This window comes from Oryctolagus cuniculus, chromosome 13, assembly GCF_051225735.1.
Source record: "Oryctolagus cuniculus isolate XC-2025 breed Fujian yellow rabbit chromosome 13, ASM5122573v1, whole genome shotgun sequence".
Lineage (NCBI taxonomy): Eukaryota > Metazoa > Chordata > Mammalia > Lagomorpha > Leporidae > Oryctolagus > Oryctolagus cuniculus.
In genome coordinates, this window is record NC_142879.1 from 17,414,231 (window position 1) to 17,482,632 (window position 68,402).

Here is a 68,402-nt window from a genome sequence, read left to right on the forward strand (position 1 = left end):
CTGAACCACGCTCCCTCGGCCCTGGAGCATAACATATCAGACCTTGCTACAAGTGCAACATAAGTCTGACATCATTTTGCAACTTTGCCATGCGCCTTGCACAATCTCAATGAACTCAGCTATTATCTCTCCAAGTCGAGAATTTCACCTTGAGAATCCCAGATCCGCCTGGAAGCCTCGAAGTCAGAAGACTCAGTTTAAAACGTGAAAGAACCGTCAGCGGTCTAAACCATTTGGTCAAAATAGAAGCCATAACCCATTTAAGCTGAACATTTTAACCAAAGCTGTGGGCCAGATCTAAGCAGGGTGAAAGTGATCACTCAAACATTAAAAACAGGCAGATAACGTTATCTCCTTTAGAACTCGGTCCTCGCCAGCAATCGATACTCACTAACAGAAAACATGAGGGACTTCCCCCAGACCCACGAGGCCTCCTTGCTGAGATCAGTTCAGAAAACACAGAGAAGCCTTGACTTAAAAGGGATAGCACGAGACATCAGCATCTGAACCCACTACGAGGAGGTAGGGAATTAGGATGTCTGGTTATCTGGACTTCTAAGATATGAGCTCACTTTAAAATAATCTAATCTCACCCATCCTTATCGTGCGTGTTCGACTTCCACAAACCTTTTACAAAATACTTAGTTCTTCAGTTCCTCTTTCTATCCAAAAATTCTTTCTTCACCTTCATCACCAAGAATGCCTTGCCCTGCTTCTAACTTCCTCCACACCTTCTTTCCTGCCTACTGGGTCCCTCCGTCCACATCCTAAATAGTCCTCTACTGCCTCTATGTTAAAAGAAAAACGTCTTTTAAAAGAACACACAGGACTGGTGTGGCAGTGTTGAGAGACCAGCTTTCCACGGGTGTCATGGTGTAGTGGGTTAAGCCACTGCCTACAATGCCAGCATCCCATATGGGCTCGGGTTCGAGTCCCAGCTCCCTGCGAATGTGCCTGGGAAAGCAGCAGAAGATAGCCCAAGTGCTTGGGCCGCTTACCCATGTGAGAGATCCGGAAGAAGCTCTTGGCTCTGGCTTCAGTGTGGCCCAGCCCTAACCATTGTGGCCATCGGGGGAGTGAACCAGGGATGGAAGATCTCTTTCTCTCTCTGTAACTCTGCCTTTCAAATAAATACATTTTAAAAAAATATTCTGTGTGTTCTTTTTTCAAAGAAAAAAAAAGTATTTATTTCACTCGCTGGTTCACTTCTCAAGCCAGGAACCTGGGACTCCATCTGAGTCTCCCACATGGGTTCCGGGGGCCCATGTACCAGGCCATCTTCCTCTGCCTTAACAGGCACATGAACAGGGCGCTGGGTGACCACATGCGATGGGCCTTGCAGGTGGTGGCTTAACCTGCTGCACCACAATGCCAGACCCCCAGGCCGTTTCAGACTGGAGTCTTTACTGGGGCCCTCTCTTTCTCCTCCCCTTCCCCTTCCTGGGGTATCACTGGGTGGAGGGCTTCCCACACATGGAATCTGGGAAATTTCTGCAGAATGGACCCTTGGTGCCTGGTGGGAAAGGGTCCCTAAGCTGCCCCCGGGGGAGGAGCTTGAGATCTAACACAACAAGGTTATTGGACAACGAGGAAGGTTTAATATGCAAATGCAGGCCTGCTTCCGAGGCTTGCTTCCACATTTCCTCCCTCAATCAACCACAGCAAAATTTCCCGAACCCCCAACACTACAGGCTAACGTTGGCCTCAGAAGACGGAGATTGGATAACAGGTGGCAAAGCACAGTCAGAGAGAAGGAGGGAGTGCTGGTGTTGGTGCACAGCTCACAGGAACCCCTGCACATTCTAGAAACAAAGAGAAGCCCCCAGACATACAGACAAGCAGAGGAGCTGTTGGTCACCCCGCACGATCAGCACATGCTGAACACATTTCTTTTCATTTTTTAAGCTTTATTAATTTATTTTGAAAGTCAGAGTTACAGAAAGAGAGGGAGAGACAGAGACAGAGAAATCTTCCTCTACTGGTTCACTCCCCAGATGGCCTCAACAGCCCGGACCAGGCCAGGCCAAAGCCAGGAGCCAGGAGCTTCTTCCTTCCCACGCTGGTGGCAGGGGCCCAAGCACTTGGGCCATCTTCCAGGGCTTCCAGGGAGCTGGGTCAGAAGTGGAACAGCTGGGACATGGATGAGGACCCGGATGGGGACCCAGTATCACAGCTGCTACAGCCTAATGCCGGCCCCTGAACACATTTCTTGAGCTATCACACTGTGCCCCATAACTATGTATCATGATTAAGTGTGAATCAAAACCTTGCAGACTCGGGCTCTGATCCCAGCTCTCACACCGTACAGTCACTGTGCAATTCTGGGTAAGTCACTACACTTCTCTGGATTCTATGGGTTTTTTAATCCACAAAGCGGGATGGGACCGGCCTCATCTGTGCCCCAGGCAGCGGGGAAGCCGAAGTGAGAGCAAGACACAGGAAGGTCAGGGTCACGAGCATGCTGAAGACTGAGGCACGCACCCTGCACGCCACCAGGACCTCCCCCAATGGAGCTGCTGGGGAGGAGGTTGGACAACAGCCTGTGTGTGCGAGAGGGCTCTACGGGAAACAAAGCACCCGCAGAAGCCTGGAAGCACACCAAGGGACCAGGAGTTTATACCGCAAAGTCCTGCCCATACCTGGATATGTTTACAGGTGGTCCCAGCCTCTCCCTGCCCTAGGGGAAGCCCCTCTGCCCTGCACCAGGTGGGCTCCCCAGTCTGATGGCACTGAGCAGTGAGACCTGGGGAGGAATCTTACCTATTTCACACCCAGCAAACCCTTGTCCAGGGGAAGGAGAAACAGCGGGAAGAACCGGATCCCATTCCCTGTAAGCCCGAGTCTCAACACAGCTGCGTGCTCAGCTCCCAGCTCCTCCCTGAGCCCCCGCCTGGCCTGCCAGGTGTGTTCTCTCCATGAAACCTCGCAACCTTGCCTTCCCCAGTCTGGGCGGGTGGGCTCTCTCTCTCTCTCTCTCTCTCTCTGTCACTGTCAGGTTCCGTCTGCAGAGGTGCCTGTCTGTTCTGATGGATGCCCTGCCTGGTTAAGCCTTGCCCCCTTGCCGACCACTCCTCTCTGTCTCACATCTGAATTCTTTCTTGCGGGAAGCCCAGAGCCTCCCCCACCCCCCCATCTCCGCTGACAGAGCCCCGGCAGAAGAAGGAGGAGGGAAAGTCACCATGGAGGGCTGGAAACTTCCAGCATCCCTCAGATCACTTCCAGGCAACCTATTGTTATCTGCCAAACGTGGCTGAAGTCCTTGCTCCCCTAGGCCAGCCAGGAGAGAGCGGAAGAGAGCAGTAACTGCAGCAGCCTGCTTTGGGGCCCGGGTACTGCTTCCAGCTGGCCCAGGATTCATCCGGAGCCAGAATTGTCTGGCTCTGAACAAAGGCCTTTTGGATGCTGGTGATGACCCAAGAGGAGGCTCCCCGCCCCAGGCACCTCCCTTCCTGCCCTGGTCCTGGGCCAGCTGTGTCAGGGGGTTAACCCACCCCGCCCTTCCTGGCCGCTGCGAGGATGGGTATCTTCCAGCCCTGAATCCACAAGATGATGGCCCCTGACCACCGGCATGGGCCTGGCCCCAGCTGTCTCCCGTGGGCGGAGGAGGACTGAGGCTGTCTCACTGTGGGGAAAGTCGCCTCTCGGGGAGTAAAAAGGCCCTAACTCTGCAGCCAGGCTCCCGGGGCCTCCCACACAGGTGCCAGGAGGAGGCGGCCTGGGCTCTGGGTAGGAGATGGGCGAAGGCCGAGCTGGCCCTGGTGGCTGGGACCTCCCTCACTGGGAGATGCTGATGAGTGACAGGGAAGTTGCTCTGTGAGTTCAGACTCCAGGTTTCCACTTCTAGGAGAAAACAGGACATAGAGCTGTGCCTCAGTTTCTCCCCTCCTAGCTGTACCCTTTGGGGGTAGCTTACTACTCGAGCAGGCTCTGTTCCCTGGAGGCTTCTGTGTCAAGGCTGAGCGTGTGAAGTCAGCGAGGTTGGTCTGGACGGTGCAGGGGCTGCAGGCGGTCTCACACACCTATGGGTGACATGGAGGCACCTGCGGGTTATAGATGGAAGAGGCGGCAGTGATGAGAAGTGCGTCTCACAGCCAAGGAGCCCCTGGACGCAGCAGAGGCTGGAGGAGGCAAAGGCCTCTGCCAACGCTGGGGCTTCGGCCCAGAGACACGGATCCCAGCCTTGGGCCTCCAGCGCTGGGCGAGAATGAGCCTCCGCTGATTGAAGCCACCACGCCTGTGGTCCTCACGTCCAGCAGCCACAGGAACCAGTCCCCCCTCCCTGCCCGTGGGTGTGGAAGAGAGCGAGGCCAGCCCTGGGCCGACCTCGGGACGCTCTCTGTGTTGTATAAAAAGGAGAAGCTCCTTTTCAACGAGTCCGTCTTGCCTGCCACAGGTTAGCGCCTCTGAGTGGCCGAGGACACAGGTCCAGCACTCCCTGCAGCAGGAGGGGAAGGTTCCCGAGCTGAGCAGGCTGGCGAGGAGAGGTGCGCTGCCCACGGGGGAGGGAGTGGAGCCCAGCTCTTCCTCCTCCCAGCCCTCAGCTCTCTGTGACTCACCGGGCCTCCGAGATCACTGGACTCAGCCCCGAGCTTGCTCTGCGTGCTGGCCTGGCTCCTCCCACACCCCAGTAGTCAGCGATCTCAGGACAAACCTCCAAGCCTGGGGCAGGGTGAGGAGGCAACAAGGCGCAGATTCTAGAATCTCAACCACTGGGCACTGGCTGAACTCAGTGCGTACTAGGCACAGGGCCTGGGGCTTGAGACAGATAGCAAAGAGTGCATGGTCCCCACCTAGAGAGGGAGATGGACAAGTGAGTCAGGGTCATGCCAAAAGAGCGTGTGGCTGGCTACGAGGAAGGGCCCTTGGCTCTGCGGGGAAGAGAGAAATCCTGGGAAGGCTTCCTGGAGAAGGTGTCTGCTTTAGCCACGCATTGCAGTGTTATGAACTGTCCTGGAGTTAGGAGCCTACAACAACACAGCATGGTCTGGCAGTTGCAAAGCTGTGGCCTGCCTATCAGCCAGGAGTGGGTTCTCACCCGAAGGCTCGGCTGAGGAAGGACCTATTTCCAAACTCACATGGCTGTTGGTAGGATCTGGCTTGTCCTGAGCTGCTGGCCCCAGGTCACTCAGTTCCTGGCCAAGGGGACAGCTCCAATGTGGCAGCTTGCTTCACAGAAGTGAGCGAGGGAGAGCATGGGACTGAGAAGCTGAACTCACAGGGAGACAGCCCATGCCGCTCCGTGGCCAGAAGCAGGTCACCAAGCCAGCCCCTCTCCAGGGAGGGCACGAGATGGGCGGGAATGCACGGCAGGGCAGGGGCTGCATGTCCCCGCGACTCCAGAACTGAACCCCAAAGGGGCAGCCGGGGACTCGCAGGTAAAGCAGGGACAGACTCCAGGCGAGCATGGAGTCCCCTGGGAAAGACAGGAGCAGCAAGGGCTGCTCAGAGAGCAGACAGAGGAGGTCGCGGTGCCCACCCTGTGTTTGTGTACATGTGTGTGTGCGTGTGTATGCATGTGTGTGTGTGCGTGTGCATGCATGTGTGTGAGTGTGTGTATGTGTGTGCGCATGTGTGTGTGCACGTATGTATGCGTGTGCATGTGTGCACACATGTGTGCGTGTGTGTGCATGCATGTGTGAGTGTGCATGTATGTGTGTGCGTGTGTGTATGTGTGTGAGTGTGTGTATGAGTGTGCATGCATGTGTGTGCGTGTATGTGTATGAGTGTGTGTGCATGTGTGTGCGCGTGTGTATGTGTGTGTATGTCTGCGCGTGTGTACTTGTCTCTAAGTGTGCGCTTGGGCTGTATTCTTGACCTTGTTTGTTTACATTGCATTCCCGGAGAGAGGGAGGATTCTAGCTCCTGTTTTACACTTATCTAAGAGAACAGGCTCAGACAGCAACAGTGCAGCCAGAAGCCAAGTACCCTATGGCAGCTCCGCCTCCAGGGGTGTTTTGATACAGGTGGGATCTGCCAAGAGGGAGGGAAGTGGGGAGGCTGTGCTTAAGTGTCTGCCTGGGATGCGTGCATCCCACATCCCAGGGCCTGGTCCAAGTCCTGGCCACTCCGCTTCTGAGCCAGCTTCCTGGGAGGCAGCAGATGACAGCTCAAGTACTTTGGCCCCTGCCACCCATGTGGGAGACCTGGAAGGGTTTGTGGCTCCTGGTTTCAGCCTGGCCCAGCCCCAGCTATTAGAGGCAGAGAGAGATCTTCTAGTCTCTCGTTCACTTCCCCAAATGCCTGCAAAAGCTAGGGGTGGGCGAGTCCAAAGCCAGGAGCCCAGAAATCAATTCAGGTGGTAGGCATCCAACTACTCAACCATCACCTGTTGCCTCCTAGAGTGTGCATTAGCAGGAAGCTGGACTAGGAAGTGGATCCGGGACTCGAACCAGGCAGTCCAACATGGGACACGGGCATCCCAGGTGGCATCTTAGCTGCTGTGTCAAACGCCTTCCCCTGGATTCTGTGCTCTGAACAAGCGCCCAGGAGACTCTGGCCACCCGCTGGGTCTGGCACCTACAGACATACTTCAAGGCCTTTGGTTTACAAGTGAGGCCCCACCTGCAGGGACTTGCCCAAGGTCACAGAGCCAGGAATGGCCCAGCCTGAATGAGGACCCACAAGTGCTGCCTCCTGGGCCCAGGCCGGCAGCACCCTCGTGGGGTGTCCCCCAGTCCACACACCCGCCTGATTTCCTCCAAGTCCTACTTACCTCAAGGGTGCCAGGAGCCCCCACAAGCCCACCCGAGACACTCGGCCTGGACATAGTACACACACCACTCAAGGCACAACCTCACACTCACTCTTGCACCCACCCGCTCTGGGCCAGCCGTGGGCACAGTCAGGGAGAGCAGGGCCCCGCCCCCCGCATCTTCCAGGCCAGAGCAGTGAATCAGGAGCTGATCAACCTCTGCCCAGCCCCAGGGGCAGCTGAGCGAAGGCACGGGTGCCCGGCAGCTGGACCAGAGCGGCCCTTTCCCCACACTGCTGGCAGGGAGCCCCCAGCTGGAACTGGGGACTCAGTAGGCACCGGGCAAAACAAGGCAGACCCCGGTCCTCTGGCGTCTCCCTGGCACCCCTGGATCCCCGCCCCCACTGGCCCTTGTCTCAAAACCGTCTCAGCCCAGCAGTGGGCAGCGACAGTGGATGTCGCCAGCAAGCGGGACTTACGGATCAGCTGACAGGAGCCCGCAGCCACCCCCAGAGGCCAGGGAGGAAGCACAGGGAGACTTTCCCCTTCTTAAGCTCCAAAGTGGCCCAGAAGTGTGCATGCCGCAGCCCACAGCAGAGGGCCAACTGGGGAACAGTTGTTTTCCTAGCTCCAGACTGGATCAGGGAGCCAGCTCAGCCGTGGGGAGGACGCTTCACGTCCCAGAGCCTTGGGTTTACCATCTGCAACCATCAGGACACTGTCCCAGCTCCGCTCCCACAAAACGACAAAACGAGGAGCGCGGGCGGGGTGTGCAGCCTAGCAGCCACGGTGCCAGTGAAGACGCCACGCCCCTCGCCGGGAGCACCTGGGTTCCATACCTGGCCCCAGCTCCCGACTCCAGCTTCCTGCTAGTGCAGACCCTGGGAAGCAACTGTGATGGCCCAAGTCAATTGGGTTGCTGCCACCTGCCTGGGAGACTGGGCTTGAGCTGCAGCTCCAGGCTCTGGTCCCCCCACCCCCAGCATTGGTGGGCAATTAGGGAGTAAACGAGTAGATGGGCGCTCTCTCTGTGTCTGTCTCTCCCTCTCTGTCTCTCCGCTTCTCAACTTTTAAATGGAAAAAAATCATTTTTTAAAAAAAAGAAAAAACAATACAAGGTGATCACACCCACAGGTTTTGAGTCATCCTGGGGAGAAGCGCAGGATTGAAAGTCGAGGCGGGGGCGGGGTGTCCTCCAGAGACCCGCAGAGAGGGCCTGAGTGTGGTGGGCGCGGCCCCGGAGTGGGGGCAGGGACCACCCAGACTGTGAGAATGGCCGTTGTATGTTCCCAAGTGGGGAGCAGCTATGCTCCCTCTCTGTGTCAGCAGCTGAACCCTGCACCGCGCAGACCCGACCACCACAGTCAAGTGCAATGCACAGCTGCGGGCTATATGGAAGCCCACACCCCCAACCCCCACGCAGAGAGGAAGCTGCCCAGGGCTCCCTAAGGCCGAACTCACACCCCCTCCTGGCCTGGAGGGCGGCAGGTGAACTCAGACAAGTTAGGCACCTTGCTCTCTACTCCCTGGCCAGAGGCAGGGGCCTTGGCGTGCGTGTGCGTGTGTGACAGCCCTGGGTCATTATAGTGAGTCCCTCAGGGGGCCAGTCACAGTGCCCGGGACAGCAGGTGGCACGATCTGGTGACAAAGGGATCTCAGTGGCGCCTGCCAGCTCCTTCACGTCTCCCAGGAGGCTCCGAGGCCAGGGAGCCAGTGAAGTAGAGAGGGCGTGGCTCTGAGCCGGGTGGGCCCCAGGACCCCAGAGGTGGCAGTGGCTTTGACTGCCCTGTGTGTCTGCTTCCGGCTGTCTCTGCTATTCGGGCTCCAAGTCTCAGTGCTCGCTTGCACCCCTGAAGGCGGGGGTTGGCGTAAGCACTGGGTAAGTGCTACTAATTTAAGTCGTTAATTACGTGCAGTTTTCTAAATGGGGGTCAGGGCGCGCTGGGTGGCTGGGAGGATTCTTGCACAACTATAACAACAAACATTTATTGTGCACTATCTGTGTGCTTTATCTGCTTTACAGCATTCTCAAGTAATTCTCACCGGGATCCTAGAAAGTCGGATCATCCCCATTTCACTGGGTGCCAAATAATGCGCCCAAGCCTGAGGGACGGCAGGAGACAGGACAGGGAGCCCCGCGGTCTGTCAGACAGCTGGCGCTGTTAGCCTGCTTCCGCCTGGCTGCCCCAGGTCCCCATGCACCTGCCCCGTGGGAGGAGCCTGCTGCCAGTCCCTCTCTCCTCCCTGCCTCCCTCCGCCTCCCCCTGCCCCAGCCTTGTCCTGGGCCACTACCACTTGGATGCCCTGGCCCCTGGGCCTCTCTTCTCCATCAAAAGGGAGACACGGGCCCCACCTCCCTCCTAGGGCACGTGCCCACCTTACCCCACCCCCACCCCATCTTCCAGTGGGGACCCAGCCATTCCACCTTTTTTTTTTTTTTTTTTTTTTATTTATTTTTTTTTTGACAGGCAGAGTGGACAGTGAGAGAGAGAGACAGAGAGAAAGGTCTTCCTTTGCCGTTGGTTCACCCTCCAATGGCCGCCGCGGCCGGCGCGCTGCGGCCGGCGCACCGCGCTGATCCGATGGCAGGAGCCAGGAGCCAGGTGCTTTTCCTGGTCTCCCATGGGGTGCAGGGCCCAAGCACCTGGGCCATCCTCCACTGCACTCCCTGGCCACAGCAGAGGGCTGGCCTGGAAGAGGGGCAACCGGGACAGAATCCGGCGCCCCGACCGGGACTAGAACCCGGTGTGCCGGCGCCGCAAGGCGGAGGATTAGCCTAGTGAGCCGCGGCGCCGGCCCCTTTTTTTTTTTTAAGATTTATTTTATTTATTTGAAAGGTAGACTTACAGAGAGAGAGAGGGAGAGACAGAGAGAGAGAGCTTCTATTCACTGGTTCACTCCCCAGACGGCGGCAACAGCCAGGGCTAGGCTGATCTGAAGCCAGGAGCCAGGAGCTTCCTCCAGGTATTCCACGTGGGCTGCCCTCTGCTGCTTTCCCAGGCCATAGCAGAGAGCTGGATTGGAAAAAGAGCAGCTAGGACTCGAACCAGTGCCCACATGGGATGCTGGCGCTGCAGGGAGTGGTTTAACCTAGTACACCATAACCCTGGCCCCTCCATTCCACCTTTCTATTACTCCAAAGAAATACCCAGTACACATACCAGAGAGAACACAAAAAGCAACATGAAGGCCAGCGCTGTGGCTCACTAGGCTAATCCTCCGCCTGCGGCACCGGCACCCCGGGTTCTAGTCCCAGTCGGGGTGCTGGATTCTGTCCTGGTTGCTCCTCTTCCAATCCAGCACTCTGCTGTGGCCCAGGAGGGCAGTGGAGGATGGCCCAAGTGCTTGGGCCCTGCACCAGCTTGGGAGACCAGGAGGAAGCACCTGGCTCCTGGCTTCGGACCAGCGCAGCGTGCCGGCCGTAGCAGCCATTTGGGGGGAGTGAACCAACGGAAGGAAGACCTTTCTCTCTGTCTATCTCTCACTGTCTAACTCTGCCTGTCAAAAAAAAAAAAAAAAAAAAAAAAAAAAAAAAAAAAAGCAACGTGAGGACGAGAAGGGACAGCTTTGTCAAATCAGTGGTATTAGCCGGCGCCGTGCCTCAATAGGCTAATCCTCCACCTTGCGGCGCCGGCACACCGGGTTCTAGTCCCGGTCGGGGCGCCGGATTCTGTCCCGGTTGCCCCTCTTCCAGGCCAGCTCTCTGCTGTGGCCAGGGAGTGCAGTGGAGGATGGCCCAGGTGCTTGGGCCCTGCACCCCATGGGAGACCAGGAAAAGCACCTGGATCCTGGCTCCTGCCATCGGATCAGCGCGGTGCGCCGGCTGCAGCGGCGGCCATTGGAGGGTGAACCAACGGCAAAGGAAGACCTTTCTCTCTCTGTCTCTCTCTCTCACTGTCCACTCTGCCTGTCAAAAAAAAAAAAAAAAAAAAAAAAACAAATCAGTGGTACTAAACAGAACAAATACAGGCCCGGAAAGGCCTGCTGTGTCGAGAACCAAGATACACTACACTGCACCCAGTAGAATCCCCATGTACAAAAACGATCACACATCAGACAAGGGGTCTGACAAAAGGTATCAGGAACTGTGTGTTATGAAAAAACTTGGGGTGGATTTCAAGATATTTCTGCACCAAAATAAACACGCTTTAGTTCTACTTTTCCATGAAGTTTCTAAAGTGCCTTCATCTATACTCATCAGTTCAACCCGGAAGAAAATCACACACAGCGACCCATTTGCTTGATCATCTGCTCTTTCACATTTTTCTCCCATGGATACGTTTGTGGCTTAATTTTTAAGTATCTGAAAGGAAGAGAGAGACAGAGAAACACAGACAGACAGAGGCATCGCCTCTCGGCCTTTTGGCTAAGATCAAGTTAGAGATAGACAGAGACAGATTTTTCCATCTGCTGGTTTCCCCCCCCAAATGTCCTCCACGGCTGGGGCTGAAGGCCCAGGCCACAGCCAGGAGCCTAGCGCTGCTTCCCGGTGTGTGTTCACAGGAAGCTGGAGTCACAGGGGATCTGGGACTCACCCCAGGGGCTCTGCTGTGGGATGTGCACTTCCCGGGCAGTGGCCTAACCACTGTACCACACGCCTACCCTGCACCTGTTTTTATAAAAGAATAAGGATAGGTATGTGCGTGTGCGCACGTGTGTGTGTGCGTGGGGGGAGCAGGGCTTCATCACGGCCCCCACTGCCCAGAGAAACCCCTCTGAGCCACAGCCCGCGTCTGCTGTATCCCAGCGCCATGTCCTCCGTGCTCAGCTCCAGCATCTGTGCAAACCTGTTGGTCCCATCTCTCTTCTGGTCCTAGCCCCTTTGCACTGGCACCTTCGTCCACCCCATGCTCCCCCACCCCATCCTGACGGTCAGAATCCTAGCCTCGATGCAAAAGACCACCTGGCCTCTGCCTGCAGATCCCTGCACCCCACTGCCTCTCCCAACTGTGCAGTCCCCTCTGTGCCCTGCCCTGCCCTGTCTGTCTCAACTACCCTGGGAGACCAGAGCCTGGGTGGGATGGCCTGCTGCACCTGTACAGCAAATACTAACAAAGCAATGAAGTTGAGTGGACAGAACGGAATTGGAGCTGCCCAGAGCAGACTGGGGAGACACGGAACCCATTTCCTCCCTGCTCCCTGCTCTGAGAAGCCAGGAGTCCCTGCCAGTGTGTGAGGCAAGCCCTGGCCTGCAGCACAGGTGCCCACAGGCCTGGACGCTGCCGTGGGCCCTGCAGGCGGAACTGAATGTGGCATCAGGCGGGTGGGAGACACACACTGGAGAATCCCCTGCAAACCTGGAGCACCCTGGGCACCAAGCAGGACAGGTGCTGCTTCCAGGCATCAGCGATCAGGGCTGTGCCCACACAGAGCCCTTACCCCTTGGGGCACCCCTGAGCTCAGGCCAGAGACAAATGGCCTCTCAGACCAGGAGAGCTGTGACCCTTGGGCACAACCCCGGCCCCCAGAGCTCCCAGGTCCCCTGACCAGCCCTGGCTGCCTCTGCTCCTCCAGGCTAGTCCCGGAGGCCTGGCTCCCCCAAGGTGTGGCTGCATCACCCAGCCCCTGGGACACCTGCCTGGGTCCTTCCCTGTAATTAGACTCCAGTCACCTCCTCCTTGAAGCCTCACGCTGACCCTGCTCTCACACTTAACCCTTGCTGTCTCGCCTCTGGTGTCCTTTCTCCCAGCAAAACCAGGCTCATGCACTCATTCCTGCCCGCAGAACGAATCTGCCTGGTGCTGGGTGGAGAGCACCTGCCCATAGCCAGGCTGAATCCCGGCTCCACCGCTTCCTAGCTGCTGTGTGGCTCTGGACAGGCCTCTTACCCTCTCTGGGCCTCGATTTCTTAATGTAAAACACAGGAGTCATAAAAATAACAATACCTTCCTTACGGCATTGTTGGAGCTCTTGACCCTCTGCCATTACCACGATAAAGAACCTCCTGTGTGCCAGATACTCCGAGGCACCAGGAATATACAAATGACAGCCCAGGAACTGACCTGTCTAGTGGGACAGCAGATGTGTGAGCCCGCGATGGCAACTCAGTGTGACTCACAAGGAGGCACGGCCACACACAGTGCAGAGGGTGGTTACTCAGCCTGGCCAGTCAGGAGAGGCTTCTCGGAGGTGGTGACATGAGCACTGAGCCAATGATTCATTAATACATAGGATGAGTAGAGGTGACAGCCCTGGCAGTGTGAGCAGCCGGGCTAGTTCTGGGATGAGGACTTGCAATCAAGAGTCCAGCATGGAGACCCATCGTATTGGGTTACACTCCGGACAGCAGCCTGGGGTGGACCACAGTGGGCAGCTGAGAGCAGGAGATGAGAGAGGGCCAAGCCCACATTCTGTGCAGCCTGGGGGCAGCTGGCACCTGGCCAGGCAGTCTTGCCAGGGTCCTTAGGACCCGCCACTAGTGGGTCTCTGTCCGCACCAGACTCCCAGGCGACTCCACCACCACGCTGCAGACACAGCCTCACGTCTGCTCGCAGGCTGCCCTGCTGGCTCCTCACACCGGCTGCATTCTCGTCCTTCAACGGGCTCATTCCTGCCACAGCCGCGACTCGCTCCGGCCGGAACAAGCCCAGCCCTTCTCCCCTTGGCCTCCCCGCCCCACCTCATGGGACTCCTCGCGGCTGGGCTGAGACCTGCCCCGTCTCATTTTCCCATTGGTGACTCATTCATCGGGCAGGGTGAGGCCAGGGCTGCCAGGGCAGGAGGGGAGTTGGCAGCTACAGCCCCTCCCTGGCCTCACACCATCCAAGGCCCCATGAGCAAAGTGCTTCCGCTCGTGCATGCCTGTTGGCACTGCCAGGGCCTGAGTGTGCCCCCCAAGGACACCTTGGTTGTCCTCCGTGGGCCAACCAAGCATTGCTAGGTAAGGGCTTTGGCTCCTTCTTCATGGAATTGGAGCAGTGAGGACACCCCCCAAACCCTCCCCAGGGCAGACACCCCAAAGAAGTCACAAGTCCCTTTTTAAAAACCTGGTCCATGGGTCCGGCACTGTGGTGTAGTGGGAAAGCTGCCGCCTACAGTGCCGGCATCCCATATGGGCGCCTGTTCAAGTCCCAGCTGCTCCACTTCCAATCCAGCTCTCTGCTATGGCCTGGGAAAGCAGTGGAGGACGGCCCAAGTGCTTGGACCCCTGCACCCATGTGTGAGACCTGGAGGAAGCTCCTGGCTTTGGATTGGCGCAGCTCAGCCATTGTAGCCATCTGCGGAGTGAATCAGTGGATAGAAGACCTCTCTCTCTCTCTCTCTTTCCCTCTCCCTCTCCCTCTCCCTCTCTCCAACTCTGCCTCTCTCTAACTCTGCCTTTCAAATAAATCAATAAAACAAAAAATATGGTCTGTGAGCCGCAGACCTGAGCTGTGAGGGCCCCTGGACATGGTGGTCACTGAAGGTCCACTCAATCATGGGGGGCCCGCCCCCTTCCGGGGCTGTGCTGGGGGTCTCACAGCCGCAAACCCATCGCAAGGGCTGGGCCTCTTCCTGCAAGGGCAGAAACTGCAGCTGCATTTGGGCAAAAACCAAGGCATAATTGGAACCGACAGGGCTGAGTGTTCCAGAAAAGCAGGGAGTGCCAGAAACCACAGCCCGTCTCCCCTCCGCCCTCCAAAGCCCGTCTCCCCTCCGCCCTCCACCTGCTCTGCCCTTGACTCTGCCCACCGGCGGGGCCCTGGCTGCCCTCACTGAAGGCTCTGATGTGGCCTCGCTATACCAGACAGAGGAAGTACTGCCCGGCTCTCCCCTGGCCCCCAAGGCCAGCCCCATGGGCACCAGCTGGCATTAATTTATCTCCCCCTCCTGATTCCCGGCTCCTCCAGGCAGGAATCGGATCACGCCTTCCCTACACGTGGCCAGTGCCACACACAGGGCTGAGTGGCCATGTCTCACGCCGCCCCACCCCCACAGCTCTCGAACAGCCCCATTTCTGAGCCCCTATGCCTCTGTACGTCTGACGTCTGACTTCCAACAGTCAGTTGCTCCTGGGTTTGGTTAGAGGAGCAGGTTGTATTTTAGGGGCAGCTGTTTTCATAGGAGGGTGGAGAACTCTTCCCTGTGAAACATAGCTGGCTTTGGGGCTGGCAATCACCTCTGCTCCACCCCCTCACCTCCCTTCCAAGTGCTGTCTTCCTTCCCAAAGCCCACGGCAGACATCACCAATGGATCACAGCACTCTGGCTGGGTCCCGATCTTTCTCAGCACCCATCATGGCTGACACTGAAGACGAGGCCTATTTGCCATGGTGGGAATTGAGCTAGCAGCGACCTAACAAGATATTAAAGAAAAGATTCCTAAGTGTTCCTTTGTTCAGTTGTGAAACGCAGTTAGTTGCCCAAGATGTTCCTGAGGGGTAGGTGTTTGGTATAGTGGCTAAGACACCATTTAGGGGCCCATGTCCAAACTGGGGTGCTAGGTTCAAGTTTCAGTTCCACACTTAAAAAAAATTATTTTATTAATTTGAAAGACAGTTACAGAGAGAGAGGTCTTCCATCTGCTGGCTAACTCCCCAGATGGCTACAACAGCTGGAGCTGGGCTGATCCGAAGCTAGGAGCCAGGAGCTTCTTCTGGGTCTCCCATGTGGGTGCAGGGACTTGGGCCATCCTCTGCTGCTTTCTCAGGTGGGTGAGGAGGGAGCCGAATCAGAAGTGGAGCAGCCGGGTCTCAAACCAGCACCGGTATGGGATGCAGACGCCGCAGGCCAGGGCTTTAACCTGCTGTACCACAGTGCGGGGCAGGGGGCAGCTCCACTTCTGACTCCAGACTCTCGCTAATGTTCACTGTGGGAAGCAGCAGTGGTGATTCAAGTCCTTGGACCCCTAACGCCCAGGCAGACATTTGGAGAGCAAACCAACAGATGGGATATCTCTGTCTCTCTGCCTTTCAAATTAATTAATTAAAAAACATTTTTGTACAAAGATGTTCTCAAGGACTGGGGGACTGGGACATGGGACAGGGAGGTTTCCCTGGGAGGCAGGAGACATCTGAATTCAAAAAAAAGCTGAACTCACAAGGGTAAGGAAGAGACTTCCAGCTGTTGAAGGGCATGGGTGTTGGGGCACAGCAGGCTAGGCACACCTGGGATACCCGCATCCCATATCGGAGCGCCTCGTTCAAGTCCCAGCTCCTCTGCTTCTGATCCGGCTCTGTGCTAACGCGCCTGGGAGGCAACAGATGACAGCCCCAGTGCTTGGGTTCCTGCTGCCCACTGAGCAGATCTGGGTGGGGCCCCTGGCATCATTCTAGTCCAGCCCCAGCTGTTGCCGGCATTTGGGGAGTGGACCAGTGGTGAAAGATCTCTGTCTCTCTTTCTCTCACTCTGCCTTTCAAATAAGTAAACAAATCTTTCTTAGAAAATTACTGGAGGGGGAGACTCAGCCTCCTTACTCCGTCCAGAGAGCTCTGCGGTCACCCACAGCTTCGAAACCTTCCCTCCGGGTGGACGAGGGTGCGGCGTGGAGGGCCTGGAGGGCCGTTTCCCTGTAGCTCAGAGCAGTTACTTCTCTGGACCCTGGCTTCCCCCACGGTGAAATCCTTCTTTGCGCCTCCTCACGTGGGAAGACCAGGTATGGAAACACATAAAGCCCCCCAGTGTGTAAATGACAGGGTGAGAGGCTGGGCCCAGAAATCCCAGCCACAACCCAGGCGGGCAGGGCAGGGCAACCCATAAGGAAGTGTCCCTGGGGACCGAGTTGGCCAGGGTGACACCCCCAGTCCTAGAGCTATACCTACTGTGGCTATAGCATCTCTCTCCAGCTACACTGGGTGCTTCAGAGCCGGCTGGGGATCAGGTAGCTGGGGCGGAGGGAGGGATGCTCCAAGCCTTGCGTTTGTGGGCAAAGAACTTCACTCAACAACAGCGTGGTTACCGCCCTTTGCCGGGCATCTTCATTCTGACATAGGCGTGAAATGGTAATGGCCGAACCCCCACCCCGCTCCCGCCACCTCCAGGCCCAGCACCGCAGTGGGGAGAAGATGGGTAGAGGTGGGGGCAGAATTGTGCAAAGAGAGGGCCCAAATGGGTGGGGGGTCCCAAAGGACCTAAGCAGCAGAAGACCCCCAGGGGTGGGCCCCAGGTCCAGCAGCTCCGCCCATCCTCAAGCTGAGTCCAGAGGCTGGCCTGGGGCGGTTCCTCCTCTGGTACCAAGCTGGCTCCACAGTCCGGTGGCTTTGGCTTCGCACTCCACGGGGGACTGCCCTCTTCCCGGCACAGCACAAAGCAGACCAGGCGGCAGGAGTGCAGCGCGGAGGGGGGCCTGAGGTTGGCTCTCCAGCATGGTGTGTGAGGCTGGCCTGCGGCGAGAAGACCCCCGCCCTGGGTGTGTCCTCCGAGTGTCCAGGGGCTGAATCTTCATCCTCAGCCCCGCGGGGCCTGCTGCTCTCCCCCCTGGGCCCCCACCGCTCCTTCAGCTCCAACGCCTGCTCCACCTGTCCATGGCTTCTGCACACCCCCACGAGCCAAAGGGGGCAGGAAAGCTGGCAAGAAAAAACAAAAACAAAAACAAAAACAAAGAGCAGTTAAGGCAGGGCACACCTTCCCAGCAAATCCCACATCAGGACAAACAGCAAATGACCCCTCAGGAGGTCGGGTCAAGGGCTCCCCTCATCCCAAGAAAGAGGCCAAAATCCTGAGGTGCCCCAGTGTCTTAATGCTGTCTAATTTGCGCATATCCTACACACATCCTCCCATTAGTCATCGCTAGACTGGACATGACTTAACACAATGGAAAGAGTTGCTATACCCTACTGCTTAGGGAATAATGACAAGAAAGCGTCTATATTTGCACACTGGATCTTTTTCTGAATATTTCCAATCCCAGCTTGGTTGAACTCACAGATACGGAGCCCTCCGGCCCTGTCTGCCCAACCCACTGCAGGGAGCCCACCAGCCCTGTCTGCCCAACCCACTGCAGGGAGCCCACCAGCCCTGTCTGCCCAACCCACTGCAGGGAGCCCACCAGCCCTGTCTGCCCAACCCACTGCAGGGAGCCCACCGGCCCTGCCTGCCCAACCCACCGCAGGCCGTGGGATCTGCTTGCTGTTGCTGTTGGCTGCTCAGACCTGATGGATCCACCATGCACTCCCTTCCCAGCACAGCAGGTCTCCGGCCTCAGGCTAAGCCTGGCTTCAGCAGTGGGCGGGAGCTGGGGGAGGATCAAAGGGGCCTGGTGCTGGCTGGGCCCCTGCTCCCTGGGACTCTTCCCGGGGTGAGGCAGTGCGGGAGGGACGGAGGTTTCCACCGGAGAAATGAGGACGAGAGTGGTGTAACTCCTTCCTGAAGCTGGCTCCCAGTTCCCACGGGGAGGGAGTGGTGTCAGGGGAAGAGGGCACAGGGCTCAGAGCCAGGCTTGTAGGTTCTATGGCTTGTAGGTTCCCTCCCCTGGGCCTTCCTGACCACAAATCCGCCCCCAGCCCCTGCCCTACTGGAAGCAGGATTAAGACATCATGAATAATAACTCATGACCCCTCCCGCACCCACCCACCCACCTGCCCCACGGCCCCATCCTCTCCTCTGGTTCCTCCTCCTCCTGCGGCCCAGCAGGGCCTTGGCTGGCTCTCACAGACAGGCTGAGGACAGGCCCACCCCCTTGGCATCAGTGGACTGGCCTGCGGCCTGGCTCGCCCTTCCCCCAACTCCCAGTTCTCCCAACAGCTCAGCCGCACGGCCCAAAACCCAGTCAAGAATGGGCAGCTGGAGCCTATCCGTCCAGTGTCAGCGAGACCTTCCTCTGAGGCCCGGCCCTGGTTCTGCTCCCAGCACCCCCAACCTTCGGGGGCTGGCTGAGGGGTCCTGGCTCTCTGCCTAGTCAGAGCTCAGCCTTGTGGCAGGGTCTCGTCTCCACCACTCGCCCCATCCTGCTCCCCCAGCTCCCTGCAAGCCGCAGTCCGGGAGCCTTGCACCTGAGTCAGGGACCAATCACCCTCTCAGGGCGCCCACCTCCCTCAGACCCCCGAGTCACAGTCAGGACCCTCCAGCCCGAGCCCCCAAGGGGAGAGTCCAGCTCTGCGACGCTGGCTGCCCGCCCAGGCCCTCCGAGCTTGTTGGCACCGCGAGCCTTCCTCGGGGCGTGGGCTTTGAAGTGGACCGCTGGTCCCCGGTTCTCTCTGCAGGGCAGAGAGGGGAGGTGGGGGAGGAAGCTTACCTGGCATGCCCCGGGGAAGGGCGGAGGTGGGGTGCAGGAAGGTGAGAGCGTCGGCCCGGAGCTTCAGGACACCAGCGTCCCGGTCCCGAGGCTCTGCCGGGCGCGCACAGTCTGGATGGCCTGCTGGTTCTTGAACTTGACCAGGCCCAGAGTGATCTGGGCGTTCCAGCCGGGATCTTCGAGGGGGCAGCGGAAGTCAATCTCGCCGCCGCCCTCGGTCACCAGCGTGAAGTAGATGTGGCGCCCGGTGCTCTCCACGCACTCCACCGCCTTGATGCGCGCGAAGCTGAGCTCCTTGGGCCGGCCGCCCGTGCCCTTGGCCTCGAAGAGCTGCAGCCCGCGCTCGGTGAGCACGCAGCGCTTGCGTTTCCACAGCTGCAGCAGCCCGCCGCTGCGCTTCTCCAGCACGCCCTCCTTGAGCACGGTGGCCGCCGCCGTCATGGGCGCCCGAGGTCCCCGCAACGCGGGAGGCTGCGGCGCGCGCTGCGCCCTCGGCGGCTCTGCGGCGCGGGACTCCGGGGGCCTGCCCACCTGCGCCCCCGCACCGCGCTCTTCCGCCCCGCTGCGGCCGGCTGTTGCTTCTCCGCCCGGCTGGAGCCGCCTCGCTGCGGCTCTGCCCGGTGTCCGCGCGCCTCCTGGTCCGCTCGCCCCGCTGCCCAGCCGGCCGCCCGCTGGTCCGCTCGCCTGCGCTCCGTCTGCGCGCTGGGCGGCAGCTCGCGGGATGTGCCCTTACTTGTTCCGCCGCCGGCCTCCTGCGCCGCACATTCCTGCCCCGCCGGCCCGGGGGCGGAGCCGAAGCCGGGGCGCGGGCGGGGAGGGCGGGGACGCAGGCCGCGTGTCGCCCGCAGCCGGGCCTCCCTCCCGCGGCCGCCACTTCTGGGAAGCACAGTCCCCACACCCCCTACCCCACCAGCCCCCAGCCTGGCCTCGGACAGAGCGCGAGAGAGCGTCTCGTAGATGAAGGAGGTCACGGCTTGCCAGGGGGCCGCGCCGTGGCAGTGCGCGCACAGCCAGCGTCAGACAGCTGCGGGCGGCGGCCCCCCAGCCTCTGGTTCCCGCAGATTTCGCCGTGCGGGCCCCAAAGGGGCTTCCCGCAGCTGGCTGAGCTTGGAGGCCCACCCCCTCCTGCTCCTGCCCCACCTGCTGCGGGAGACGCGCGCGGAGTTAGCCAGTTGCCAACTGGGGAGAGACCCCCTTTGAGGTCTGGTAGCCTAACCGCGGTGGGGGTCAGAAAGGAAGGGTCCTCCCCATGGCACACACTTGGAGCCGCCCGCTGGGCCAGAGCTTGGCTGGAGGGGCACTCGAACCCCAGCCCGTCCCCCTTGACTGCCATGCCCTGCGCACCCGGGGCAACCTCATCAGTTATCCGATTCCAGGCTCCTGGGCTGCCGCGGTGTGTCACCTAGAGCCGCGTCGCTGCAACGTCAGGCCTTGGGTCTGCGTCGGGTTATTCCTCCCCTCGCTCACTTCTGTCTCCTTTAGGAAAGGCTGAGTCCCTGTGGCCGGGCCAGGCAGGCCCACGTGCTGCGGCGCCGGTCAGCCCCTCCAGACCCCCGTTCTCAGGGTCCATTCATCCCGCGTGTTAATAATAGATTGTGACAGGAACAGCGACAGGCAGTGATGACAGTAATAAGACCTCTTTGTGCCTGCATCCTGTGTTTGCATCCTCAATGAGCAGACACCAGCAGGCACAGGGAAGAGCCATTGCTTGGGGGGGGGGGGGTCTCCCAAGGTGCCCAAGTGACAGGGTGGGGGAAGGGAGCTGCCAGGTTGGCCTCCTTGTGCCCTGCCTTAGGGACCCTCAGGGTCTCAGCCTTTCACCCCCTGGCCCTTCCCCTTCAGCCCCTAACCTCTCGGGAGCAGCCCACCTGCCAACCCTGAGACCAGGACTCTAGACCACGGAGCTTCTGCTCTTCTCACAGCCCTGGGGCACATTCCTGCTCAGTCTTGCTCAGTCCTCAAGTGTGTGGACTTTCAGAGGGTACACAGCCCTCTCGGGTGTTTCAGATTCTCATGACAGGTATGGATTATTACTGTGCCCTTTTATGGATGAGAAAAATGAGGCTCAGAGAGGCCAAGCAACCTCCGGAGGCTACACAGCTCTGTGGACGGCAAAGCTTGGGGGTGGGGAGTGGAGGCCCCCAGGACCCAAGTTCTTTTGATGCCTCTGAGTGCACGTATTGCCTTTAGCCCTGACCTGGCCCCTACACTGCGCTCTGCAGCTGCCGGTGGGGGCTGCCACAGGACAAACAAGGTTAAAGAGGGGCTGCAGGAGGAGACCCCGCAGGCGCTCGATACCCCTGGGAGGGCCTCCCTGACTGAGCACCCCGCCCCTAACGCCGGCCCTGCAATACCATGAGCCCATGGGGCCAGGGGCCGTGACCCACTCTAACTCTTTCCCCAGAATTGGCATTTTCCCAACCCCACCTGGGAGAGCTCAGACCCAGCTTAGTCATCAGAATAAATGAGAAGCACTGAGGGCAGAGGAGGAGGGGGTGCCCCTGCTGGGTCCCCTCCCTCCTGGGTACCCCTGTTCCTTCCCAGGGGAGAGGAGCTCTAACAGCCTTCCCGGGGCAGGGCTGGAACCAATTCTTAAGAATTTCTTGGGGCCGGCGTTGTGGCGTAGCAGGTAAAGCTTCTGTCTGTGATGTCAGCACCCTGTATGGGTGCCAGTTCAAGTCCCAGCTGCTCCACTTCTGATCCAGCTCCCTGGTAATGCACCTGGGAAAGCAGCAGAAGATGGCCCAAGTCCTTGGGCCCTGCACCTACATGGGAGACCCCCAAGAAGCTCCTGGCTTTGGCCCAGCCCAGCCCCAGCCATTGTGGCCATCTGGGGAGTGAACCAGCGAATGGAAGATCTTTCTCTTGTCTGTAACTCTGATTTTCAAATGAATAAATGAATCTTTAAAAAAAAAAAAGGAAATTTCTGCATTTTTTTTAACTTTACTTATCTGAGAGGCAGACACTGCCAAAGATCTTCCATCCGTTGGCTCACTCCCCAAACGCCTGCAACAGCCAGGACTGGGCCAGACTGAAATCAGAGCCTAGAATTCAGCCTGGGTCTCCTGTGTGCATGGCAGGGACTGGAGGATTTGGGCCCGCACCTGCTGCCCCCCAGGGTGTGCATTTGCTGGAACCTAAAGTTGAAAGCGGAGCTGGGGCTCGAACCAGGCACTCAGATATGGGATTTAGGCTTCCCCAGTGATGTCTTAGCCTCTCTGCACTTGAATAAATTACTGTCTAAGGTCTTCTGGTTTAGTAACTCAAAATGGACTGAGACACCAGGAGCTCTTGTAAATGCAGATTCGGATTCAGTCGGTCTGGCATGAGACCCGAGACTGAATTTCCAGAAGATTCCATTTAGCACCGATACCACAAGTCCTCGGAACATACTTCAGATAGCAAGGCTCTGTGTTTTTCAAAGTCCTGGTCATCTGTCCATGAGGGCAGAGCGGGACCAGCAGCAGCAACAGCACCGGAGAGCTTGTTAAGGCTGCACATTCCAGGCTCCACCCTAGACACTGGCTGTGGGGCCCCCAGCGCGCTGTGTTCCACAAGCCTCCAGGCGCTCACAGTGCACACGCACGTGTGAGGACCACTGATGTGGGGAAGGGGGCACTCGGCCAGGACACGGGGCCCCCGTGCTGCAGCCCGAGCCCCGTGGCACCGTGGGCAGTCGCTTCTCCTCTCCTCTCTGATCTCGGTTGCCTATCTGGAAAGCAAAGGCTATGCAGCTGTAGCTTGCGATTTCAGTACTGATTTGCAAGGAAGCCTGGCTAGTTTATGGCCACTACTCCCTCTCTCACCCGTTCCAGGCCAGGTAGCTCCTCATCACTGGATGGGGCAGGAAAATGGGTCTGTGCACAGCCTGGCCCCTTGCCCCCTCCTCTTCCCTGCTCTGGGGTCCCCAGGTGCCTTGGGAGCCTGGGGCAGGAGACCCACCCCCAGTTGCCCTCTCTCTGCCTTCTCCCGACCCGCTCGCTCCCCTTTGATGTACTGCCCTTTGTTCCAGGGCTCTGAGCTTTTCCTTGGAGCTCTGCTTTTCCAAAGGGAAACAGAAGCGAAAACTGGCCAGAGCTGCAAGTCTCTAATGACTGGGGTTTTACGGGCACCATTGCGACAGACCTCAAGTGGGCAGCAGCCCCGCCGCCGCCCGCCCAGGCTTGCTCCTGGGCCTGGCTCTCCCGGTGGAAATCCCCTCCCACGCGCAGCCCTTTAATCGCCTTCTGGCCCCATAACTTTCCTGATTCACCCGGGATCCCTTTCGTCTGGAGAGCGCCCACTGCCCCTCTGATGGGGCTCAGTCGGGACTTGAAGGAATTTGATCCCAGCTTGGGGCTGACGGAGGCCGAACTCATGGGCTCAGGCTTCAGGTTGGGGCCTGCAGAATTTTCCCTTTTCCCAGGCCCTGCTGGAATACAGGTGCCCACGTTGTGGGCACAGAGGGGCTGCCCTGAGATGACCCCCTTCAGGGACACTGACCAAGGAGACTGGCTGGTGCCCCGGGAACTCAGGGCCCTAACCACCTGCTGGTAGCAACTGGGCAGGACCCCAACCTGTCACTTGCCCGCTGTTCCAGAGCGTTCTCTTCTCTCTCCCTGCTAGTGGTTTAAATGCAAGTAGGATAGACAGGTGTCACTCAATGACGGGGAGCCATTCGGAGAAGGGCAGAGCTGGGTGATTTCGTCATTGTGCAAATACAATCTTCTGTCCTCACACAAACCTAGCTGGAATAGAGCAGTAGAGAGATGGACGTGGCCTCTTGGTGCTAATCGAGAGACACGGTCAAAACCAGACTCGCGAAGCTGCCGCCAGCGTAACGTGGCACGCTGCTTTCTAGCTGTTCTATGTGTACACTCCAGAGGATGATGCAGAGTATAGTACTGTACGGCAAGTACAGGGAACAGCAGCCTTGTGTGCTGCCAGCGTCATCCAGCATTGTGTGCTGCATGCAATTTTAGCTTCTATCCTTCCTCTTCTAAAAGGTTAATTTTGTGTATTTGAAAGGCAGAGTGACAGAGAGAGGGAGAGACAGAGAGATCTTCCATCCACTGGTTCACTCCCCCAATGGTCACTGCAGCCAGGGCTAGGCCAGGCCAAAACCGGGAGCCAGGAGCTCCATCTGGGTCTACGTGGGTGGCAGGGGCCCAAGCACTCGGGCCGTCCTCCACTGCTTTCCCAGGCACCTTAGGAAAGAGCTGGATCAGAAGTATTGCAGCTGGGATGGACTCGAAGGGACACTCTGAATGGGATGTCAGCGTCACAGGCAGCAGCTTCATCTACAGCTCCACAGAGCCAACCCCTATATGTGCCATCTTTTCTATAACTGGCAGCAAGAAAGCTTTTCTTGTCTTTTTTTTAAAGATTTAATTATTTATTTGAAAGGCAGAGAGAGAGAGAGAGAGAGAGAGAGAGGTTGATTGATCTTTTATCTGCTGGTTCATTCTCTAAATGGCTGCGATGGTCAGGGCTGGGCCAGATGGAACCCAGCAGACAGGAACCTCCTCCAGGACTCCCACGTGGGTACAGGGGCCTGAGGATGTGGGCCATCCTCTGCTGCTTTCCCAGACACATTAGCAGGGCACTGGATTGGAAGTGGAGCAGCCAGGACTCGAACCGGTGTTCATCTGGGATCTTGGTGCTGCAGATGGCACCCTAACGTCTATGCCATGGCACCAGCCCCAAGAAAGTTTTTTTTTACACCAGTGTCACCACAAAGACTCAAATAATGCCTTGCGCTATGATGCTGTGACAGCTCCATTGTCACCGGGAGACAGGAATTGTCCTGCTGTGTTATAACCTCAGGGAGGCACTGCCTGATACCCGGTCTGTCCTCCACACGAGCTGTTCATGATGGTCCCTGAAGGCATTTCTGATGCAGAAGACTCACAACGCCGCAGTGTATCCCCCCCCACACACACACTCCTCTAGTGCCCCGCGGACGATGGCTGCTTGGCGTGCTGTGAGTCTTGCCGGCGTCTGCGCTGTTCACACATCAGCGCCCAGAGGCGTGCACAGCAGCACTGGCTGGGAACGTGAGGCTCGGGTGGAGGAGTCGTAGGCCCCTGCCAGCTCTGATATTTGCTACATTTGTGGATGTCTCATCTCACCTCCTAAAAAGCAGAAAGTTCTAGGATCTCCCTAAAATTCCAGGGGGAAGAGGGAAAGCTCGGAGGACAAGAACAGAACGGCAGGACTTTAAAAGGGGGAGGGGGGCAGCGCTGTGCTGCCGCCTGCAGTGCTGGCATTCCATATGGATGCCGGTTCAAGGCCCGGCTGCTCCACTTCCTATCCAGCTCCCTGCTGATGTCCTGGGAAAGCAGCAGAAGATGGCCCAAGTGTTTGGGCCCCTGCACCCACGTGGGAGACCCGGAAGAAGCTCCTGGCTTCAGATTGGCCCAACTAGGAAAGTCTCTCTCTGTCTGTAACTCTGCTTCTCAAATAAATAAATAAATCTTAAAAAAAAAAAAAAGTGACGGGAGGAAAGGTGATGGCGTCCACACGAGGGCCTTGTAGGGGAGAGGGTGGCCGGTGATCTTTTCCTGGTGCGTGAGACTTGCTTTGTGGTGAGGGTTACATACTGTCATGAGTATTTCTTTTATCCCAGGGGAATTCATTGTCACGATCAGACAGAGAAGGAGCCATGACCTCTCCAGCCTGGGACTGGGCTCAAGGAGAAATGAACAGGTGGCTCCTGGCTACGGGCCATGGGAAGGGACTGAGGGGTGGACATGGGCTCAGGTCACGTCCTGGGCAAGAACTACAGAGACTCCTGGAGAAGGGCTTCCGAGTGAGTCCTGCCATCAGTGCTGTGTGAGCCAGACTCGGGGCGGGGCTCTGGGTGAGCAGGTGAGAGCTGCCTGTTGTCCGAGCGGGGACGGGAGCCATAGCCCCCCTCCCTCAGCAAAGAGATGCTGCCTCCAACTGAAGCGGCCCTGCAGTCCCGACTTGGCTTCCCTGTTCCGGGCACGTCACCCTGACACTGGGACTCTCACCAGTCAGGATGGGCACACACTGCCCAGCCACCAGCTCAGCCCGGCACAGGCTATCTCCCACCCACACACCATGCAGCCAACAAAGGTGCCAGGGGTCTGCTCACTGCTGTCCCCACGCTGACCCCCACTTCTACCCTCTCAGGCAGGGAAAGAGACAAGAGGACGGTGACTTAAAGAGTCCCGTCCACAGGAGTGGCTTCTGATGGCAAAGTGGACGCCAGAGCAAGCCACGGGACCACGTGGAACCTGCAGTGAGGAGGACACACCTAAGCTGGTCCCCACCCGGAGGATGGGACTCTGAGCAGTCCCACAGGCCTGGACAGCGGGGCTGCCGTGGACAGGCGGGTATCCCAGGGGCCACAGGGGCTCCTCCGCACTCCTCTAGCAGGGAGTAACAAGGCCCTGGGCCCAGGACCAAGCCCTTGAACCCTCGTGGAGAAGAGGGCTGAAGTCAACAGAATGGAAGCATACCAGGCGCAGGGGCAGGTACTACAGAAAGGCGCCAAGGGCTTGTCCAGGCACGGGAAACGTCCACTCAGGGCTTCGTTCCCGATAATCTGCTTCCTGAATTTTCATGGCCTTTGGGGCGAGTCTTCCTAGGCCCATAAAACCCAAGACATCAGAGTTGGGCGGCTCCCCCGGGCCTGCAGCGTGGTCGCTGGGTCGGGTCGGCAGGCAGCCCGAGTGCCACCTCGCCCTGGGAGCTTGGGAGACGAGATGACTCTCAGGCCCCACCCAACACTACTGAACTCGAATCTGCATGTTAACAAGATCCCCAGGAGGTTCGTCTGCACATTAAGGCCCTCCCCCAGAACTAATTTAGGCCAACATCTTCATTTCATTTCAGAGGAGAGGAGGCCGGCCCACAGTCACACAGTGACACACAGCTGGTTCCAACCCTGGATGCGCCACTTGCCAGTGACTTGGAGGAAGTCGCTCAAAAATTCACCAAACTGGGGTGAGCACAGCAGTTAAGTTGCCACTGCGTCCCTCAGGGGAGTCCCTGGTTCAAGTCCAGCTACGCCCACTTCTTTTTTTTTTTTAAGATTTATTTATTTATTTGAAAGGAAGAGTTGCAGATAGGCAGAAGCAGAGAGAGAGAGAGAGAGAGAGAGAGAGAGAGGTCTTCCACCCGCCAGTTCACTCTCCAGTTGGCTGCAACAGCCAGAGCTGCGTCGATCTGAAGCCAGGAGCCAGAAGCTTCTTGGGGGTCTCCCTTGTAGGTGAAGGGCCCAAGGACTTGGGCCATCTTCCACTGCTTTCCCAGGACACAACAGAGAGCTGGAGCAGAAGTGAAGCAGCTGGGACTCAAACCAGCGCCCATATGGGATGCCGGCTCTGCAGGCGGCGACTTCACCCGCTACACCACAGTGCCAGCCCCTATTCCCTCTTCTGATCCAGCCTCCTGTTAATGCGCACCCTGGGAGGCTGCAGAGGATGGTTTAAGTACTTGGGTCTCTGCCACCCACATGAGAGATCTGGATGGAGTTCTGGGCTCCTGACTTCGGACTGGCCCAGTGCCCACTGTTGAGGGCATTTGGGGCGTGACCCAGCGGGTGGACGATCTGCCTGTTACATATATGTGTTCAACAAGTGTCGGCTATTGCTGTGGTCCTAGCACCACTGTGCACAGCCTCCGGCACTGGGCAGTTTGTTCTAGAGTGTCAGGTACAGCAGGGCAGGGATGGGACCTGGCCCCAGCTGCCTGTGTGCAGAGCCAGCTGTGCCATTGACCTTGAGTCAGTTCCTGGGCTGTTCTTTTGTTCTTGGCTTCAGTCTGATCATCTGTAAATCTGTATAATGATAGGGTATTGTGAGGATTAAATGAGTTAATACATCTAAGGTCTTTGACAGGCCTATGGCACATAGTAACCACACAGGATGGATGGAGGAAGGTTCTAGAATGTTCAAAAGAACTAGGATGGAGGAAGCATACCCTAGGCTGAGGCAGGGTCTTTCCTGGAGGGAGCTGCTCTGCTCTGCCCAGAGAATCCATTGCAAGTCCCCCACTGCCTCCTTCTCTTCCTCCATTGATGAATTGGTCTCCTTGGGCTCCCAGTGAGCGGGGGCCACTGGGAGGCCAGGGATGCCTGTGCCCTAGCGGCAGGCTCAGGCAGGCCGGGCAGCTGTCCTTACGTCTCTGCAGCCTGTCACGCACAAGGGGATTAGACCTGGTCGATGACTCCAGGGGACAGAAATAGGAGGCTCCAGGAAGTCCTCTCTTGTCCTCGGCGCTCAGAAGCGGCCCCAGCTGCCGTGGGTCTGGCGGGGGCAGGGCGGGGGGCTGCAGGGTGGAGGTCAGCCCAGGCAGGGGAGGCTGGGCTGGTCCTCTGAGTCCCAAACCTGCGGCTGTGTGTGAGCTTGTCAAATGCAGATTCTCAGGCCTCACCCCGGCCAAGCCAAAAGGTTACCCCAGTGATTCCACAGCGGGGATGGGGGAGGGGCAGAGCTGGGGGAGGGGGCAGAGCTGGGGGAAAGGGCTGGACTTGCCCAGTAGTCGTCCTTGAGGGCTCCTGCCCCAGCTGCTCTCACCGCCACCCACTTCAATTTCAGCCCCCTCTCAAAGGATGTCTGCGTCCTTGATTGGCAGCAGCTCTGCCCTCTCCCCCCATCCCTGCCCTTACCCCTCCACTGCAGTCCCTCCCCAGCCCTCGGGGACCCAACAGTTTGCCACGGTCTTGGAGGAGGGAAGCTCAAGGGGGCAGGAGCTGCTTCCCACCGGGAGGGGCCGCTCTTCCCTGATGTACCCCGAAACCCCAGGGCACTGCAGCAATTGTGCACGGCGCCCCACACACCTTGTCCACTCACCCTCTTCCTTCCAGCATTTCCACGGTTTCGAATTGCACAGAGCCCTACAGCGCAAAGCCTCTCAAGGGCATCAGCTTGGAGCAGTGACCACAGCCGTGGGGCTGGGGACAGGGAGCGCCTGCTTTTTGCCCTGACCGCCAGCGCCCCCTGGCGTCCCCCGGCAGAGCGCAAGCACACCGCCCGCAGATGCCTGGCGCTCTCTCGGCTCCAGCCCCTCCTTCCCTAGCTAACCCCGCCCTCTAAGTTCGGTCCTCCCTCTTGGCACTGCCCTGTGGGGAGGGTGGGTCCGGGCCTGGCAGCCTCTAGCTTACAGCGCCCTCTGCCTTACCCCGGATCCACTCCCAGGGAGTGCGCCCGAGCCCTTGCCTTCCGTGGGGCTGGCCCGGAGCAAGACGTAGCGCGGGCAGGAGGCGGGCCTTGAGCTGGGTACCCGCGGCCGCCTAGCTCCAACCCCGCTTCCCAGGGAGGTCGGAGAGTCCCCCCACTGTGGGCTTGTGGCACCACCGGCACTCCCCTTCCTCCAGCACCTCCTGTGGGCTATGTCCTGGGCTAGCGCTGCAGGGGTCCCCAAGGCTTTAGCGAGGTGGACCTCAAGGCCGGTGCCCGCCCCCGCACGGCGCTTCCTGTGGCCCTGCTCTCAGCTGCCACCTCGCGCTGTGGGCTGGCATCACACATGCACATAAGGGCACCACAGAAAGTCTGTGGGGAAATGGAATTATCAGGTCAGCGCCTCCTGGGGCATTGAACTTCGAAATCCATGCGTAGCTTTTTCATGCACTTTCCGAAGACACACACACACACACACACACACCCCGCCCAGAGCTCCTATTTCCAGCCTCCCGGAACCAGGTCCTTAGAAAGCAGGGTTGGACCCGGGCATCCGGATGAGAGGCACGCACGCGCCTGGCTGACAGCGTTAACGCAGCTGTGTGTATCAGAGGGGGCGGAGAAAATGGGAAGAGAAAGTTTGTGCAATGCCAAGAGGAAGAAAGCCCTGAGCGCAGAGCGGCCGCCCCACCCGAGGTCACTGCTGCTGCACGCTCACCCTGGGCGTGGCCTCCAGCCCCCACCCCCACCCCAGGGCCGCTCCGCTGGGACTCCCCCAGCCCTGCACCAAGGGGGCCACTAGGTCCCACGGCCCCCTGCTGATGAGGTCCTGCGGGGACTTTTGGGAAATCTCCCACCCACAACAGCCCAGTGGAGGGAGGAGGGAGAAGGACCAGGGCGCCCCTGCTCCTGCCCGTAACTCCAGGGTGAGTAGGCTGGGCAACCAGTCCTTGTCCCGCTGCCCGCCTGGCCCAGGAGTTGTACTTCTGTTATTTCTCCTCCTCAGTGACCTTGGCTGGCGTGGTTACGACGCTCGTGGCTGCATCCTCTCTGGCGCAGACAGGCGCCTCCAAGCAGCAATCTCCAGCGATAGGAGCATCTGCTTTGAGTCGTTCTGAAAACCTAGTCTGAGCACAAGTTCAAGAGAAGCCCAGGCACCGGACAGGGGCCCTAGGGGGACAGACACGGCAGTCCTGAGGCATGCCTGCACCTCCGCCGACTTGGCTGGGGGCAGGGGCTTCAGGGTGCAGCAGGTGGAGCTTGGGGCCCTCCGACCCCTGGCCCAGACTGAGCACGAGTGAGCTTTCTGGATCTGACACGCAAGTTCCTCCTGCCAAGTTTCCCTCTCATGCTGGGGCTTTCCAAGCTGGGAGAAGTTCCCAGCACGGTCGGGGGACCTGAGCCCCTCAGGTTCCAAAGTCCATGTGGCTCCCACGCACACACGTGGGGCAGAGGCCAGGCGGGACCAGACGTGGTACCTGGCTGCTCCCATCACGCCAGGCAGTGTGGCTCTGCTGGGACAGACACTAAGAAGCAAGCGGCCCTTAGAAAAAGGCGGAACAAACCCAGATGATTCATTCCGCCAGGCCTCCTCCTAATTTGATTGTTCCAGGGGCTGGCGGCGTCAACAGAGGGACCGGAAGCCGGAGCTCTGTTCTAACAGCTTTATTGATCAGATGGAAAATCAGCTTGCGTCAGCCCCCACCTGCAGCCCTCACAGAGTGGTCCTTTCCGTCGCGGGGAGCAGCGCGCCCTCACCCCTCCCCCTCTTCCTGCTGCTCCTGGCCTGGGGGCTTGGAAGGGATGGGGTGATGTGGCCAGAGAAGGGTCCCTGGAGGAGAGGGCGTGGCCAAAGGGCAGGGTCTCCGGGTGAGGGAAGGGTGCCTGGATGGAGACCAAGGCTGTGTCTGCCTCCTCCACATCTTAGCATGGAGCAGGTGTTAAGAACACAGCCCTGGCCAGAGCCGCGCTAGGCTGGGGGAGCTGCCGACAGCAGCCTCAGGACCCAGAGCCTGGCCCAAGCTAACCCCGCTTAGATCTGGCCTCGGGTGACGGGAATGTGTGGTGGACGTGTTCCATCGGGATCCTACCAAGCAGGGGACTGGAGGCCTTGGGAGGGCAGTAACCGCCTCGCTTGGGGGTCCTCACACCTGGGTCGCTCTCCAGCCCCAAACAGGACACCGGTTCTGCAGACACTCAGAGCCCAGGCCTCGGGAAGCAGAGGCACCTATCGATCCCCCAGACCCGGCTGCATGCATTCTGACTCCCCGGGCTCGTTCCTGGGACTCCGAGAAGCCCACCCCCTTCGCACAGAGGACGGCCTCTGGCACGCAGTGACTGGAAGCCTCCTCACCCCACCTGGGTCCTGCTTCCTTCTCGCTCTGGGCCCCTTGCTGCTGCTTCTCCGGGTGCCAGGGTGTGGCCTCAGGGGCCCTGGCCAGGTGAGGCTGGACGCTCTGCCCAAGAGCCAGGGACCAGAGGTCCGGGGGGACGGGGGTGGTGAGGGCTTGGTCCCACTGGGCTAGAAACGCCGGGGTCTCCTGCTGGGGATGGTGGCAGATGCCAGGCAGGGAGCCCCTGAGTGGGGTAGGTTTCCAAACAAGCCCAAGTTCACGTCATTAGTGATGGGTGGCAGGGCAGAGAGAGAGAGAGAGAGGGAATCCTGGAGGTCGCAAGGCTGCTGCGGAGGGGACGGTGACGTCAAGCACAGCATTGGGCAGGGTGCGGTGGGCGGCAGTGGCCTCACTCCGAGTGGACCAAGGCCCCAGCTCCCTGTCCAAAGCCAAAGCCCTTGGGCCCAAAGTTTTTGGCGTAGCATCCTGCAGAGAGAGAGAGAGAGAGAAGAGGCACAAGGTTGACTCCTCCCCCCTGCCTGCTGCCCAGGCTGCCCGCTGAAGACACCACAGCCCTGGGGCCTGGCCAGCCCTCTGGAGAGAGGAGCTTCCAGGCTCCACCATGTACCCATCTCTCCCCCACCACTGAGATGACAGCACCGCCCTGGGAGTCCGGATCGCAAGCGCTGGCCCTGCCCTGCCCAGACTGGCGAGGAACTGGTTTACATTCAGCAAAGCTCTAACCACTGAGCTCCCCCGCCCCTGGTCTCCTCGAGGAGACGCGACGGACGCCACCCACCTTTGCAGTAAATCTCGCCGTCCTTGTCTGCCAGGGTGGTGGACTCAAGGCCTTTGCCACACTTGGCACAGCGGAAGCAGGACTTATGCCAGGACTAGGTGGGGAAGGAAAGGGTTAATGTTGCCACCAGAGACTAGGGGGCCCCACCCTCGTGTGAGTTCTGAGGTCTGCTTGGCTGGGGCTGCTGGGCGGTGGAGGAGCAGGCCAGGGACCACAGCCCACCTGGCACCATCTTCGGTGAAGTGTGGCAGTGGCTCCGTGGTTAAGGCACCACAAAAGGCAGGCAAGGGCTGAGATGACCACCACGGCTGCAGGTCCGCCGCGGGCAGGGCCAGCCAAGCCTGCTGCAGACCCGCCCTGCCTGTGGGTGATCGACGTGAGCGAGGGCTCGGCGCTCCTCCTGGGACTGCCTCCCGCTGGCTGCATGACCTCCCCGAGGTCCACACCCGGGAGACCTCTGCTCCTGTCTCCCTGCAGGATGGGCTGGGGACCAGCTATGTGGACGCAGGATGCCCGGCCACCGAGCAGCCCTGGGCTGCTGTCTGGTTGCCCTGGGTCAGGGTGGCCTCTGACGTTAGAGCAGTGGGCCCGGAGGCCACCCCTCACACAGCCGGGTGCGCTTTCTCCTTCTCAGAGGAGCTGTGAGCACTCAGCAGCTTCCCAGCATTCCATGCCTGGCACAGGCTGGACAGCGGAGGCCGCCTAGAGTTACCTGGGAAGGAGAACGCATCTCCCCAGGCCTTGGGTGCAACAGGAAATGGCCCGAGGAATGCGGCTTCTCCCGGGGCCACAGAGGGCCTCAGCAGTTCTAGGAGGTGCCTGGGGCGGTGTAGGGCAGGCCGCATCCCAGGGAAGTGGCAAGTTGGACTGCCTGCTGTGCCAGGACCCAGCACAGATGACACCTGGCAGCCAGCGCCGTCAGCTGCAACCGAGCAGCCTGGGCAGTGGGTGCGGAGACAGCGCCGCTGAACCCAGAAGAGGCAGCGGCAGCAGACAGGACAAAACGCGGGCCAAGGGACCGCATCGCCGCGCAGTGGGTTGAGTCACCGAGCCGCTGGCGTCCCACAGAGGAGCACTGGGTTGAGTCTCAGCTCCTCTGTTTTTTTTCTTTCTTTCTTTCTTTTTTTTTTTTTTTTTTTTTTAGACTTACTTATTTTGAAAGTCAGATAAACAGACAGAGGGAGACATTCCATCTGCTTGTTCACTCCCCTGATAGCTCCAACAGCTAGTGCTGGGCCAGGCCAAAGCCAGGAACTTCATCCAGATCTCCCACGTGGGTGGCAGGGGCCCAAACACTTGAACCATCTCCCACTGTTCTTCTCAGGCCATTAGCAGGGAGCTGGATTGGCAGTGGAACAACCGGGACACGAATAGGCACCTATATGGGATGCCGGTGTCACAGGCAGCAGCTTTTGTTTTAAATATTTATTTATCTATCTATTTACTTATTTATTTATTTGAAAGGCACAGTTACAGAGAGGCAGAGGCAGAGAGAGAGAGAGAGAGAGGTCTTCCATCTGCTGGTTCACTCCCCAAATGGCTGCAACAGCCAGAGCTGGGCTGATCTGAAGCCAGCAGCCAGGAGCTTCTCCTGGGTCTCCCACATGGGTGCAGGGGCCCAAGGACCTGGGCCACCCTCCACTGCTTTCCCAGGCCACAGCAGAGAGCTGGACTGGAAGTGGAGCAGCCAGGACTCAAGCGGGGACCTATATGGGATGCCAGCTCGCAGGCAGCAGCTTTGCCTACTACAACAACGCTGGGCTCTGCTCAGCTCCGGGCTTCCTGGGGTAGCAATGCCTTCCCATTTAGCAGTCGGAGGGGTTAAATGGCCCAAAGCAGAGTCCACAGGAGTAAGAGCAGGAGGCTCAGAGTCAGACAAACCCGGCTGGACCCCGGCTTAGCCGCTTCCCTGCTAGGGGATCTGGGCAGATTACTCAGCCTCTGTTTCCTCATCTGTAAAATGGGATAATACCCGTCTCCAATCACGACTGGGGGGACTGACAGCCTGCTGTGGGCTAGACTCAGCCTACGAGCTAGTTCCCCACCCCGTTACACCCCCTATTCCCTTCCTCAAGGTCAAAAAGCCTTAAAAGCCAACACTGGAATCCAGAAGAGCTGGAGATGGGCTCTGGGCCCAGCTGTCCCCTGAGTCTGTTGCGTGATCTCGGCCAGGTCACCCGGGCCTCTGTGATGAGACCCAGAAGTCCTCTCTGGCCAGGGAGCTTGAAGAAAAATCTTCTGAGATGGCAACTTGCTAGGGCCAGAGTTTTGCTGCCCCAGCTCCCGACAGCCTGTCTGGGGCCGAGTACTCGCTCTGGAGCCCCCGGCTCGCGCTGCTGACTGGGGGCTGCCACCAGAATGTCACAAGGAGGGGCTGGCACTGTGGTGTAGTGGGCAAAGCAGCCACCTGCAACACTGGTGTCCAATACGGGCAGCAGTTCGTGTCCTGGCTGCTGCCTTTCCCATCCAGCTTCTTGCTAATGGCCTGGGAAAAGCAGAGGAGGATGGCCCAAGTGCTTGAGCCTTCACCCATACAGGAGACCCAGATGAAGCTCCTGGTCCCTGGCTTCAGCCTGGCTCAGACCGGGGGAGTGAAGCAGTGGACGGGAGTTCTGTCTTTTTTCCCCGCCTCTCTGTAACTCTTGACTTTCAAATAAATTAATTAAAAAAAAAAAAAAAAAACATAGTGAGGGCAGGTGTAGCGATGAGAAACCATTTGAAACAGGTTCCTAGGGGGTTCTGATAGATGCTGATCCTTGAAAAGCCCTGCCCAGGGGAACATGGATGGGTTTCTGGGAGGCCACAGCCCAGGAAACAGAAGGTGCATTTCTGGGCGGTTCTTTCTGTTTTGGAGATCATGAATCCTTCCGGAAATCTGATGCAAGTGATAGACCTTCTTTCAGAAAGAGGCGTGTTCCCACAGAACTCTGCATATCATCTTAGGGGGGCTGTGGGCTCCCTGAAACCATCCACGCCCCCTTAGCCTCTGTGGTCCCTGACACCGGAGACACAGAATGGGCTTTGCAATCCACTGGCACTGGGGATGTCACTGCTCTTGGTGACAGGAGCTCCTTGGAGCCTGGGCGGCCCAGGGACAAAGGGGAAGGGGTGAACGCCCAGTGCTCAGGCTGCCCGAGCAGGGCGAGCTCACCCCCTGCAAGGGTCTGGAAGGCACAGTGCAGGCAGACGCCCCGCCCCACCCCCACACGCCCACAGCGGCCTTACCTTCCCGGCGCCAATCACCTTCTCCGCAGCGTAGACAGCCTGGCTGCAGCGGGGGCAGCGCTCGGAGCCGCCGACCTTCTGGGCAAACTTGGATGCGTTGGGGTTGGTGGTGGGCCTGTGGCCGGGGGCCCTGCAGGGATGTGCGTGCGTGCAGTGAGACACACGCACGGAGAAAGATGGCTGGGACCAGCACTGCAACCTCACCTGTTGCCTGGGGCAGGGGCAGCCTCCCAGCCTCCCAGTGGTGACAAAGACTAGGACCACCAGGGCCCCCAGGGCCACCACCCATTTTACAGATGGACAAACCGAGGTTCAGCGTAATGTCATCCTCACTGACATATCACACTTCCCTCCGTCACCCAGTTACAACCCAGGGTCACCCAACACGTCATCGGCTAAGAACCGCCCTCCTCTGTGCCTCATTCCTGCAGCTCCCAGAAGTCTGCTGATGCGTCACTCCCCTGGGGGCAATGACCTTGGCAGAAACTTGTAACTCGTCAGCACCTCTGTCCATGCCCCCAGCGCCGAGAAGCTGGCCAGGCTGACTGCCGACGGCCGCTGCCTACCAGAAGGTCAGAGGCCGGGATGCTGGAAGCGAGGGGACCCGGGGACACTCTGGGGCACTTCCAAGACAGGAAATGCCTTCCCCGCGGCAGGGCCGGGAGTGAGGCTGGGGGAGGGGGACCTGGAGCCCGGGCCTGGCCGTGGGACCCCCAGTGAGTCACTGAGCCTCAGCTGGATCTCCTCTTCTATAAAAAGAGGAAACTGGACTACGAAACTCATGGGCCCCTCCCAGCTCTGGTCCTTGTGACAATACAGGGCACACGATCTGTGCGGGGAGGAGGCTGGCCAACGGCCGTGCCCACAGCAGGTGCCCCAGGGCTCCCTTTGAAAGAATCGGCTTCCGGGGCCCTCTGCAGCCTAGCCAGACACTCACAGACGTGCGCACCACGGGGCAGGCGGTGGGGAACGAGGCCCGGATGGGGGGGTACTCACTCCTCATGCTTGATGCCCAGCGACTCCCCCTTGTCAGTGCTCAGGGTGCCTGCGCCCTGCCCGTAGCCGTAGCCTTTGGGCCCGTACTTCTTGCCGTAGCAGGACTTGCAGTAGATCTCCTCGCCGTGCACGGCTACGGTGGTGCTGTCCAGGTTCTTCTTACAGACCACTGTGGGGGGAAGTGGCACAGTGAGCTGGCGCTGGGGCGAGCCCCCTGCAGCTGAGGCTCCCGGGCGTGCTGGACACGGAGCAGCCTGGTCTCTCAGCAGCAGTCTAGACGGGGAGGCTGGGCCGATGGCCGAGGGGCTCGAGTTCAGGGGAGGCACATGCACGTCTAGGGTGCTGGCCAAGCCCCCTCTTCCAGGAATCTGTGGGGTCTCCCTCACATCTCCCCAGGCTGCAGTGCACCCCAAGTTTCAGAGGCAGTGGCCTGGGTTCCCCTCTAGCCATAGGAGGCCGGCTGCAGTTCTCCCCCCTGGCCTTGACCAAGAGACTGAGCGCCCCGATAGGAGAAAACAGAGAGGAGGGAAGAGGGCAGGGAGTGCCCAAGGGTGCATCTGAGCAGGCTGGGGGAGGCGCGGGGCTGCAGTGAAGTGACCCACCCGGATGGAAGGTTTCTCGTCAGCAAGGTGGGCTGTGAAATGAACTGGGGGTCTCGGTAACCACAACCCACAGCCATTTCCTAATCTCAGAAATCACCTTGCCCCAGGTGTGGAAACTCTCCCGGCTCCAAGGGTCAGCGAGACGGGAACGCGCCGAGCCCGAAAGCTCATGGGCCTCGGTGTCTGTCTGCCGGGCTTGGGGGGCCCTGACCAGCCCGGGTAGAGCGGTCCCGAGCCCAGGCCCAGGACCCAGGCTGTCCAGGACCAAACCCTGCTCTCTCCCTGTCCAGCCTCGGTGTCCTGATTCGTAAATGAGATGATGACATCTACCCTGAAAGGTGGCCGTGAGGATCCAACGAGACCTTACATGTCAGGGGCTCAGCACAGTACCCTGCACACAACAGGTGCATAAGTGTAGGCTACTCATACCAGTTCCATGAGAAAGGGTGGCCTAGGTCTCATAGGGTTGTAGCTGCTTCTTTTTTTCCTTTTTCTTTTGAAGATTTTATTTTTTAAATTTATTTATTTGAAAGGCAGTTACACACACACACACACACACACACAGAGGAAGAGATCTTTCATTCGCTGGTTCATTCCCTAAATGGCCACAGCAGCTGGGGCTGGGCTGGGCTAAAAGGCAGGAGCCTGGAACTCCATCTTCTGTTGCTTTCCCAGGCACATTAGCCGGGAACTAGATAGGAAGTGGAGCAGCCGGGACTCAAACCGGCATTCATGTGGGAGGCTGGTGTTGCAGGCAGTGGCTTAACCTGCTGCACCATCACACCGGCCCCAGTCGTGGCGTTTGACTTCCAACCACCTCTCTCAAGAGATCTGCTTCCTGAATTTCTTTAGGTCTCATCCTATAATCCTTTCTTTTTTTTTTTTTTTTTTTTTTTTTTTGACAGGCAGAGTTAGACAGTGAGAGAGAGAGAAAGGTCTTCCTTTTGCCATTGGTTTACTCTCGATTGCTGCCGCGGCCGGCGCATTGCGCTGATCCGAAGCCAGGAGCCAGGTGCTTCTCCTGGTCACCCATGTGGGTGCAGGGCCCAAGGACTTGGGCCATCCTCCACTGCACTCCTGGGCAATAGCAGAGAGCTGGCCCGGAAGAGGGGCAACCGGGACAGAATCCGGCACCCCGACCGGGACAGAATCCGGCACCCCGACCGGGACTAGAACCCAGTGGAGGATTAGCCTAGTGAGCCACGGCGCCAACATCCTATAATCCTAACTGGGCTCCAGGATGTTCCTTAAACCCCTCAGCTCAGTGTACCCATGGGGACTGCATTCCCAAATGCATCCTTCTAAAGGCAGAAACCCAGGGAGGTGCTGAAGCCACGCCCTGGCTCAGCATCTCCGCACTCGCCATCCCTTCCTTTAAAGGGTCCAGGCCTCCGCCAGCTCCTCTCTCCCCCTGAGCCGCAGGTTGGAGACTTCAGACTAAATAAGGCCCCTCCAGTGCTGCCCTGTTGATCTCCACCTCATTCCAGCACTCTGGGCCGCCCAAATATGGACCCTCCCCCGACCTCCCTCGGGGCTTGGCTCTGGGAAAGGAGGGAACAAGAGGCCAAGGCTCCGGCATTCCCATCTAGGGCGGGAAGTCAGCCCTGGCCTGGAATGGGTTCCCGTAAGACCCAAAGGGAAGCGAGGCATTCCAAGACCAGGGTGGAGGCAGAGTGGAGATAAGAGTGGGGAGGGGCGTGCAGGTGGCCCTGACTCACCTCTCCAGCCAGAAGCCCAGGAGACCTCAGGTCTGCAAATGGTTCCCCTGCTGGGCCAACCAAGTTCACCACTGCCCACTCTGCCCGGGTCTCCGGGAAGCCAGTCCTGCCCGCCCTGGCCCTCGTCCAACACTCGCCCTGCCTCTGCCCTCCACCAAGCACCATGCTCGGGGACTCAGCTCGGCCAGAAGGTCCACAGACCCAATAGAGGGGAATCGGGAGAGAGGACCTGAACATATTTCTACAAAATCACGATATGCTGGAACACGACAGGGCAGGTTAGTGCGCAACCTGCCACCTGACTCGGCGGGCCCCGGGGAGAGGTCAGAGCCCCTCACCCCCTAATATGGAGCGTGAGTCTCTGCGAGGGGACCCGAGGCCCACACCAGGGAGGTTCCAGCTCACATGATTGGCCGATGCAGGGCCAGGCGAGAACCCAGCCCTCAACTGCAGGCCTGGTTGGTTGCTTTCTGCCTTCTCCAGCAGCCAAGTGTGGGGGCGGGGGAGGGGCAATCTGAAGCCAGAGTGAGCCAGGGCCTCAGCTTCCCTGTGCTCCTGGATTCTGGGGAGCTGCCCAGGGCCAAGCTGCAGGATTCGGTTCCATCAGCCTCTGCCACCGGGCTAGGACAGTCCAGTTCTTTCCCACAGGGCTGCCTGCTCAGCCCCAGCCCCCCAGGGGAGCCGGGCACACAGCCCCAGGGCAGGCTCCCTGCCACCGAGCTGAGCCTGCTCCCGTGGGGTGAACCGCAGGCCCCTCTGTTCCTGTTTCCAGGTCAAAGGCCCGCCCAGGACACAGGTGGTCCCCTGGACTTCACCCATCTCCCTCCTGCCCACCCAGGCCAGCAGCAAAGCTCACTGAATCCAAGGCCAAGGGCCTGGGTGCTCAGAGAAGTTTGGGGGCACCCACTTGGGCCTGGCCCACAAGGGGGCGGCCCTGACGGCCAGCAGGTGCACAGCCTGGATCAGGAGGGCAAGTCCTTGGATTCTGCAGTCTACCCCGAGTTCAAGCCGGACCCGGAACACGCACTTGACCTCAAAGGAGAAGCAGTGCCCCTGCAGTGCAGAAACAAGCATTGGCTGTGTTCTAGGTGCCAGGAACAAGCCTGGGTGGAGGGTGCTGAGGGGGCCACCCAGGGCTGCGATGCCAGGAAATGCACTGGCCTGAGACCCCAGGGAGAGGCAGACGGTGCCCTGGCACTGTTGGCTGCCTGCCAGCCCCCTTCCCCCGGCCTCCCCCGGCCCTGCCAGCCAGCCTGACTATGGGCAACTGCTTCCAATCCTCCACACCCCTCCCGCGCTGCCCCAGGCCTGCTCCTCCCTTCCTCTGCCACCCCCCGCATTCCTGACTTCCCTCAACGCCCGACCAGCGGCCACTCCTCCACAGGCAGGACGGCAGGCAGGGCGCTCTGGGCCAAAGCGGCCCCTCGTCCCAGGGCCCTTAGGACTGGCAACAGGACCCTCTTCCCAGCAGCGCCAAGAGAAAACAAATGGCTTGCACATTCCAAAGAGCACGAGCTGCTGACAACAAGATGCTGCTGTGCCTGGGCCCTCTGCAGCTTGCAAGCAGACAGAGCTCCTCCCAGGGCTCGTTCACTCCCCATCGATCACAGCGGCCCTGGGCTGTCACTCCAGGCCCTGCTGGGCAGGGTGCCAGGCCCAGGCTGCCCACGATGGGCGGCTGCAGGCTCGTCTGGCCAGCAGCGGGTAGGGGGCAGCGGTGGACAGGTTGGCCCTTGGCCCAGTGGGATCCTATGGGGAACACAATGGCCCAGGGACAAAGGAACCGCACACCCCAGACTTGCTTCCTTGATGCAGGAGAGACACGCCCCCGCCCCCTTGCATCTCCAGGTGGGCTGCGAAGTTTGCTCACATCACCCTGTCTCGCTGGGGACCCTTAGCATGTGCGTGGGCAGGGGGCATGGGGGGAGCATTATCAGTTCCTACGCTCACAATTGCGTTATAAGCTCCTTTCATTTCAGTTCTCACACGACGTGAGGTCTGCTGGCCTCCACTGTACTCAAGGGAAAACTCAACCAGACGGAGACACTATCACTGTCCATCATTACCAAATTCGGGTGCAAGCCCTGATGGGACAGGCCCTAAACCTGCGTGCTGGCGGGGAGTGGGCGGCGGCTGCCCACCGGCCCTGGAGGACAGCGCGCCCTGTGGAAGCCACCTCTGCTCCTGACCCAGACCTTCTACTGTGATCTCATCCTGCAGGCAGGAGCCCTGGAGGCCTTGGCTTCTCTCGTTGCCTGCTCTGCTGCTCATCCCAGCCCGCCCTGGGGCAAACCTTGCTCAGGCTGGTTAGGAGTGGATGGCCCTGCCCTCAGGGCTCCTTCTCCTAGGCCGGCCAGGTAGGAATGCGAGGGTGGGGGCTGGCCAGGGTGAGCCCAATCCTTCCTTCCTCCAGCTCACCTCTGCATCGGGTGATAACAAGGGACAACCAGGGTGGTCTAGCTCCCCGCTACAAGTGTCTTCCTCTGAACTGACCAGACCATGGCGGGGGGGAGGGAGAGGGCCAAGTGGAAAGTTTTCCTAACCCAGTCTTTGCAGCTTGGCCCGCAGCCTCAAGGCCCCCCCCTGTGCTGTTCTGGGCAGTTCACCCCCTTAGAAAACAGCTTCTGAAAGGAACAAAGAGGCCTTAAGTGCTTCCCTCCCCAGCTGCACCGCAGCCAAATGTCAAGCTGTTTACGTCCCTTGGGCCCAGCTCCCTGGGGCGCTGACAGCCCGAGCCTGTGGGGCAGGCCTGGGTCCCCCGTCCCCAGCACAGCAGCAGCAGGGCCTGGGCTGTACTCACTGCACAGGAAGCAGGATTTGTGGAAGCTGTGGCCTTCACACTGCACCTCCTCGGCGAAGTAAACCGTCTTCTGGCACACCCCACACTTCTTGCCTCCTCCCCAGTTCGGCATTCTGGAAAGGGACAGAAGCGGGACTTGAGGGTCCAGGGAGATGGAAGCAGACTGCCCGTGGCAAAAAGCACGAGGCAGGGGCCAGCAATGTGGGGCAGTGAGCCAGGCTGCCACCTGCAACCCCAGCATCCCACGTCACAGTGCCAGTTCGAGTCCCGGCTGCTCCACTTCCAATCCAGCTCCCTGCTAATGTGCCTGGGAAGGCAGAGGAAGATGGCCCAAGTGCTTGGGCCCCTGTCACCCACATGGAAGGCTTGGATGGAGACCATGACCTCTTGTCATTCTGCCTTTCAAAAAAAGAGAAAGATGAGGGTAGAAGTCCCCCCCGATCCTGGTAGAGAACATCCCGGCCGTCCACACAACACCCTCAAGCTGCTACGTGCGGGCTTCCTCCGTGGATCCAACCGACAGATAGTTCCCAAGCAACTGCTGGGCGAGGAGGGTGCTTCCAAAGTTTGTGGAAATGGAATCAGAAGGCGAGTGGAACCTGTTGAAATCCAGCGCAGTTTTTTATAATACACATTTGCATGAGCTTTTGGAAGACTCTGGTGTTTTCAGCCATGTGCTAGGCATTCTAAGGACACGACAGCGTAAGACACGTGGTTTATAAAGGAGGCTGCTGTAGCCACGGGGATGAACCATCATGGTCAGGTGCATCACCATGGATGAAGCTCACAGAGGACACAACACAAAAGCAACAGGTAGACCAGTGCTCACAAGACACAAACCAACAGGCAGGTGCACACTGTTGAGGGATGAACAGACGGGATCACAGGGATCACAGGGCCGGGTGAGGCAGGCAGGGGCTCAGGATACCCCCACCCCACACCGGAGTGCCTGGGTTTGAGTCCTGGCTCTCACAACTTCAGCTTCCTGCTAAGGAGCGTCCTGGGAGGCAGCAGGTGATGGCTTAAGTACTCGGTTCCTTTCATCCACTTGGGAGACCAGGATGGAGCTCCAGGCTCCTGGCTTCGATCTAGTCCAGCCCCAGCTGCTGTGGGCATTTGGGGAGTGAACCAGCAGATGGCCTCACTTTCTCTTTCTCTCTCTCTGGCTCTGCCTTTCAAAGCAATAAATATTTAAAATGAAGGTACTGGAGCCGGCGCTGTGGTGCAGTAGGTTAATCCTTTGCCCACAACATTGGCATCCCATATGGACGCCGGTTCTAGTCCCGGCTGCTCTTCTTCTGATCCAGCTCTCTGTTATGGCCCGAGAAAGCAGAAGATGGCCCAAGCGCTTGGGACCCTGCATCCCCATGGGAGACCCAGAAGAAGCTCCTGGCTCCTGACTTCGGATCAGTCCAGCTTTGGCCATTTGGGGAGTGAACCAGCAGATAGAAGACCTTTCTCTCTGCATCTTCCTCTCACTGTCTGTGACTCTACCTCTCAAATAAAGAAATTCTTTAAAAAGTAAAATTAAGGTACTACAGAAAAGCAAGGGAATGATTACCACAAGCGTGCTCCTAAGGGGAGCAAACAGGACTAGGATGGGGGCTCCCAGGCAGGCAGTTAAGGCACGGACAGCATTTTCTGTAACTGGGGGGTTGTCACTTATCCTTTCAACTATACACACAGGCACTCTACAGCTTAACGTTTTTAAGGAAGCAGGAGGCCGGCGCACAGTGCACAGTTCTCGGCTTCAGAACACATAAGCATGTGGTGGAGGGCAGTGACATGGCAAAGGCCCTGACCGGCGCCTCGCAGGTAGTAAATGCTCAACACTGGTCACTGATGCAGGAGTCCAGGGCAACACACGGGGGATGCCTCGGCTCTGACCCTGATTCACCAAAGGTCAGACAGACAGAAAGTGCTCCAGACTAGAGAACTGCCTCCTTCCAGAAGCTGACCACAGGGGCAAGGCCACCTCTCGGCTCTTGCCACACAAGGCACAGGTGGGGACAAGACTGAAGGACCCAGGATGTGGCAAGTGCAGGGTGCTAGGGAAGGGAGGGTGGGGGCCAGAAAGGGTTGTTGCCTGCAGAGCCGAAGGGCTGAAATGCTGGGGACAGGCCCAGGGTGCCCAGGGCCACTCTGTGGCCAACAGGGCTTGTGCGGCAGCTGGCGACGCAGTGCCAAGGACAGAGGGAGGCCTGGCCTCTGCCACTGGAGCATCCCATCTGATGTCGAGGCAGCCTCTGCTCAGGACCACGGCCGAGGTGGAGCCCAGCCGGGAGCCCAGCCCCAAGCCTCTGCCCTGCAAGGCCCAGCCCCGAGCCTCTGCCCTGCACAGCCCAGCCCCAAGCCCAGCCGGGAGCCCAGCCCTGAGCCTCTGCCCTGCACGGCCCAGCCCCCAGCCCAGCCCCGAGCCTCTGCCCTGCACGTGCTGAGGATTGAAGGATGCCCGATACTAAAGCCACGCTGGGGCCACGTGCTCTGCAGGAGTGAGCTCTGCACACCAGGGACGCACGTGAGGAGCCCAGGAAATGCGTGCAGGGCTTCCGGTGGGGAAGCGGGGCTGGTGGCGCTGGCTCACCCCGGTACAGGCGCTAGAACCTCATTGAGCTGACAGGAATCTTCAGCACGGTTTTGACAGAGACAGAGGGAGGAGACATACTTTCACCCCCCATATCCTAAAGTTGGGGCTCCCGCTGGTCCCACACTGTTCCCAACCTCCTGCATTCCTACCCTACCTCCGTCCCCTCCATGCTGAGCCCCCGCACATCTCTGGCCCCGACTCCCCTCTGTGCCAGGCTCACACATCAATCCCGTGGAGCACCTGCACCTGGAGGACACACAGGCGCCTCCTTTGTCCCCTGAGCGATCAGAGAGCCTAACCTTGGCCCCAGGCTCGCCCTTTGTCCCAGCTTCTGCAATCTGGCCGCAGTACCACAAGCAGCCTCTCTGCCACCAAGGACTCTGATTCCAAACCCGCAACACGGACCGCTCGCCGGCCTCCCCCGACCTACCCCAAACTGTGTGCCGAGCCCTAGGGGTGCTAACAGCCCTTCAGAGCCCCTCCTTCCCACCGTGAGCCTCTCACCTTCACCCTGACAGTGACAAACCCCACTTGAAGAGGCACCTGCTGCGCTGGGCTTTTTTTCTTACTCACGGCCCAGTGTTCAGCCCTAATTCTCCAAGGCTGTGGGCTCAGCCATGTGCAATGGACACAGTTCAGGCCAGCAAGATAGCAGAAGGGATTTCTGAGGGCCTTGGAGGAGAAAGATCCTGATCACCAGACAGCTCCTGGGGCAAGCTCCTCCCACAGTGAGCAAGGAGAGGGGAGCAAGAGGCTGTGGTCACCGGGAAGGACAGGCAGTGCTAGAGGGCAGCGGGCAGCTGACAGCCGGTTCAGGAGACAAAAGAAAGTTAAGCCTGAAGTCTGGCCTGGCTCTGAACCCTGCTATTCCCCAAGCCCGCAAACCCCTTCCCTACTTAGGTCAGTTCCCTCACAGCTGCGCAGGACACATTCAGAGACGGCCCAACAGCGCGGCTGTGCTGGAGTCTCCCTCCCAGTGCACCTGCGCAAACGCCAGCAGCGGCTCCCCCGGCACCCGAGCCTGCACGGCAGTCTCCACCTGCTTCCCAGCGCCACCTCCCACGTCACCGGGGCTGGTGATCCAAGCGCTGCGTCAGAGCCGAGTGCGCCGAGCAGAGCCTGGCACGCAGGAAGCCCCCGGGGCCTGCCTGTATATGGAGCTGGAGAGGCCGTGCTGGAATGCAGGGCAGAAGCCAGGAACCAGCGTCCTCTCGCGGGGGGTCCCCGGGGACCATGCATGAACCTGAGTTTCCCCAGAGCAGCTCCTGGAATCCCGCACGTCACTAAGACAGCTGGAGGCTTCCCCTACCTGCACCTGACCCCCCTCGGCCTCCTCCCGGTAACCATCCCCGCCCAGTCTCCGATGTCGCACTGCTCGGCCAACCCCCTTCTGTCCCACAGGCTCCAGAAGCGGAGCAAGGACCTGGGGCTGTGAAACCGGACATCACGGAGGACGATGGGACAAGAATGCGCACCACTGTCCACTCTCCAGCAGCCATTTCCACCTGCTTCCTCGCCCCAGGACCCCGATTCTATCCAGGCAGCCTCCACTCCACCACCTCCGATCTAGGGACCAGGCCGGAGTCACCTGAGCCAACTGCTGTCCCCTGCCGGTGAGATGGAGGGGAGCACTGCCTGAGGACGTGGGACAGTGCTGTGGAGACACACGGGTGCTCTCTCTGATGAGTGACTTGCCCCACAGCCAGGACCCCTCCTGCCACAGAGCAGACGCCTGCCACGAAGCCAGTGGCTCCCTCCAGTCCACGCTGGTCACCTGGAGAGGGAGCGAACATGCCCACTTGCAGACAAGGCAAACAAGGCTCAGAGAGGTGAGGCAGCTTGCCTGTGGCCACACAGCTGGAGGCAGGACCAGGATTCTAAAGCGGGTCCTTGGGTTCCTGTGTGCGCACGGTGGGCACACGGGCAGCACCTGGCCCTCTTCCCTGGCCTTGCCTCCCTCCAGGGCCCCAGGAACACCCCTGAGGGAGGAAAGCTCCCCTAACCAGCGGCTGGGAGCCCCTGGGAGCCCCCGTCCCAAGCAGTGTTTTGTTCCTGGACACAAAAGCCCTTCTCCCTCAGGGGAAACCCACAGCTCCACACAGGCCTCCTCTTGTTCTCCCTGGCCCCAGTCAGGGGCCCACAGCCAGCAGGGCCCAGGGGATCAGGAACACGGGCAGGGAAGTGGGTGAAGCCCACGGGCCTGCCAGGGAGGGAAGTCTGCCCGGGAGGCCTCCCGGCTGAGCCTGGCCACGTGTTTGGGGTCTCCCCACAGGAGCCCGGTGACAGGACAGGGCTCTGGTGCCGTGAGATGGACAAAGTGGCTGCGTCCTCTGTTCCCGGGTGCCCACACGAGGGTCCCTGCCTGTGGGAGAGCCCCAGCTGGAGCCCTGGCCTCCTCCACCCTGCAGAGGCGGCCCGTCCTTACTCAGCCCCTCCTCTCTGGCCAGCCCAGCTGGAGGAGGGCTGGATTGCCTTTAAAGGAAACCTGTGGGCCGCCGGGCTCCCTCTCAGCTGCCTGTCCTGGGGGTCAGAGGCCGACCGGAGAAGCCCCTGAGGTCAGAGTTCCAGCAGTCGGAGCTGCGGCCATGCCTTCCTCCATGAGCTTGGTTTGTTCATCTCTGAAATGGGGCCGTGACCCTCTGGGTCTATGAGAATGACATGAGACCATACGGAAGTGATGGCACAGTGCCCAGCACACAGCATGCCCTCCCGCCTCTGACTAGCACCATGAGAGCCAGCCCAGCTGAGCTTGTGCTGCACCTCCCACCCCCAGACAGATGCGGGCCAGAGGGAACCCCGCTTACCTGCAAACCCGCCTCCAGAAAGCACACAGCTAGAGGAACAGCACGCCAAACAGGGGCCAGGAACTCGCCGGACTTCTCCGCCAGCCCAGCCAAGAGGCCTGGGACAAGCCACTTGTCCTCCTGGGGGGTGTTCCCCGTGGCCACCAAGACCACAAGCAGGGCCTGGGTCTCTGCATCAAGCTCTCTGGACACTCAAGAATCACCCCCTGCTGGTTACGAGGGCGCCTGGGACAGCTCCAGGCCCGCTGGGCACCGCCCTCTGGGCTCCCTTTGTCCTGATTATCTCTGCAGTGGTGATCCCAGACCCTATGATCCCAATCCCCCAGCTGGTTTACCTGAAATGTCAGGACCCCCCAGGGCAAGCTGGAGGCTAGAGGCAGGGAGCTTGAGGGTGGGGCTCCCCCCCCCCCAGGCTGGCTGTCCTGTTAATATCTGCGCCCAGATCCCCAGTGTTGGGGAAGAGGTCCCAGAGGTGGCTCTACAGCCAGATGCAGACCCCACCCCCACCCCAATCTCACAGAATCAGGAGAGATGTGGGGTCTGAGTGGTCACGGTCATGTCTAAGGAACATCTCAGAGAGGTCAGCTCAAGGACATCCCCCTTTCCCCAAGCCCTCGGCAAGGGACCCCTTGGCTTTATTTCTGCAGTGGAAAATCCCATGCCTCCTATCACAAGCTCACTGGCTCTCTGGGGTGTGTGAGTGAGGGCCCGCCCAGGGCAGGATCCCCTCCCTCTGGGTGTGGTAGAGACCTGTCCACTGTTTACCCTGCCCGCTGGGCACCTGCGAGGCCTGCAGGGGGCCTGCAGCTCAGCCTCTGGCTCCATGGGGGCTCAGACAGCAGCCCACCTGGCACGTTCAGAGCCCCCCACTTGGGAGGTGACAACTGGGAGCCCAGGAAAAGAGACCTCCCTTGAAGGTAATGGCCCTTGGTCAGGGAAGAATGGCTGGCATGGAGAAGGAGCAGGCTGGGGACTTCCCATGCAGTCATGGGGTACCCCGAGCAGCTAAGCAGCACCCCAGACGCTGCCTGGCGCCCAGTCCGGCACCCTCCCCTTCTCCATGCTAGGGCTGCTCTCTTTCCAAACCCAGCCCCACAGCCCATGTGGCAGTGTGAGCTGACAAAAGCTATGCCCGTCCTCGTCCCCACCTGTCCCCGAATGCTGTCCCCTGCGGAGGTCAGAATCTCAAGATCTCCTGGAGGTAGAAGTGGGGTCCATGACGTGGCCTAAGTGTTTCAAAACCATCACAGGAAATCCTAGAGCCACAAATTCTCACAGGTGCGCGGGTCCAGTCACTTGGCTTCAGAATGATGTCAGCTTCGCGTGGGAACAGTCCTCCCCACTGAACAAGAAGGTCTGGGTGACCTTTTTAAATTAAATTCTAAGAGTAAAACAAATGAGCACTAAGACTTTACAAACAGGCAGGAAGCGCCGGCCCACACCACCCGGGTGTAAGCGGCGCCAGGACTGGGGGCAGGGGTGGGGGCGGGGCCGCGCGGCCTCCAACCTTCCCTGTCTTCCTCCACCGCCCTCAGACGCTGCCTTCCGGCCTCTGGGAGGCGCTGGACCCGCCAGAACCTGGACACAGAGCTGCCTCGGTATTTACACACTTTACCATACATGGGAATCACTCCACGCTGGCGGCAGACACATTCCTGGGGCACTGCGTACGGCGGCCACGTCATTACCATATAAATCCCTGACAACTGGAAACAGCAGGCGGCTGCGGCTGGGGCAGCCCTCAGGACACCCCGGCCCCCCTCCGCCACCTCTCCCCCCAGACTGTCTCTGTCTCGTTTTCTTTTTCCCTCAAGCAAGCTCTTTTCCAGGATTCTTTTTCTTTCCTGCAAACCTGGCCCCCACAGTCACACAGGCATCGGATCTGGCCAAAGGGCCCCCTCTCCTCCTCCCCAGCAGGGCAGCAGAGTGAAAACCTGGAGATGTGACTGTTAACCACCCTGCCCCACCCCCCAGTCTCCAAGCTGCTGTAAAACGAATGTTCACCTTTGTGATCATTTCCTTAATGAGTTGATTTGCAAAAAGGAAATGGAAAGGAGCAAAGAAAAATACAGAAGTAGTGACCGCATGGGGGTTTCGCGGGTCTCTGAATTGTAGCTCTACAACCAGCCAGCTGCAATCCTGAGCAAGCTGCTTAGCACCCCTAGCCTCGGCTGCCTCATCTGTGAAATGGAGCGCATTGTCTGGGGCAGTGCACGTGCGGTGCCAGCCCCGAGCCCGGCACGCAGCGAGTGCAGAGATCTGCTTACTGTGGCCTCCGGGCGGGCCGGCTCTGACGTCGTAGCTGTTGTGCGTGCCTTTAGACACTTGCCAACACATCTGAGGGGATGCCACGCGGGGGGACAGTCGCTTCATTCTCACGTGCACCTCCTGGGATTGCAAAATGTTCCACGTGCACCTCCCCACAGTTCTGTAACGAAGGAGCTTTTCATGCCAAGCCAGGTTTACAGAAATACTCCAAACTCAGCCTTCCAGGAAAGCCTTCCCCCGGCCCCCCACTCCCCAGACTTGCACAGGCAGGGAAACTGACTCCCTTTCTGCCACCTGCTCACTAACACCACCCCCAGGGGAAGCCGCCTGGTAACCATCGGTGAGCACCCAGTTGGGCAACTCGGCCGAAAGCTCAGTCCTGCCCCATTCACTGACCACGTGTTTACTGACCAGCGGCAGGGACAGCCGTGTGCAATGACAAAAGCAAACACCTGGGCCAGGAAGGCAGCGCGAGAGCAGACCAAAGGCAGGGGGCTCACAGCACCCCCAACTTGTCCCGTCTTCTCAGCAGGCCACTTGCAGAGCTGGCAGGCCTACCCTCCAGCTTCTCTCCTGCCCCTTCCCAGCCCCCCCCCCCCCCGTGCTATTCAGCTCCGCCTCCCCCTATCTGGCGCACACCATGCCCTCTGTGGAATAAACTTCCTTCCCTGTAGGCCTGCCCTGCCCCGGATTTCCTTTCCGAGGCAAAGGCTCACTCCCCGGGACCCAAACAGCACCAGGCGGGATTCAGCCGAGACAGGGACGGGAGCTGCAGCGCACACATTCCGAGGGCGGAGGGCAGCCTCTCTCCAAAGAGAGCAGGGGAAGCTCGGAGTCCCCGTCCCCAAATGCTCCCTTGGGGACATCCCCAGCCTGCACTGCCAGCCTCCTTAACTTCTGGGAGGAGCCAGCAGAGAAAGGACAAGGAAGAAGGCAGCAACTGAGCTACTGGCTGGAGGCTGCATGTCAACACTCCCCAGGGACCAGCCCTGGGAGAAGCCGAGACACAGAGAAGTTGTGTCACTTGCCCAAGGCCACCAGCTTGTCTTCCAAACGCTGTCTCACCAAGATTCCAGGGCATCCGTCCACAGCACACTTTCTCCCAGAGCCTTCCTAAGTGTCGCCGTGCTAGTACCCAAGGCAGGGTGACCGTGGCATGGGGACTCATTCACCCCAAAGGAGCAGGGGGTTGGCGAGGGCTGGAGCCCAGAGCTGTGGGCAGGACCTGAGGTGACCCTGCCTCTGACTGGGCTACAATAGTAGCAAGGGCCAGGAGCCTGCAGGAGACTCCAGGCTGGGACAGGAGGTGCAACACCTGTTGGGGAAGGTGGCTGGCAGCGTAACGGGTTGCAACTTGCTTTAACTGCACCCGATACCCACCCTTTTTGCGATCCCCAGCTGTCAAGGGCTGAAGCCACAGAAGTCACTTTTCAGGTTTTCAGTCATCACCACGCCCAGCACCCAGACCTGGGGTGCAGGAGCCGAGCCATCTGGCTCTTTCAGAAGCGGGAAAACACACTCCTGTGCTCACAGATGCCCGAGGCCGGGCCATGAAGCCAGATGTCCCCCACCCCACCCGCGGGCCCCTTTCTCGGGGAGCAGGAGGGTGAGGGAGGGGGTGGCACGGATGCCCTCATCTCTCGGCCGTACAATAGGCGACAGTGGCTTGCAGAATCGCCGATTGTTCTGCCCGGGTCGCCCTGGGTCAGGGGTGCGCGGAGTCCCAGGGTGTCCAAGCAGCCCCGAGTGGCGCAGGACCCTGGGCCACTGGACCAAGTAGACAGAGAAGCGCCGCCTGGCTGGGCGCGGCCACTTCCCCCGGGTCCTCGCCCGCCACGGGCCCCTGGACAAACTTTCCTGGCAGGGCCCGGGCCAGGGCGGGCGACGGCGCGCGCACTCACCTGGCGGCGGGCTGGGCTGCGCGGGCGGCGGGCGGCAGGCGGCAGGCGGCAGGGACCGGCTGGAGCAGCAGCTTGGGGGCGCGGGCGCCGCGCGCCGTTTTGTTCCGATCCGGGAGGGCGTGGCCCGCGTCGCGCCAACCAGTGGGCTCTGCACACTGCCCCGCACCCCTGACGTCACCGCGTGAGGCCCAGCCGAGCCTGCGGGGACCCGGAGCTCCCCCGGGCGGGTGCCACCGCGCCGCGGCTTTCCCGTTAGCCTGGGAGCTGGGAGCAGGGAGAACACCGTGTTCCTAGGAAAGGAGGGTGTCTCAAATTTGTGCGCCCTTTTTAAAAATTTCGAGAAGTCAAAAACCCTTTATGGAGGAGTTTGGGGTGTAGGGGAGCTTGGGAATGGCGCTGAGGCTGGACGAACCCCGACGTCCTGGCCGGGATCTGAGCGTCACGGCCGGTTTAACTTATTTCTGATAAATGGAGCTCCGTTGGATGGTTCACCCCCTCAAACCCCGCCCGCAAAAGCCGGCAGAGGGGCCGGGCGGGGTCGAAGCCAAGAGCCAGGAACTTTACCGTCTCCACTTGGGCGGCCAGGACCCAGTTACCTGAGGCGTCATCGCTGCTTCCCAGGGTTTCGTGGGCAGGAGGCCATTGATCCCAGGCGCTCCTAAGAGACCCACCTGGCCAGCGGCAGGTGCAAGAGAACCCAGCTTCCGGGGGCCGCTCTGCCCCTGCCCCTTCCACCCCTAGCTGAGCCTTGGCCCAGACCCTCACCCCTCTGGGAAAGGGGTGTGGTCCAAAGTGTTCCAGGGACTGAGCGAGAAGTTCAGCAGCGCCAGCGCGGGACAGGCGCTCTAACGATTAACTCCCTCCTCCAGCAGCTCGGTGCCCATGGCTCTCTCCACTCTTCCCAGCTACCCAAAGGAGAAGGCCACGCCCACCCTGGAGGCAGACTGTTCTCAAAAGCATCTGCCTGGACCTGGATGGAGGCTTTCCCCCGGACCCCCAGCGGTCAGCTCAGCGCACTCCAAGTTGGCCAGGGGGCAGTTAGCAGTGGGTAGGGCACCGGCAGCCCCTCGCCCAGCTCCCAGCCCATATCCCAGCCCCTCCTACAGGTTGCAGGTGTTTCAGGGAGCAGAGACGCTCACACCGTGCAGAACTGCTGCTAGGCCCAGAGTGGAGCCCCCACCCCTTTCCTGGATGAGAAATAGCTCCCAAACTCCATTCTCTAAACGGGGAAAGGCTCCCCAGGGGCCTCTGGCTGGACAAGCGAGTTCGGCTTTGGAGGAAGGCAGCCCCGCCCGGCCCCTAATCCTGCCCTTTCCCCGTGTTTGGGGCTTGTGGGTTTGGATCTGCAGGGACATGAAGACCTTGAGGCTGACTGCTGTGCCCAGGAGTAGGAGGAGCAAGGGAGGGGCAAGAGCCCGTGAGCCGCAGGCTTTGTCTGCCAGCCTTTTTTTTTTTTAAAGAGCTTTATTTTATTTATTTGAAAGACAGAACCAGAGAGAGAGGTCTTCTATCAGCTGGTTCACTCCCTGAATGACCGCAACAGCCAGAGCTGAGTTGATCTGAAACCAGGAGCCAGGAGCTTCTTCCGGGTCTCTCACGCAGGTGCAGGGGCCCAAGGACTTGGACCATCTTCTGCTGCTTTCCCAGGCCATAACAGAGAGCTGCATCAGAAGAGGAGCAGCTGGGACTCGAACTGGCATCCATATGGGATGCTGGCGTTAGCAGGCTGGGGCTTTAACCTGCTGTGCCACAGCGCTGACTCCAGTCTTCAAGCCTTTGTAACTTATTCACTGTGCTTGGAATCCAGGGCTGGAGTTACATCTAGTTCTCCAGTGCTGAATTCCATCAGTGTTACCAAGAGTGGAAGAAGTACAGTGCACTCAGATCTTGCGTCTGCACTTCAGTGGGATGTGTGTGTTGTCTGTGTGTGTATCAGATCTTGTGTCTGCACTTCAGTGGGATGGTGTGTGTTGTCTGTGTGTGTGTGTGTGTGTGTATCGGATCTTGCGTCTGCACTTCAGTGGGATGGTATGTATTGTCTGTGTGTGTGTGTGTGTATCGGATCTTGTGTCTGCCCTTCAGTGGGATGGGGTATGTTGTCTCTGTGTGTGTGTGTATCGGATCTTGCGTCTGCACTTCAGTGGGATGGTGTGTGTTGTCTGTATCTGTGTGTGTGTGTGTGTCAGATCTTGCGTCTGCACTTCAGTGGGATGGTGTGTGTTGTCTGTGTGTGTGTGTGTGTGTATCAGATCTTGCGTCTACACTGCAGTGGGATGGTGTGTGTTGTCTGTGTGTGTGTATGTGTTTGTGTGTGTATCGGATCTTGCGTCTGCACTTCAGTGGGATGGTATGTATTGTCTGTGTGTGTGTGTGTGTGCGCGTGGCTTTCTACTGCTTTCTCTTCACCCAAAGCATTCTCAGAAGGAAGTACTGCAGACCCCTCCTGCCCGTGGCATTCGCAGCACGCACGGCAGGCCCTGGAGGGTCTGCTCAGCAGCTGGTTGCCCCCACCCAGGTCGCCCATAGATGGCCGCCACATCTTCCACCCTGGGCTGGTGGCAAGGGCTCCCCAGGGCTTCGTTTAAAGGCCCAGGTTGCTGAGTTAATTCTCTTCCAGGAATGAAGCTATGCATCTCATGCTCCAGAAAATGAACTATTTATCTGGGTTTTCCTGGCTTTCTACCATAAGAAACACCTTTCCTTTTGCCAAGCCCATTACACAAACAAAGCCTTCCAACACTGGAATGTCCATAAGCACCCAGCCAGCACTTCTTTCAGATCGCGCCATCCTCGGCTGACCCAAGCAAGATGCGGGAGGATAAGCCAGAATTCCTGGCCATTCCTACACTGGGAAAATAATAGATAAACAGGCACACTAAACTGCAGAGTTACAATCGGTGTCGGAGACCTTGAGCTTCCTGCCGAGACGGTGGTCCCAGAGATTTTGCCCCTCTCCCTGCAGCTCCCAGTATCCTGGAGATAGCTAGGAGCGTGGAGCTCTACCCAAGATTTCGCAGGAGCACAAACGCTTGTGTTTCCTTCTTTGGTCTGGGTCGGTCCTCTCTGGAGCCGTGGGACTGCTGAGCCAACCTGTTCTGCGAAATGTCCTTAGGGAAGGTGCAGGAGAAAGGAGAAAGAAGTGCGGTCACACTTGGACTTCTCCCAGAGGATCTTAAGTCACCTTGTAAACAGACTGGTTGTGCGATGTATCATCCCCGTTGGAATGCTTTGAACAGTGAGTCACACAGGGGCAGAATTCAGAACTATACCAAGGCAGTACCTCTGTCCCACACAATCCAGGACGTGTGGCCACCCTGCTTTTCCACCCAGAGACTGCACTGGTTCGTGTGTCTTCGGAGCTGACCGGGCACAGCTGGAGATACAGGAAGTCCGGCAGGCCCCGCCCCATCCAACCGCACACCCTTTGGTTCTGCTGCGCTTCTGCCATGCTGCCAACCCTCTGGGCTTACTCTTCGGTGGGACATTTGAGATAAAGACTCAGGGAGGGAGGACTCTAGTTGAGTCCAGAGTGATACTTGGGTTAATCGCCATGCAAACAGGCGAGCGCCTGGTGTTGAGACCACAGAAAGGCCAGTGAACATTGCCAATACTAGGACATCACACATGCCTGAATGTCCTCAGGGCAGATAACCCTCGGTCACCCACTGGGCCCAGTCCGGCTCTGCCCAGCCAGCAGCACCCGCATCGGCAGAGGGGATGTGGTCGGAGCTCATCACGGAGAGATTTTTTGCTGGCGCTGTGGAAGGGGGCCTGAAACACACAGGGCCTTGGCTGCTCCTTGGGTCTCTCAAGAACAGCTAAACTGTCGGTCCCTTGAGTCATCTCTGTGCCTCTGTCCTCCTGTGCCTCTGGGTTGGTACTTAATGGCTCCTGGGATGCAGGAGGGTGTGTTACCCTGCCTTCCCGTCTCTCAATTCTTCTGCTGCTTTCTGTGCATCCTCTCCTCTCTTTCCTTCCTCATCAGCATCTCAGTGTCACATCTCTCTCCCTTCCTGTTGCAAAGGCCTCCATTTGCCAATAGATGCTAGGTGAGGGGAACCTGAGTGTGAGGATGAGAGAAGGGAGAGAATGTGCTGACTAAGCCCTGGCCATTATCCCAGAGAGGTTAGAGACTCAGGCTGGGCCAGAGGTTTCTCCCTTGTTCATCTATCCATCCATCCACCCACCCACCCACCCACCCATCCATCTTCCCACCCGTTTATCCATCCATCCACCCACCCACCCATCATCCATCCATCCATCCATCCACACACCTACCTGTCTATCTTTCCATCCACCCACCCATCCATCCTTCCACCCATCCATCCATCCAGTAACCTTTACTGGGGCTCTAGCCTGACCTGGTCATATATGAAATGTTCTGGAGATGAGTTGGATCCTGACCTTAAGAAGTTTACAACCTAATTGGTGGACCAATATCAGGGCCCCAGGGCCTTCCAGGGACCTCAGGGGAGAGGTGGGGAAGACTGTTAGTAGACAAAGAGTAAAAGCTTAATTCTGTTTCCTGAGGGAAGGCAGTGTCAGGAGAGATGATCCAGAGCTGGCCGGCAGGCAGAAGAAGGGGCATGACCTTGGGAGAGCATCGTTCAGCCAGGGAACCACAGGTTCAGCAGCAGAGCCAGCACTCGGGATGAAAGACAAAGTTGTGCGGGAAGTGGGGCTGGCACACAAGCAGGGATGGAGAGACCTGGAAGTGCAGCAAAGCCTATGGAAGGGGTGGACCATACTGGAGGCAAGAGGGCGTGCTGACGGGTCCTGGAGAAATGGCATGGCCAGTTTCAGAAGCATTTTAGGAAATCGAGTATGAGATGAGAAGGGAAGGAGGTGAGAAGGGAAGGTCTGGGGGCCCCACTGGGAGATTGTTTAAACAGTCCTGAACAAGATGGGGGCTGGCAGGAGAGCCCTGGGAGTGGAAAGGAGGTGATGGTTTGCATGGTCACTGAAGGGTACAACCTGCCAGCCTGGATGACCAGCTGGCTTTTGGGGCCCGGGTGCAGAGCACGGCATGAAGCAAGAGAGGAGCCAGGGGTGGCCCCTGGGTTCTGGTGGCATCTGTCTGCACAGGACCAGCTGCAGGTTGCTGGGCGGGAGGGGTGATGAATTCAGTTTTGTTGGATTGGAGACACCTGCGGAACATCCGAGTGGAACTGTCCGTCAGGCAGTTAGACCCAGGGAGCAAAAGCAGGACCAGGGTTGCAAATAGAGGCTTGGGGGTTCCAGTCTAGAGAAAGCTGGAGCAGGGGAGCAGGCTCAGAGCCCCCAAAGGACACCAGTACCGAGAGTGGCTGAGAGGCAGCAAAGAAGACTGAGAAGGAGCGATGAGGGCCGCAGGGAGAGCATCGGGGAGTGGGGGGAGCTGTGACGTCACGGGTGGAGCCGCAGTCTTGCAGTGTAGGGAAGGACCTGGGAAGCGTGGAGGTGCCTGGGTGAGAAAAAGGACAGGTAGGTGAAGGCACCTGGCACCCCGGCTAGAGCAGCGCCATCCTTCTTGTGCTGAACCACTGGGGATGCCCTCCACACACCCTCAAAATGTGTGGCTTGTCCTCCTCAAGTTCATCCAGCAGGGGTTGAGGATTCAGAAATGGGTACGAAATGAACCTGGGGGCGGCACTGTGGCGTAGTGGGTAAAGCCGCTGCCTGCAGTACCAGCATCCTATAAAGCCATCATTTCAAGTCCTGGCTGTTCCACTTCCGATGCAGCTCCCTGCTAATGCACATGGGAAAGCAGTGGAAGATGGCCCAAGTCCTTGGGGCCCTGCACGGACGTGGGAGACCTGGAAGCAGCTCCTGGCTTTGGATCAGCCCAGCTCCGGCTGTTGTGGCCATTTGGGGAGTGAACCAGCAAGTAGAAGACCTCTCTCTCTCTCTCTGCCTCTCTGTAACTCTGCCTTTCAAATAAATAAAACAAATCTTAAAAAAAAAAAAAAAAGGAAAGAAATGAACTTGGGAAATACTAAGGCTCAGGGGGTAAAGGCCTTGCCACACAGACTGGAAGGTTTCTCAGCAGGAGTTCCCAGGGACTGTTCGAAGCCATTTTGTCACCACAATGGACCCCCAAGAAAAGCAAGGCTCCTGGGGTCCCAGGAACCACAAGGCTCTGAAGCGTCCAGCATGAAACTTGCAGTTTGCACCGGCTCTGGCGGCGACCGTTAAATCTACCGCTCACGATAATACATGATTACTGAGCACGTAGACACGCCAGGCGCCTACACAGGTGTCTTCGTCCAGCAACACCATGACTGGCTGACATCAGGGCTATTTTTGACCCCTGTGCTGCGCGAGAGGAAACCAAGGCGGAGAGCAGTGGCTAAGTCGCCCACATGTGGACCTCGGCGCTCCGCATGGGCGCAGTGAGAGCTGGCACAGAGGTGCCCCTGGCAGCAGGGGTGGGCGGACAGGTCCCTCCCGAACAACTGGAAACACGGGCAGAATCCGCCCACTCCTAGGACCTCACGGTCTTACGTCTTCTTATAAAAAGTTCTTTGCTTTTGCATTCTCCTTCACACAGAACTGTGTCTTAGTCAAAAGATAATGGAGCCGGCGCCGCGGCTCACTAGGCTAATCCTCCGCCTTGTGGCGCTGGCACACCGGGTTCTAGTCCCGGTCGGGGCGCCGGATTCTGTCCCGGTTGCCCCTCTTCCAGGCCAGCTCTCTGCTGTGGCCCAGGAGTGCAGTGGAGGATGGCCCAAGTGCTTGGGCCCTGCACCCCATGGGAGACCAGGAGAAGTACCTGGCTCAAGCCATCGGATCAGCGCAGTGCGCTGGCCGCGGCGGCCATTGGAGGGTGAACCAATGGCAAAGGAAGACCTTTCTCTCTGTCTCTCTCTCTCACTGTCCACTCTGCCTGTCAAAAAATTAAAAAAAAAAAAGATAATGGTGAAAAGTACTTCCTGTCCTTTCTCTCTGTCTCTCTCTCTCTCTCACTGTCTAACTCTGCCTGTCAAACACACACACACACACACAAATTGGGCCCTGCACCCGCATGGGAGACCAGGAGGAAGCACCTGGCTCCTGGCTTCGGATCAGCGCAGCGCCGGCCGTAGCAGCCAATTGGAGGGTGAACCAACAGAAGGAAGACCTTTCTCTGTCTCTCTCTCACTGTCTAACTCTGCCTGTCAAAAAAAAAAAAAAAAAAAAAAAGAAAGAAAGTACTTCCTGTCAAGAGAAACGGCGGGCTGGCCTTGCGCTGCAGTGGGCTAAGACCCGACCTGCGACACCAGCATCCCAGATCAGAGCACTGCTTTGAGTCCCAGCTGCTCTGCGTCCACTCCAGCTCCCTGCTAAGTCACCAGCAGAAGGTGGCCCGAGGGCTTGGGGCTCCCGCCACTAGTGGGGGAGACCCAGCTGGAGTTCCAAGCTCCTGGCTTTGGCCTGGCCCAGCCCTGGCTGTTGTGGCCATTTGGGGAGTGAACCAAAGGACAGAAGATCTCTCTCTGTGTAACTCTGCCTTTCAAATAAACAAATCTTTAAAAATAATAATAAGTAAAATTCTCCTGTCGAGAGAAATGAAAGTTCCGGGACTATGTGCCATGCGTGTTGTGCAGCACGGCTGTGGGTTCCTGTGTCCCCGGGCACAGGGACTGGGCGCTCTGCATAGAGTGTGCTCCCGACTTGGTCCCAGTGCGATGGAGTTGAGGAGGTGCGAACTTGAAGAGGAAGGGCCTCATGGGAGTGAGTAGGTCACTGGGGTGCTGCCCCCAGAAGGAGCTAATGCAGTTCTCAAGGGACCCGATTAGGTCCCTCGAGGACGGGTATTCTCAAGAGGGAGCCTGGCCCCTCAGTCTCTCCGGCTTCCTGTCTCACTGACATCTCTTCCACTTGTGCTCCTGCCCCTATGAGGCCATCGCCGTGAGGCCAGCACCAGAGCCGTGCACATGCCTGCGCCATGCTCCCAGGAGCCTCCAGAACTCTGGGCAAAACCAACCTCTTGTCTGCTTGCATGGCCCAGCCTCAGGTATTTTTGTTTTAGCAACACAAGCCACGCCCCTCCCCAAGCAGGTGCCCCGAAGGCTCTTCCGGCTCTGGCACAGCTCTGCTGCCTGTGGCTGTGTCCAGAGGCAAGAGCCAGGGGTGTTTGTCCAGTGGCCCAGCATTCCTGCTCTGCTTTCTCTTCCGGTCTCTGCGTGCCTGTTCTCCCAGGAGGATTCTTAGACTTTCTCAGGCTTTGCTAGAGAAAGGCGTTTGGTAGACAGAGGCGAAAGGAAAGCCAGAAAGAGCAGCGTCAATGGCATGAAAATAAAATTCTCGGAGGGAAGAAAATGGGAGGTCTCTCTGGAAAGGAGCAAAGCAGATTCTGCAGGGGGCAGGGGGTCCTGCCTGGGGGAAGCCTGTTCTGATTTTCTGATTCTGTGAAGCCCCAAGAATGGTCCAGGGCCACTGGAAGGAGACTCAGACCTTCACAGAGGTGGCTCTTGGGTCCTGAAGGCAATTGGGAAACTCACTGATAGCTTGTTAAATAACCACTTCCCCTTCCTCTCCCCTGCCTGGCAGCCACATGGGGCCACTGTCCCCCTGCTCCCTCGGCCCCCTCTGCAGGACCCTGGTGTGCATGGCACAGAGACTGGGGTGGCTCTCACAGCCCGGGGCGGGGTGGGGGTTGGGGGGAGTTTCCTGTTCAGAGGCCGGGGCAGGAGCAGGGACAGGGAGCTCCCAGGGAGCCGACTGCGAGCACCATGCTTTGGCCTGGGACAAATGTGGCCACTGCAAGCTCAGGGCTTTTCTGGAAGACCCAGGCCCCATGGCCCCCGCGCCTGCACTCCTGGCCAGTTTGCTTCCATCCCACTGCAAACCCCCCATCTCGCACCACCCCCCAACCCTCCCTTCCCTGGGCGGGGCCAGCCCGACTGTGCCACCACAGGCTCTTCCCCTGAACGCAGAGGAGTGGCTGGGGCTCACCAGGCTTCAGGCCAGACCCTGGCCTCACTGTGTCACCAGGGTGCGGGGTCTGGATCACATCTGGGGGTGGGAGAAGAGCTCAGATGGCATCACCAGAACTCAAAGCAGGCTCCGGGAGCAGGGAGCTCACCGGACGGAAAGGGCTTGGAGGGCAGGCGCTGCAGCTCCCGCTCTGCTACGGTTGAGCCAGGACACAGCTCCCCGCTCATGAGGATGGGTACATCCCACACCTGCAAGTCCACGGTGCCCAGAGGGTGGAACATTAACCTCAGAATGGTGTCAGGTCACTGGGGCGTGCCCTGAGGAGGCAGCAAGGTTGATTGCAAAAGCCTAGCTGGACCCCACCACTGTTTGAGGGGACCACTCCTCTGCACACGCCCCACCACTGGTGCCCTCCGATCTCATGGGACCCTGGGAAACCCCACCCCACCTCTCCCCCACCATCCTGGGCTGACTGTGAGCCATGAGCCAGAACGCAACTTCGTTCTTCCCAAGAACTTCCTGTGGGGTATTTGTTATTAGCACTGGAAAGCGGAACAATAAACTCGCCTTCGTGCCTTGCAGGGTGCCTTAACCCCAGTCAGTCGGCGCCTAGTGAATGCGTTATAAAGCAGCGCGTAAGCCCATACTTTGCGAAGACCCATGAGTAAGGTTGCCACCTGCTGGTGAACTTGTGAAAGACGCCCCATTCGCAGCCCAGGTGCGCCGTTCACTCTGTAAAGCACTAGATCTTTAACATCCTCTTGCCTCTGGATCAGGCTACCTGAGGTTCCTAGCAGAGAAGCCAAAAATGTCTTGGGACATTGGTCAGAGAAACAGGTCCCCGAAGGCAGTGGACGCTCGGATCTGCAACTCAGGACCCTCCTCTCTCTGTTGGCAAATGTTCTCGCCCCAAGATCCCAGGCAGGCAGAGAAAGTCTGAGCTGAGCACCCACTGTGCGCCAAGCACTGGGCAAGACTTGACAGGGAGAGGGGAGGTCAAGTGTGCGCCCCGATGTGGCTCCAGGGCTCGGGAATTCGGAGAGGGGGAAATCCAGGAAGGTGACATTAAAGGGTGGCTGGGCTGCTGACCTGCCGGGACCCAGGGCAGTGTAGCACACCGCCCAGCCTGAGTAGCTGCAGACAACAGCAGCCGATTGTTTTGATCTCAGTGGTCTGGGTGTTGGCTGAGCTCACCCCGAGGCTTCTCGCTCAGTGTTCGCGATGGCACCATGAGGACACCATAACTCTCACGACTGCAGGCTGAGGCTGGCGGTCAGGCGGGACCTCACAGGCATTCCCAGCACAGCGGCTGGGCCTGGAGGGCCGTTGCCCCTGGGAGAGAGCCAGCAGGAAGCTGGTCAGTGTCTGAATCCCAGCAGAACTGCCCTGTGCCCTGCCGGCTGGGACACCACGGACGCCCATCCCCCAGCTTCAATGGCAGAGGACTCGGACTCCCCGTCTCCATGCGTGCGTGGCCGGATGGCAGGTGGAACAGGAAGTCGTGGTGCAGCTGTTCTTCGGGAATGCAAGTTGCTGCAGGTGGCATGCGCATTCAGTGGATGCCTCCACGTTTTCTACAAGAGAAAGCAGTTTTAATAGGCTGGGCAGGGGCCGGCGTTGTGGCACAGCAGGTTAACACCCAGGCCTGAAGCGCCTGCATCCCAAATGGGCGCCGGTTTGAGTCCTGGCTGCACCACTTCCCATCCAGCTCTCTGCTATGGCCTGGGAAAGCAGTGGAAGATGGCCCAAGTCCTTGGGCCCCTGCACCTTGTGGGAGACCTGGAAAAAGCTCCTGGTTCCTGGCTATGGATGGGCACAGCTCCGGCCATTGCTGCCAACTGGGAAGTAAACCAGTGGATGGAAGACCTCTCTCTCTCTCTGGCTCTCCTCTCTCTGTGTAACTCTGACTTTCAAGTAAAATAAATAAATCTTTTAAAAAAATAGGCTGGGTACTGCTAAGAGACGATGTGAGATTTCAGAGGAGTTCGCTGAGCCGTCTTCACCAAGGTGGATGAGAAACAATGTGTGTGTGTGTGCAACGGGCACAGCACAGGCTCCCCGGGGAAGCGAGGAGGCTAGGATGGGTGCCAGGACCCCGTGGCCACCGAGGGCCACCACGTGAGGCTCTGCCGAGGCTGATGCTAGGAGGGGAAGGAAGGGGTGGCGTCCTCCCAGCACGTGGCCAGGAAGAGCCAAGGCTGCCTCCATGCTGAGTCTCTGGGGGCAGTGGGCAGGCGCAGGCCAGGAAGCCACAGCTCTCAAGGAGAGCTGAGAGGAGCCCACGCGTGTCCACACATGTGGCGGCTTTCAGCGAGGGGCCATGCAGAGGCCAGCAGCTGTCACTGAGCAGGACCGAGGGCTCGAATGGAGACGGGACGTGGCCTCGGGGCCGACATGCAGACAAATGGGGAGTGCAATCAGGGGCCACAGCAGATGATGAGGGCTCAAGGCGTTCGACGGGTCAGGGTCCTCCGTGTCACCCACCAGCCTTCCAGGGAGGGATGTGTGAGCTGGGTGCAAAGGCTGAGCTGGGCACATGCCAGCGGCAGTGTGCTCGGAGCCCCCGGGGCTTGTGCTAAACAGGACTCTGTCCTTCATAAGGTCCCCAGCCTCATGCACATGGTTGTAGCCACAGAAAACAGCCCAGGGCGCTCACCGGCCCGGCTGAGTGTCTCAGTGGAGGGTTTCCAGCTGCGTGGTGTCTGGGCCCTGAGACCCAAGGGGAAAGGAGACCTGGGCCTCCCTCTCTGAGTATGCAGTGACGCAGCCTGGTGAGGAGGCCCCCGTAGCTGCAAGAGAACGGAAGTCTATCGCCATGGCTTTCGCTTGCTCGTGAGCACGGGCACGCCATCCCCTCAGCCCCCCTCAGAGCAGATGTCTGTGACTATAGAAAGAAACCAGGAACGGTGACATGGGATGCCAGTCTCCCAAGCGTGCACCTGGCTGCTGCACCTGGCGCCTGCCCAGTTGTGAACTCCTGCAGCACCGGCATCCCATATGGGCACCGGTTCAAATCCCGGCTGCTCCACTTCCGATCCAACTCCCTGCAGATGCACCTGGGAAGGCAGCAGAGGATGGCCCAAGTGCTGGGGCCCCTACACCCTCATGGAAGACCTGAGAAAACTCCTGGCTTCAGATGGGCTCAGCTCCGGCTGCTGTAGCCATTTGGGGAATGAACCAGCAGATAAAAGATCTCTTTCTCTGTCCCTCTGCCTTTCAAATAAACTAATTTAAAAAGAAAAAAAATAATACAAGCAAGAAGGTAGTGGAGTAGAAACACCGAAAGCAAAAACTGTGAGCGTATACAGAGCCAAAAAAAACTTTCACAGATGTGGGCAATGGTGTTTTGAGCAGCAAGGGAGCGGAATGAGGTATGGGTCTGTGCTACAAAGCGGATGCACACGTGCCTGCGAGAGGAGCCAGGCACAGAAGACCACATCTTGCAGCATCCCCTTCGCTCGTATGAAAGGTCAGAACAGGCAGATCTGCAGAGACAGACAGGAAAGGCGCAGGTCCTAGGCTGGCAGCATGGCAGGTGGAAAGCAAGCTGTGATGGTTCCAGGAGCTTTCTGGGGGGTAGAATACAGTTAGGATGTGGTGACAGCTGCCGACCTCCATCATCATAAAAGCTACCGAAACTCACCAGGCCACGTGCATTATACACACAGCTTTTTCTGCAGTGATCAGACCTTAACAAAGCGATTTTAAAAAATATTCGGTTGCGCATTTCCAGTGGGGGTGGGGTGTACATTGCATCTCAACAGAGCTGTCTTAAAAACACCATGTGAGGTAAAGACGTTTCAGGCACACGGAAGGTCAAATCATTCATGACAGCAGACTCACAAAGTAAGAAACACTGAAGGAAGTCCCTAAGGCAGAAGGAACAAAGACAAAGGTGATTTTTATTTTTATTGGAAACAATGCAAGTAAGTAGACAGAGGAGCAATATTTTTTAAGAACTAAAAGAGAAAAAACTGTCAACATAGAATTCTATGTCTAGCAAATCTATATCTTGGCATGGGTATTTGGTACATTGGTTAAGTCCCAGCCGTTAGACTTCTGACCCAGCTCCCTGCTATGGCCTGGGAAAACAGCAGAAGATGGTCCAAGTGCTTGGGCCCCTGCACCCACGTGAGACTGGATGGAGCTCCTGGCTCCTGGCATCAGCCTGGTCCAGCCCTGGCTATCACGGCCATTTAGGGAGTGAACCCGGAGATGGAAGATTCTCTGTGTGTGTGTGTCTCTCCCTCTCTCTCTGTAGCTCTGCCTTTCAAATAAATAAATAAATCTTAAAGAAGAAAGCTGGAGTTGCTACACTGGTATCTGACAAACCTGACTTCAGAGCAAAGGATAGCGGCGCGGATAAAGGAAGCCATTCCACAGAACAGGCAGTCGGCAAAGGGATGTCCTGGTCCTCTGTCTATGCACCTGCTTTTTAAAATATTTATTTTTATTATTTGGAAGACAGAGTTACAGAGAGAGAGAGAGAGAGAGAGAGAGAGAGAGAGAGAGAGAGAGTTCTTCCATCAGCTGGTTCACTCCCTGAATAGCTGCAATGGCTGAAGCTGAGCTGATCTGAAGCCAGGAGCCCAGAGCATTTTCCAGGTCTCCCTTACGGGTGCACGGGTGCAAAGACTTGGGCCATCCCCCGCTGCTTTCCCAGGCGCGTTATCAGGGAGCTGGATTGGAATTGAACCGGCGCCCACAGGGGATGCTGGCGCTGCAGGACGGCTTTAACCCACTGCGCCACAGCACCAGCCTGTCTACACACTTTAACTACTGAACAGAAGAAAGGGCTTGTGCTCTCTGGAAAACGAAATCACACACAAAAGTGTTTCACTGAAGTCTCCGCTGCTACTTCATACGCAATGCACAAAATATAAATTTTATGTGTCACGTGACGAAGCCAAAAACTGATCTGTAGCCACCAAGAAAATGAGACCTTGAGATGATCTAGATGCAGGAGTCAGCAGTGACCTTTTTTTGTTTTATTTATTTACTTGAAGGCAGAGTGACACAGAGAGACAAGACAGAGAGAGACAGAGAGGGAGGTCCTTTATCCCCTAGTTCATTCCCCAGATGCCCACAAAACCCGGATGAGGGCCAGGCTAAAGCTAGGAGCCCAAAACTCCATCCAGGTCTCCCGTGTGGGTGGCACAGGGACCCAAGTGCTCGAGCCATCACCTGCTGCCTCCCAGAGTGTGTGCTAGCGAGGAGCAAGATTAGAAGAAACCTGGACTCAAACCCAGGTACAGGATGAGATGCAGGCGACATCTAACCAGACACCAGCTAACCCACTGTGCCACGATGCCTTCTCCCAGACAGAGAGCCTAAGAACTATTACAAACACACTGATGACTTTAAAAGAAAAATGCTGACACAATGGAGAAAGAGATAGGTATTTAAAAAAAAAAAATTCAAAGAAAAGGCTAATATGGGCGTTGCTTCACTTCCAATCCAGCCCCCAGCTAATGAGCCTGGTAAAAGGGGGAAGATGGCCTAAGTGCTTGGGCCCCTGCACCCACATGGGAGACCCTGAAGAAACTCCTGGCTCCTGGCTTCTCCCTGGTCCAGCTTTGGCCATTTCGGCCATCTAGGTGTGAAACCAGTGGATGGAAGACCTCTCTCTCTCTCTCTCTGTAACTCTGTCTTTCAAATAAACAAACTTTTCAACAACATTAGCAAAATAGAGCTAAATGGAAATTATAGAATTGAAAAACATATGCTGCTAAAACTCACTGAAGAGGCTCGAGAGTGAGCCTATTGGACTCTACAGAGTTAAATACAGATGAATTTGCACATAGGCCAATGAAGAGGATCCAGATCGAAGTAGGAAAAGGTGGCTGGAAGTAGGGCAGAGAGCCCGTGTGACTGAAGCTCCAGCGGACGAGGAAAGACACGGAAAGCAAAGCTTGCTTACGGAAGCAACGGCTGAGCGTCTGAAGAGAGAAAGTAGCAATTTACAGATCCAACCAACTCAGCCAACTCCAAGCAGGACGACCACACCAAGCGCGCACGTCGCATGGTAAAATGACTGAAAATCAGAGACAGAGGACAGTTGTAAAACGGTTATGGGGGGCCGGCGCTGTGGCACAGTGGGTTAACACCCTGGCCTTCTGAAGCACTGGCATCCTATACCGGCACCGGTTTGAGACCCGGCTGCTCCTCTTCCAATCCAGCTCTCTGCTGTGGCCTGGGAAGGCAGTAGAAGATGGACCAAGTCCTTGGGCCCCTGCACCCACGTGGGAGACCCAGAGAAGGCTCCTGGCTCCTGGCTCCTGGCTTCGGATCGGCGCAGCTCCGGCTGTTGCGGCCAATTGGGGAGTGAACCAGCGGATGGAAGACCTCTCTCTCTCTTTCTCTCTCTCTCTCTGCCTCTGCTCTCTCAGTGTAACTCTGACTTTCTAATAAATAAATAAATTTTTTTAAAAAGTTATAGGGGAGAAAAAGACCCATCGCACACAGTAGGGCAAAAATAATTATGAGATCTGTTCTCATCAGGTCAAGTCTGAGCCGAATGTCCAGACACGCACACTGGGGTCACACAATGGAATGAACACCACTTAGCAGCAAAACGATGTCAGCACCAGGCGACAGAGCGAATGGAGCCAAAACACTCTGCCAAGTGGAAGCAGCCAGATGTGAGACCACATACTGTATGACTCCATGCGAAGGAAATGTCTAGCAAAGCAAAATGACCAAGACTGCGCGCGCTGGGGGCTGCCTGTGGCGGGGGGGGGGGGGGGGGGCCTGGGAAAGCTTGCGGGGGGGGGGTGGAGGGGCAGCAGGAGTCACTCTGGGGGCTCAGGGGTGTGGTAAAACTGCCCCGGGCTGATGGTTACGCAACTCTTTAAATTTATGGAAAATCACTGAATGCACACTTACTGCGGGCGAATTGTATGATCTATTAATTTTTTAAAGATTTATTTATTTATTTGAAAGAGTTACATACAGAGAGAAGGAGAGGAGGGGTGGGGGAGGGGGAGAGAGAGAGGTCTTCCATCCTCTGGTTCATTCCCCAATTAGCCACAATGGCTGGAGCTGCGCTGATCCAAAGCCAGGAGCCAGGAGCTTCTTCTGGGTCTCCCACGTGGGTGCAGGGGCCCAAGGACTTGGGCCATCTTCTACTGCTTTCCCAGGCTACAGCAGAGAGCTGGATAGGAAATGGAGCAGCCGGGACTAGAACCGGCACCCACATGGGATGCCAGGACAGGCGGCAGTCTCACCAGATAAGCCACAGCACTGGCCTCAATTATCTACCAATTACACCTCAATAAAGCCACTGGAAAGACAGTGAGGAGCGGGTGTTGCGGCAGAGCAGTTACTCCAGATTGGGGTGCCTGGGTTTGAGTCCCACCTTTGCTTCTGATCCAGCTTCCTGCTAAGGCACAGCCTTTGAGGCAGCGGCTTATGGCCCAAATCCTCGGGTCCCTGCCGGGCATGCAGGGGACCCACATGGAGCTCCTGGTTCCTGGCTTCTGCTTGGCCCAGCCCTGGCTGTGTGGGCATTTGGGGGTGAACCAGTGGGTGAGAGAGTCCTCTCTCTCTCTCTCTCTTTCTCTGCCTTTCAAACAAATAAATACATAAATAACCACAGTAAAAATAAAATATTAAAAATTAAAAATAAATTTAAAAATGTATCAAAAGGGAGTGACAGACAGGAGCCACTGACATGGAAAAAGATAAATGAAAAAGCACTGAATTGAAAAAAACATTCTTTGCTGCAATATATAATTATTAAAAAATCAAAGAGAAAAGGATCAACAATACAACTGGAAAAAAATTAGGAGATAAGCATAGAGGATAAGCCTAATGACCAGTTAACATATGAGATGTTCAACCTTCTCAATAGTTGGTGAAATACAAATAAAAATTGCAATGATGTCCAGTTTTGCACCTGTCTAGTTTTTTTTTTTTTTTTTTTTAGAGACCTGACAACACCAGATGTTAGCGTGGGTGTGGTAAGCTACAGGTATCTGGACTCCATGGCCATTTGTATTTCACTCCTGGGCAGATTCCCAGAGAAAACCAACAGTGCACAATAACTGTGTCCAAGAATTTCATAACAGCAAGAAACGGAAGGTGACACAAGCAATAAATGGCGGTATAATTGTAGAATGGGCTATTACACAGCAGTGAGCTGAAGGAACTACAGCTCAGTGTATCCACATGGCTGAACCTTTCAGACATCACGTTGGGTCGAGAAAGGAAGCTGTAGAAGAAAATACACAGGGAGATGCTGTACGTACAGCGAAAATCTGCAACCCGGATCACACAGCCTGCAGCGGAGAGCAGGTGTACACACGGACGGAGTCCACAGCAGCTGTCCCCTGTCCGGGGAGAGCAACACAGTAGGGGAGGGACGGACCAGGCGTTTGCAAGGCATTTAAGCTTTATCTGAGCCTGGGTGCTTGATCAAACATGGGTGTGTCCACGAGGGTGTTTTCAGATGAGATTAACATTTAAAAAGTTTTAAAATTTTTACTTGAAAGGTAGAGAG

General features: G+C 58.2%; 2 protein-coding genes across 4 annotated transcripts; both read right to left on the reverse strand.

Moving 5' to 3' along the window:
* Positions 1-16,560: 16,560 nt before the first annotated feature.
* PHLDA3 (pleckstrin homology like domain family A member 3) lies at positions 16,561-19,654 on the reverse strand. Its single transcript, XM_002717603.5, has 2 exons — positions 18,842-19,654; positions 16,561-17,174 (listed from the first exon to the last, which is right to left on the reverse strand). The coding sequence occupies exon 1, from the start codon at positions 19,280-19,282 to the stop codon at positions 18,905-18,907; it is 378 nt and encodes a 125-aa protein (XP_002717649.1). The 5' UTR covers positions 19,283-19,654; the 3' UTR covers positions 16,561-17,174; positions 18,842-18,904.
* Positions 19,655-30,621: 10,967 nt separating this feature from the next.
* CSRP1 (cysteine and glycine rich protein 1) lies at positions 30,622-51,180 on the reverse strand. 3 transcript variants are annotated; one of them, XM_051820488.3, is made up of 6 exons: positions 51,005-51,180; positions 41,445-41,557; positions 36,325-36,493; positions 35,329-35,458; positions 32,104-32,197; positions 30,622-31,790 (listed from the first exon to the last, which is right to left on the reverse strand). In XM_051820488.3, exons 2-6 carry the CDS (start codon positions 41,554-41,556, stop codon positions 31,714-31,716), a joined length of 582 nt encoding a protein of 193 aa, XP_051676448.1. In that variant the 5' UTR covers position 41,557; positions 51,005-51,180; the 3' UTR covers positions 30,622-31,713. The 3 variants fall into 3 exon arrangements, with proteins under 3 accessions (XP_051676448.1, XP_089167413.1, XP_069911182.1); XM_089311287.1 differs by lacking the exon at positions 51,005-51,180 and adding an exon at positions 49,515-49,729; XM_070055081.2 differs by lacking the exon at positions 51,005-51,180 and adding an exon at positions 46,836-47,438.
* Positions 51,181-68,402: the final 17,222 nt, after the last annotated feature.

What these genes read in the sequence shown, in the direction of transcription:
- PHLDA3 (XM_002717603.5), bottom strand. Translation starts at nt 19,282, where the DNA reads ATGACGGCGGCGGCCACCGTGCTCAAGGAGGGCGTGCTGGAGAAGCGC.
- CSRP1 (XM_051820488.3), bottom strand. Translation starts at nt 41,556, where the DNA reads ATGCCGAACTGGGGAGGAGGCAAGAAGTGTGGGGTGTGCCAGAAGACG. An exon ending in CTGGGCATCAAGCATGAGGA is followed by an intron (nt 35,459 to 36,324) that starts GTGAGTACCCCC and finishes ACATCCCTGCAG; the next exon opens with GGCCCCCGGCCACAGGCCCA. An exon ending in CGGCGAGATTTACTGCAAAG is followed by an intron (nt 31,791 to 32,103) that starts GTGGGTGGCGTC and finishes CTCTCTCTGCAG; the next exon opens with GATGCTACGCCAAAAACTTT.